We start from the raw sequence: 63,439 nt of genomic DNA, 5'->3' as shown, positions 1-63,439 counted from the left end.
TGAGGCATGCATGATTGTTGCTAATTGAAAACTTGGGAAGGCTTTTAATTGAAGATTTATAATTGAAGACTTATAATTAATGAATTTACCCTGACGAGTAAGAAGGAAGATACCTTTTTAAGTACAGGATTCCTATAGTGTTAATATTATGCTAATTGGGTCACACTGCAATCCTATTGAAATTAGCTGGATAGGTCAGGCATGTCAAATTTAAATGATCTCAGTGGGACTAAAGCATAGTTAAGTTATTCTGGATCCATTTCACCATTAAAAAAGTATATATAAAAAAACCCTTAAAATTTATCTAAAGTGACTCTCTAAATCAAATATGCACTTACTTTCATTTTGCCCTAAAAGCTGATTTCTTCATCAAAGAGCCCGTATTTTTTGTTGCACAGCATCTCAAAAATGCCTCTTCAGAAATGCAGTTAGCAAATACCCATAAATTGTCTCTTTTACAGCAGTACCACTTTTATCCAAGTTTAGATCTCTAAATTTATCATTGTACCACACAAATATGGTGTTGACATGTGTTCGCAGTCAAAATAATTTACATCAGGAAGTAAACACTTATACAGCTGGAGAATATATTTCAATATGCAGGAAGGATATCTGTAAAAGAACTGAAGACCAAATAATTCTGAACATCCTCACCTATTACCTGCCTTGTGTACCACAGTGAAAGGTCGTGATTAGCGCTGTCAACTACTGGAAGACAAAAATCTGGTACCTGGGCAGGGCCCTAAGGTCAAAGCTAGAGGTTAAGGAGCAGATAAAAGCATCATTAGCAAAAGATTCCTATGGAAGAGGGGGAAGTCATCAGTGGTAGAATTACTGCCACTCCCTATGTAATTAGAGAACAACTTTTTCTCTTTTTACCCCACAGTTTTTTACTCTCACCCCCTCTCCCACTGACACAAATCAGAATCGCAGGAATATGCAGCTGTACCATACTGGGATTGAACCTGCAACCTTAGCATTCTCAGTACCATCCTCTAACCAATGGAGTTATCCAAGCTATATGAGGGAGCTATCCAACCTATGGGAAGGAGATTGCGCCAACAGGGCTTGCATGGTTCTTGACCCTACTTTGGACACGGGGTGACAGGTCAAGCCCCACATCCATAGTTGCTCCCCACGTGGGTTGGAGTTTTCCATAAGGTTTCCACCATAGACCTTCCCTCAACCATAGTAGGGGATCCTCAGGGCCAAGGTCCTCTCTGCCAACGTGAGCACCAGCCCCCATTCCCAGGCATCTCCTGGCCATTTGTAGTTTTGCAGCCTAAGGTAAGTCACAATTCCCATAATTCCTGGAGGATGTGTGTGCTTTAAATGTATGGTGTGTACACTAGTGGGCAAAATGGTGGAAACCTTTGGGGGAAAGTGCATTTCCGAGGTTTGATGGCTCATAACACCACTTATCTTGGAGTAATACCACTTATCAGTGGAAAGAGAAGGTAATGAAGAATGTAATGCAACAAAGTTTGTTCAATTATCTGTATTTTGTCAATAGCCAGAAAAAATAATCAACCTTGCTTAGGTTGATATATGCAGCAGCTTTCCTTCATTTGAATGTAGCCAATGAGCATGAGTGTTTAGAGAGCCAACCAGGTGGTGTTGTTGTTGTTTAGTCATTTAGTCGTGTCCGACTCTTCGTGACCCCATGAACCAGAGCACGCCAGGCACTCCTGTCTTCCACTGCCTCCTGCAGTTTGGTCAGACTCATGTTGGTAGCTTCGAGAACACTGTCCAAGCATCTCGTCCTCTGCCATCCCTCCTTCTTGTGCCCTCCATCTTGCCCAGCATCAGGGTCTTTTCCAGGGAGTCTTCTCATAAGGTGGTCAAAGTACTGGAGCCTCAGCTTCACGATCTGTCCTTCCAGTGAGCACTCAGGGCTGATTTCCTTAAGAATGGATAGATTTGATTTTCTTGCAGTCCATGGGACTCTCAAGAGTCTCCTCCAGCACCATAATTCAAAAGCATCAATTCTTTGGCGATCAGCCTTCTTTATGGTCCCCTTCATGGATCACTGCCTTGCTGTGGCGAAGAGGCTTGAATAACTCAGAGAAGCTATGAACTATGCCGTGCAGGGCCACCCAAGATGGACAGGTCATAGTGGAGAGTTTTGACCAAACATGATCCACCTGGAGCAGGAACCGGCAAGCCACTCTAGTATCCCTGCTAAGAAAACTCCGTGGACAAAGACAGCCAGGTGTTATGACCATTAAACCTTGGAAATATATTTCCTCCAAAAGGTTTCCACAGTTTTGGCCTCTAATGTATGCAGAGGCTGTGAGAATAGCCGTGTGACCTGTAAGCACACATGTTGGGTTTTCTAAAGGGTAAAGATCAACAGTTGCTTCCCTTTCCCCTTCTCCACTTTTAGTCCTCCTGTTCAGGCAGAACTCCTAAAGAGGACCAGAACTGTCTAGCTATCTAGGGATCTGGTCCAGCAATGGACTCTTAGGGGACGGTTTTTAGTCACCACTGCACCAATGAGTGGTTTTGCACTACAAATTTAAAGAGAAAAAACAGGATTTAGGAGAGGAAATAAAAGGCACTTGGGCAAAAATTGCGAATATATGAAATGAATTTGGTATGTTGTCTTTGTCCTGTAACTACAAACTACAAGGGAAAGGGGGATTATCCTGAGGCACAGAATTTTGGAAAACTGCTGCTGTTGAACTGTATTGTTGTACATAGGCTATTGTGGGACATAGGAAGAGCTTTATTAGATAGGACTCCCGGATGGTGACCCAAACAGTAGCAGACAAAATTAAGGTTACCATTAAGGTTATGGATAATTAAGGTTATCCATAAAGGTTGCCTTTATGGATGTTCTGGTACCCATACAGACATGAGATAAGAACTGGCTTCACCCTCCTTCACAAACAATAGGTTACTTAAATCAGTTCTATGTCTTCAGCTGATAAAAGCTTGCATTATTGTCTTTTCATTGCCACCCACAAGGAAGGGTGTTGGTGTACAAATATATGCCGTAGTTTCAACTTGCCAACATCTAAAATGTGTGATATGAGCTTTTGGAGGATGTGTGGAGGAGAACAAAAGTGAAAGATACAGGAATAAACTAGAAATGAGTTGAGTTTAATTTCTGGAACCAAAAAGGACGTCCCCGTTTTCATCGGAGAAATGTTGGAGGGTATGGAATAGGGCGTCCCTATTTTCGGATAAATGTTGGGTCGGGGGTGTACTTCAAGTAAGAAAACAATTGCTCAGCTGAGCGATTTGTGACTGTGAATGTTAAAAATCCAGCAATGGAGAATTTCTGTGGTGTCCCCCTTTCCCTTGATGGCCCTAAGCACGTGCTTATTTTTCTCAGTCGTTAATCCAGCCTTGCCAGTGGCTCCCAGCAAACTCTGCTTAAGTTATAGCTGTGGGAAATTCAGACGAGGTAAGCATGAGCCTACTAACTCAAAGCAAACTAGTAACTGCTGCCTCCAAAAAATGTATGTGAAGCCAGATAGACTAACGCTTTCCCTTGACGTCAAAGTGATCTGAAAGTTCACACCCATGTTAGACCTGGTTTGCTTTCTCTTGTTATCATAAAACAATTCTACCTTTGTTGGCTCAAAACAGTCCTGCTGGAAGCCAGAAGCTTCAGTACCCAGCCGTGTCAAAATCTCTCTTACTTCCTTCTCCACCTTCTCTGACTGGCTATAGTTTCCTGTTCGAGCGGCAAGCCACACACAAACCCTGCCGGCATCATGGCAAGATGCAGCGCTGTTTTGTGGATACAACTCATCTGCTTCTCCAGCGTGCTTTGCAAAGGAGTTTTGTCCTTGGATCATGTACCAATGCTGCTCTGGTCGACACACAGGTGAGACTTTCTGATTAGCCTCAGTACAGTCCATTTTAGAACGCTGCTCCTTACCTTTAAAAAAGGCCTAAAACTAAGAGGTGAGAAATTGTGGTCCTCTAGATGTTGCTGGATTCCAACCCCGCAGCAACCTCAGCTGGCATGCCCAATGGTCACAGGTGGTAGGAGTTGGGGACTAGCATCATGTAGAGCAGGGGTAGGCAACCTAAGGCCTGGGGGCCGGATGCAGCCCATTCGCCTTCTCAATCTGACCCATGGATGGTCCAGGAATCAGCGTGTTTTTACATGAGTAGAATGTGTCCTTTTATTTAAAATTCATCTCAGGGTTATTTGTGGGGCCTGCCTGGTGTTTTTGAGTAGAATGTGTGCTTTTATATAAAATGCATCTCTGGGTTTTCTGTGGGGCATAGGTATTAGTTCATCCCCCCCCAAAAAAAAATAGTCCAGCCCCCCACAAGGTCTGAGGGACAGTGGACCGGCCCCCTGCTGAAAAAGGTTGCTGACCCCTGATGTAGAGGACCATAGGTTCCTTACCCCTAGCCTCAACTGTTTTAAGGCCAGGATATTTGAAGGTCTTAAATCCCTTCCTCGGGGCTTCTGCCTACCTTGACCATTCAGATCCTTAGCACTGTTTCATGTCAAAGGAGAGGGGCTCTGCAATGGCATGCAGTCTCTAAGGCTATGCTGAGGGGGAATCTGTTTGTCCCCCTTGTGCCTTATGGCCTTGTTCTAAGACATTTCTATTATGGCATGTTTGATTCTTGAGCCCTGATAATTTAGTATCTGTTTTGGCCAGATGGCTGTCCCGCCCCCACCTCCATTATGATGTTTGTGTGTGTGTGTGTGTGTGTGTGTGTGTTGATTTTAATTTGGCACTACTATTCAGTCACTATATGCACTGGTAAGGCATCAGGTTGGGTAGATATACAGTGGTACCTCGGGTTAAGAACTTAATTAGTTCCGGAGGGCCGTTCTTAACCTGAAACTGTTCTTAACCTGAGGTAGCACTTTAGCTAATGGGGCCTCCCGCTGCCACCACACAATTTCTGTTCTTATCCTGAAGTAAAGTTCTTAACCCGAGGTACTATTTCTGGGTTAGCAGAGTCTGTAACCTGAAGCGTCTATAACCCGAGGTACCACTATATGTATATGTTGCCTTGGACCCCATATTTTCAACAGAAAAATGCATCGGAACTGGAAGAACTGAACATGTGATTCCCAGGAGGTTCTCCATCCTTGCAGTTCTGAAATGAAAGGGACAGTCCCTTTCAGTGTGGGCAAGAGGGGTTCTGGATGCCTGCCAGAGCTCCAAGGCCCCTAAGAAATAACTAGATGAGGACAAAATGCCATAAGGAAAGGGGTGTATCGCTTCTTCTTTCTGCCTCTGAAGAAAGATGCTTCTCCTCTGTGGAGACCTCAAGCACAGTGTGTGCTCGCAGGAGGATACGTTTTCTGGAAGAAAGCTAATCAAGGAAAGCTAATCTCAGGATTTGTGGGGTGAGGGGCTTGGGTCTGGCACCTTCCATGGGACCCCCTAAACATGGAACACAGAGGGCATGGCAACATAATTTTATTAAGCTGTATTGACTTGCCTTCTGTGGCACGTTTGACTGTTAACCAGAATACATCTTCTTAGATATTTTTCTGCAAAATGGAAATATTAACAACTGTTTAGGGCAATGTGCCCTCTGCTGGTTTGGGGGCCCTGGAAAATGGCCTACTTTGCTACCTGATTGAACCAGCCCAGAGCTTGCTTTGTGTGTGTGTGTGTGTGTGTGTGTGTGTGTGTGTGTGAGAGAGAGAGAGAGAGAGAGAGAGAGATAGGCTAAGTGCGTTTTTTCATTTTTTTAAAAAAAAAACTAAGTTCTGTAATTTTGAAAGCAAATAATCAGTTGGGAAAAACAATAACGTATTCTGAAATAACACTGGTTATTAAAAATGAAAATGCTTTCAAGTCCCCTTCGCTCTTTATCCTTATCTGATAATGGCTGCACCTGTTGTCACCACAAACAGGTGAAACAGGAGCTCTTCTCTGTAGAAATAAGATGACCTAGAATTAGAAAACTTCAGTTCATGCAGGTAATAAAGCCAGGCTTCTCCCTGAAGAACAGCCAGAAACTTGCTTTGTGCAGTTTCTTTCTCCCCAATTCCATATTAAAGCCGGTTTGTAGTGTGATGCAATCAGGAATCCGTGAACTTTGAATTTCAAGAATCCAACAGCCTGACCTAGGAGACGTTTGACAACAGGAAGGGGGAGGGTGAAGAAGGGTGTGGTTGTCCTTGAAGTATCTTCTCTATTAAGGTGTCAAGAAGCTCTGCTGAGATAGGAAATGACTGCTGTGGTTTGAACTGTGATTGTGGGTTGCACAACCATTTTGTGCATAGTTTCGATGTGCCCATAATGCAGGTCTGGACAGAGGATGTCCATATGTCCTATTTCTATTTGAAGATATTATTCAGAAGTGGCCTGTGGTCCTCCAGATTCTTTCGGACTCCAGCTCTCATTATCCCTGGCCCGCATGAAACATCTGGAGAGCCACATGTTCCTCATCGCTGCTCTGTTTGAAAGGCCAGTCAGTCCTAAATCTGGTTCCCTAGTTGGTCAGGGAGCAGATTGGGGCAGAGAAATCTTGTTGGGTCAAGCAAGGGAAAATCAGTAGTTGAAGACCTGCCAGATTCATGTATCTTTCCTCTCTTCTCCTTCCATCACAGTTTGTTTCTTTAAAAAATCCCTTCCAATGCTTCCAATGGAAGGGGATATCGTTATGCCAGCTCCCCAGCTGTTTGGGGAATGTGGCAGGGAAATTAAATAAGCCACACTAACCCCTCCCTCAGAGCACACTTACACACCCTTGCTGTTGGTGCAGTAACAGCAGAGTGGCAATAGCTGCAAGTCCTTTTCATGCTACCTGGGCAGAGGGATTCTCCCTCTACTACCATGGCCACAGAGATCCACAACATGTCATGGCTCCTGAGGGACCACAGAGTTGCACCCTTAATTACTTTTTTGCAAGTTCCTTACAAAACCAGTCAAGCTTGCAAGCCTGACAACAAATGCTGGAAATGTAAAGAAACTGAGGGAACATTCTTTCACCTCTGGTGGACATGCCCAAGGTTTAAGGCTTTCTGGGAAATGATATATAATGAACTAAAAAAGGTATTCAAATATACCTTCCCTAAGAAACCAGAGGCCTTCCTTTTGGGCATTGTTGGCCAATCGGTGCCAAAGAAAGACAGAACACTCTTTATGTATGTAACAACTGCAGCAAGAATACTTATCGCAAAGCATTGGAAGACAGAAGATCTACCCACCTTGGAAGAATGGTAGATGCAAGTGATAGACTATATGGAATTGGCAGAAATGACTGGCAGAATCCGAGACCTGGGAGAAGAGTCGGTGGAAGAGGACTGGAAGAAGTTCAAAGATTACCTCCAAAAACATTGTAAAATGTTTGAATGTTAAAATGATGTTGGATGTGGAGATAACATGGCATCAGTGATATAGTAAAAAGAAATATGCAAAAATGTTTTAAGGGAAAAAATGGGTAAGACCAGAGTAATATTATTATGTCGAAGCTGAACAAATGATATAAGGGATTAAGCTATAAAGAATATGTGATAAATCGAATTAAAAGGAAAGGGAAAACGAAATGTATAATATTAAATAAGATCTGAAAGAGGGCAAGGAACTGCTGAATTTGATTGTGTAAAGGGGAACACAGAAAAGGGAGATGTGAGGAAGTCAGAAAAGAAGGTTACAAAGATAGCAAGTTAAAAAGCGGATTCTTTTATTTTGTTTTTTCATTGTCTTATTTATGTTTTTATTGGTTTTCTTTTCTATTTTTTTTCTCTGATGTGATGTATTCTTTTCTTATGTATGTTTGTTCTTCTATAAAAAATCTTAATAAATATATTTTTTTAAAAAAACAAAACCAGCAGAGAGCATGCACCACCTGAAAAGAGGGGGAAGAAGGAATGCCTTTTTTAAAAAAAAATATTGCATGGTGAAACATACCTGGTCTGCCATCTAAAACAGCAACACACACTTCTCCAGAGGCAAATGTGTGCAAATTCAATCAAATCATTAAGCAGCTAAAACTCATACGGTCCATTGACTAAGCTCCCCCCGCCCCAGTTAGATAGCAGCTCTAAGAAATGCTCACTACCACTTCTTGTTCAACCTAGAAAAGGTCAGTTTGTTTATTTTTTAAAAAATGCTAGTTTGCTAGCAGGGGCGGAGGAAGGGGGGGTGAGGTGGGTGTGGCCCACCACGGGTGTCACCACTGAGGGGGGTGACAAAATGATGGGTGGCGCTCATTGCGGGGCCTGCAGCATGCCCAAGCCACGTGTCTCTCCTGGAATAGATGTGGAGGCTTGGGCGTGTGCAGGCACCACACTGCCCAAGCGGTCCGCCCGCTGCCTCTCCCCCTGTCATGGTCCAGTTTACGGGCAGTCAAAGTCCTGGCGGAGGACATCGGGATTGGGGGCAAGACAGTGGAGTAGGAGCAGGAACAGGAGTCTGGAAGCCAGGAAGCCAAGGGTCCGAGAGCCGGAAGTCAAGAAGCAAAGGGTTTGAGGATCAAGAAGCCAAACGTAGCAAGGCAGGAAGCGTGTTGCTGTGGCAAAGAGCCAAAGGGAAATGCTGACCTTATATCCCTTCCCGGCTCTTGCAGCCAGGTGCTGTGAGTTACCAATCGGCCTCACCTGTGTAGCCGCGCCTTGTCTCTTGAGAACAAACGTAGGAAAGCCCCTGTCCTGCGAAGCCCTACCCGTCACAGGGCCTGGCTTCTGCACGCACTCCTGACACCCCCAGCCCTATGGGTGGCTTGCGCCACCCCTGGGTGTGCCGCCCAAGGCAGCTTCCTCCACCGCTGTTTGCTAGCCACAGAGTAAAGGTAAAGAGACCCCTGACCATTAGGTCCAGTCGTGACCGACTCTGGGGTTGCGGCGCTCATCTCGCTTTATTGGCCGAGGGAGCCGGCGTACAGCTTCCGGGTCATGTGGCCAGCATGACTAAGCTGCTTCTGTTGACCCAGAGCAGCGCACAGAAACGCCGTTTACCTTCCCGCCGGAGCGGTACCTATTTATCTACTTACACTTTGATGTGCTTTCAAACTGCTAGGTTGGCAGGAGCAGGGACCGAGCAACGGGAGCTCACCCCGTCACAGGGATTCGAACTGCCAACCTTCTGATCGGCAAGTCCTAGGCTCTGTGGTTTAACCCACAGCACCACCCGCGTCCCTCAGCCAAAGAGTAGGTAGGAGCAATTGTAAGGAAGGCCACATGCCTGTTCTTTTGAAATATCCGTAGCATTCAATCAGAGGAAACCTTTGACAGTTTGTATAGTGACAGCCTGCTTTTGTGCCCAGATTGGGAGTGAAAGAAGCTCGTAAATGATTTCCCCTGATTTGACAGTGCCACTCTGACCAATATTTCCCCCTTCCTGCTTAAAAGAGAGATGTGGGCTATTTTATTTGGCATATGGAATGATCTGGTGAATACAAACAAAGTGAGCTATCTGACTTTATGGGCAAGAGATTTTTCTTTGAGGAATCAGACGTGCTAAATTTGAAGATGACATTTCATATCAGACCATTGTTGGGTTGCCACTCCAAATAAAATTCCCTCGGCTAGAAGTGAATTGGGCTGTCACAGTCATATCACTCAGCGAGATGCTTCGGTACCTGTTTGAAATTCCACTAAAGCAGCCGCTGGTTTTAATTATGTAGCTCCAACTGCCGCCGTCGGCAACCAGAGCATCTTTCTAGCAGCTGAATGCAGATCCTGAAATTGTTTTAATTGGGGCATCTGTTTACATGAGACCGAGCAGGAGAGGAGTCTTCTTGTTTGTTGGCCTCCTCCTGGTTGAAAACCATACCAAAAATGATCAAAACTCAACAAATCTGCCACTGTTTGGGCTGATAGATAACTTGTGGACTTGCAAGCTCTACATGTTTGGTTGGCAAATTGTTTGGCCCGAAGTGACTATGGACTGTTGCAGAGTGGGATAGTGATGGTTCTTACCTTTCAGCTGTTTTCTAGATGCCAAGAATAGTATTCCTTCTCCTTTTCTCTCAACTAAAGCAGGTCTGCAACCACATAGATCAGCTTTCCTCATCCTGGTGCTTTCAATGTGTCTCTGCCTACAACTCCCATCAACCCCAGCCAGTGAAGCTATGCTATCAATAGCCTCACCATCGTATGCCCATGCTGGCAGTGGCTCATGGGCGTTGTAGTCCACAGCATCTGTCAGGGGTGGACTTTAGTAATCTTTCATAATATGGAGCCATGCAAGACAAAAACTTGGCGCCCGCAATATGGATCTTCTCAATTATGGATCTTCTCAATTTTGTATCTTCTTGGCTGGGCACCCTGTGGGGGAGATCACCTGCACCACCCAAAATCTAGAGGGCACCAAGATGAGAAAGGTTGACCTGGAAATAACAACATGGGGGGGGGGGAGGTTGGTGAAGATTGGTTCCACCATTCGTCTCGAAAATGCAAAACAGTTCTGAAAGAAAACCAATTGTTCTAAGAGAAGGATTCTAAATAGGCCATGAACCCATGAGAAGTAAAATGAGCTGCATTTTAACAATGAATCCTAGCTTTCCAAAAGTTTTCTGTGCTCATATCCCTTCGAATGTAATGTCATTTATTATTTTTGTTACATCTAATTAATTCTGATTCATGTTTCACATATTATTTTTAAATTAATAGCAGATTTTTTTAATTAAATAAAAAACCCTTGGAAAAATCCATCTGTGAGTATTTATTTCACACAAACTTGTGCTATTTTCACACATTATTTAAAACAAAATAGATGGGTGTTTGTTCTCTACAGAATCATTTTAGGTGGTGTTTATTTATTTCTCTGCTCTGATGTGAACCACGTAGATAATTTAACAAAGCCAAAAATGCTCAAAACACCAATGAGCCCTCAGAGATTCTACTAATTAAATTAAAGGAAGAACTTACATCGATTTAGAGAGCTTATCAGATTTATAAAGCCACTTACAGAACCTGTAAAATATAATTATATTATTCTAAATTATATATTTGTAGGACATGCAGATAAACATAATCCCATGTAACCACATATAATTAGCTCCTTCAACCTGAAATCTTATACACATTTAGGAGTAGGGATGGGTGAACTAATTTCAGTTTGCCTCAGTTTTTTTTTTCATTTGTTCATTCTTCAGTGCTGTTTGCCACATTTTTGCATCTGTTTATTTTATTTTATTTTTTAAAAAGAAACCACACATTTTCATGTACATTTCTCCCATTAAACAATTTCCCTATATCTGCAGATTTTTTCCAAGCATTTCCCCTCAATATGATGCATTTTATTTGCTTTCTTTTTGGAGAAAGTGTGAATTAGATAGGATGTCACAGAGCAAGCTTGCCAGTAAACCACCCAGTTCAAAACTAGCGCTGACTCTTTATTAGCGAAAAATGATCACCACAGACTTGGCTGAGTGTCAGGCCTTAAGGAGCACAGCACCTCATGCCCTGTAGGCCCTACGCCATGAAATCAGTTGCCAAGATTAAAGGTCCCTGCCTCTCCACAGCCATCTATGTCTCCTCCTCTCTTTCCAAGCAGTTGGAGAGTGCACCTGCATGCCTGTCTTTGCTCCTTGCATTTCATGCCTCTTCTGGTTCTGGGAGTCAGGCAAGTAGGGGAGCTTGTCACAGTGGGGTGTGGGAGACACCCGTGACTCTTCACCAGCCTGACTCCTCTCTGCTTCTTAACCTCCCTCCTTCCACTCACCTGCTTCAGCTTCTGCCTCTGATTCCGGACTTCTTTCTGCCACAGGCTCTCCCAGCTCACTAAACCCCGTTACCCCTTCAGCTTCCAACACCTCCTCTTCCTAGTCTTCTCCCTCTTCTCTCTTTGACCACTCATGTGCTGAATTCTTCCAGGAACAATGCATGGAGAATCAATTCTTCTTTCTTTTTTCTTTAAAGTACTGTGTCAGTTTCCTAGATGTGACCATTTCCACCAAAGAGCCAAAGGGCGACCTACAACAGAACTGCGTTGACATGATATATTGAAGGAAGTCTATCATACAGTCCATTTTTGAGTGAAGGCCATGGCTCCTTCTTCCTCTAGCCCCGGAAAACAGCAAACTATTAAAATCCAAAGGCTTTATGTGAGCAAGCACAGATGTGAAAGCTGAATAGATTGTAAATAGGATTATTTCCAAAAAGAGCCCAAGTGTACTGACATTCAGTGGTGTCTGTGAATAACAGGAAGAGGACTTTGTGGGTGCCATGCTTCTGTATGTTGTTTCTTCTTCTTCTTCTTCTTCTTCTTCTTCTTCTTCTTCTTCGGTGACTACTCGTAGCCACGTAAGATTGTCTTCCATGAACACGGTTTTAACAGTGAGTCTATAAGTGAATGTGGAGCCCAATTCTGGATCCACACATCCTTCCACAGTGGGGACATTGGTTTCCGGGCGCGATCTGATCACCGTGAGGGTTTGCCAAACGTGCCTTCCTCTTAGCACATTTCTCCCTTTTGTCCTCAGTTTGAGCGTCTTCAAAGCCCACGACACCTTTGGTAAAGGCTGTTCTCTAATTACAGCACTCGCAGGCCAGTGATTCCCAGTTGTTGGTGTTTATACTACATTTTTTTAGATTGTTGGTGTTTATACTACATTTTTTTAGATTTCCCTTGAGAGAGTCTTTAAACCTCTTTTGTTGACCACCAGCATTACGCTTTCCATTTTTAAGTTCGGAATAAAGTAGTTGCTTTGGAAGACAATAAGCAGGCAACCGCGCAACATAACCAGTCCAACGAAGTTGATGTTGAAGAATCATTGCTTTGACACTGGTGATCTTTGCTTCTTCCAGTACACTGGCATTTGTTTGCCTGTCTTCCTAAGTGATGTGGAATTTTTTTTTTTTGGAGACACTGTTGTTGGAATCTTTCAAGGAGTTGGAGATGGCATTTATAAGTGGTCCATGTTTCACTTTGTGTGTGCCATGCTTCTATATGCAGAGGAGACCAGACTGTGTTATAACTGTAATGGGTTGAGAGAGAAAGTTTGACTCTTTCGCCCCTGTTGCAGCTCCCCCCCCCAAAAAAATTGTGTGCAAACACACCCCAAAGCTGCTATTTTAGTTGGGGGTGGAGCCTCCACTGGCACCATGCAATAGTTTAAGAACCCAAAGTCAGCATCTGGCTGCTTAGTAAATGGTGAGATCAGCAGGGCTTGGCAGATTGTACTAGCTGAAAAATTAACATCATTTGGTAGTTTGATCAGAAGGTTAATGAAGAGAAATCAGTTCATGGCTAAACTGTTCCCATTCACCACATTTAAGGATGATGGGACAACTGAATGTCAGCCACCAACTTCTTTTGGGACTGAGTTAAAACAAGAATATATTAACCAAACTTACATTTCTAATACACAGAAATAATGGTGCAGCCACAGGAGCACCTGTTATAGGGATTTTGTTTTGTTTTGTTATATGTTGTTATTGCTCTCTGGGCTTTCATTTTATACAAAGCCTAATTTTAAAAATCAGCTTGCTTCAGTCTCAGATTTGCTTCAGAGATCAAGAGATTAACCTAGCCTTTGTCAACCTGGTATCGTCCACATGCTTTGGACTACAATTCCCATCAGCTCTTGCCACCACCTGCTGGCTGGGGTCTACAAGCATCTTATCCAGAGGGTGGCAACACAAGAACGGACCTTTTCTTCAATGGCTCCCCTTCTGTGGAATGGTCTCCCCAGCGAAGTTCACCAGGCACCAGGGAAAAATGTTCCTTTTTAACCAGACCTTTGTTTGTTTGACATCCTATGCCCTTTTAAAATGTGTGTGTGTGTTTGTGTGTGTTTTATTGGGTTGTTTTTCGTTGTTGTTTAGATTATGCATTTTGTGGTTTCATATTCTGATTTTATCCTGTCAACTGCCCTGACACCTTTGGGTATAGGGCGGTATACAAATTTAATAAATCACCATCATCATAGAGATTCCTTGCATTTTCCTCTGTAACCAGTCACTTAACTATCTGAAGCTGCTCAAGAGTGCAATGAAGGAATGTTTTCCTTCATCCTCGAAATGACGGATCAGGAAGAACGCACAATAGCTCTCTGCTAGCAAAGCCCTGGTGTATTTTCTCCTTACTCTCCTGTGCACTGGGGGGGTCATCCTTATGCAAATAAAGCTAATATATGGTTTGTACATTGATTAAGCAAAATGTGCTTTGCAATACCAGTTGCATAATGTTCAACAGTTTCTTCCGTTAAGAACAGAGAGCAAACAATTCAGAATTCTGATGGCTTTCGCTGGTGAGATTTTACAGGTTTATTTATATCTTCTGCTCTGAACACTGTGATAGTAGATGTTTCTTTGTCTGCAAGTTCTAGACATAGCTCTGAAGTAATTTCTAATCTCATGGGCTATGTATGTGCCTATTTAATGTCCCCTTCAAAACACAAATGAATTTGCAGACAGTAAATGGAACATGTTTTAAAATGCTTATGGAAGCAGCTCATGAGAAAAGAGCTTCACATTGTGTTACATAACTCCTCTTGCACCCTCACATTAAATGGCTGGAAATCATTTCACCAACAGAATCAAAAGAAGATTTACAACATTATATGCATTCATGTTTTTTTTTTTAATATCAGTTTTTCAAATATATAAATATGCTCAGCTTATGCGTTTGTTTTCATGGATCCTGCCACAAAACTAGCCTACTTTAAAGTTGCACGATGTGTGTGAGAGAGGGAAAGACATACCTGAGCAGAGAAGGAGACATGGATTGTATGGTTGTGCATAAGTAATGAGAAATAGGGAAATGTATGTGTGTCTGCAGCCTCTGTGTATGGTGAGTGCATGTGTGTGCTCTCTGTGTGTGCAGGAGAATAATAATAATAATATTATTGTGTGTGGAAGTAGTAATAATAATAATAATAATAATAATAATTTATTTTTATCCCGCCCATCTGGGTTATGTTGGGTGCTCCTGAGAATTGTGGGAAATTTAACATGGTAGGTGGTTTTCTGCATTCAGTTGATGCTCTATCTGGAAAGCACCAACATTGTGAACCGCCCTGAGATCTGTGGCTGTAGGCATACTACATCATCATCATCATCATCATTATTATTATTGAATATAATAATAATAATTTATTATTTATACCCCACCCATCTGGCTGGGTTTCCCTGAGTGGCTCCCAACAGAATATTAAAAACACGATAAAATATCAAACATAAAAAACTTCCCGAAACAGGGCTGCCTTCAGATGTCTTCTAAAAGTCAGATAGTCGTTTATTGCCTTGACATCTGATGGGAGGGCGCTCCTCAGGACAGGCACCACCACCGAGAAGGCCCTCTGCCTGGTTCCCTGTAACCTTACTTCTCGCAGGGAGGGAACCGCCAGAAGGCCCTTGGAGCTGGACCTCAGTGTCCGGGCTGAACGATGGGGGTGGAGACGCTCCTTCAGGTATACTGGACCGAGGCTGTTTAGGGCTTTAAAGATCAGCACCAACACTTTGAATTGTGCTCGGAAACGTACTGGGAGCCAATGTAGGTCTTTCAGGACTGGTGTCGGCCACTCCCAGTCACCAGTCTAGCTGCCGCATTCTAGATTAATTGTAGTTTCTGGGTCACCTTCAAAGGTAGCCCCATGTAGAGCGCATTGCAGTAGTCCAAGATGGTTGGCCATCTTGTATATTTTCTTTGGTACCAGGAAATGTTCCCTGTTGTTAATAGGTGACAACAGCTTCAGTATTTTGTGATTGTGAAGACCCGCAGGACCTAGTACTGACTTCCCATGGTAGTGGAGCTGTGGCAAGCACCAATGACTCTCTCATTTTGTGCAATCCTCTATCCCTGTGACAGACATTGTGTACTAGGCCACACACCTCACAGTGGCCATTTTGTGACTGGGACCCTTGGCACCGGTCTCAATTTTTAAGTCTTTATAGCTCATAGTGATAAACATCATCTCTAAAATGTTGTAAATAATATTTTTATTGTGTAGAATTCAGTAGAGAAGCGGAAGGGGCAGCGGTAAGAAAGCCATTTTCTAATTTATCAACATGCAAGCATCTGCAACTCTCTCTCTTTTACGAAAAGGAATGCATACACACGCACTTCACAAACATCACAGACACGGACAAGCTGCTGTGCGAAATTTTCGATCCCGTTAAAATAAAAGTAAACAGCCCTTTGAAAAATTAATTTCTTTCAGATCCTTCCAAGACTTGGCAACCACTTTACATGAAGGGCACGTTATCTCAAAGCAGGAGCTGCATGCATTGCTGAAGCAAGCTCTGGCTTCTCCAGACCCCAGAAATGTCGCCTTGTTTCTTCAAGATGCGGTAGGTGTCAGCAATTTGTCTTGTCTCATAGCCGAGGAGTGCAGCTTGTGTCTAATGAGCCGAGATGTCCCCCCTAGCGACCTATGCTATCTTTTTGTTTTTGTTTTTCAGCTTAGTGTGGATGACTTCACACGTTACGCCAGCTCCTCTGGAAATGAGACACCGTTTCGCAATGTTCAGGCAAGCATAACTATCTCATATGCCGTCTCCCAGCAGTTTTCAAAAAACATAACAACACCTGAAAGGAATGACAGAGACATTGCAATTCTGGTAACAGGCTGAAAGCTCTTTCCAGCTTGAGAAAGCAATAGTCGTAAAATAAACTTAAGCACCTGCAATTTTCAGGAAAGTGTTTGAAGTTACCCAAGACTTGCTGTTTCTACTGTGTGTGGATCTTTGGCAGTGTGGGAGTTCCTCAGCTTCTGAGGGGTGGTTCAGTTAAAGAGATTCTGTCAGGTTCAGGGTAATATTTTGTGAACTAAATTATAGGTGATAACTAAAGGTTGTATTCAACTTAATTTTACTCACGGTAGACCCATTGAAATGAATGAATTTACTCTGAGTTGAATACCTACGTTTCCACTGGAGTTAAATGAATGATTGGTAGAAGAATTCTCATTCCAGCAATAGGGCATATGTTAAAAAACAAACAAACCTGGATGATAAGCAATCTAAATGCTTTAAGGAATGTAGTGATGCTAATTATCCATTGATTTGATGATGCTCACATAGCCATTACCTGAGAGGAAACAGATGGCTCTTTGATCTCCTTTTAACAAAGAGTACTAATGAGTCTGTGTTTTGGAAAATGAACATGTACTGTAACTAAAATACTTATAATCAGGAATGGGGAACCCCAAGCCATGGCCAGATTTCATAGGGATGTATGGATCCGCTCCTGGCCATCAGTTGTACAGTGCGTCGCAGATTAGAAAGGAAAGGACTTTGCTGTTGTAGAATCATAGGATTGTAGAGTTAAACAGGACCACAATGCAAGAACCTTTCACCCAACATGGGGATTGAACCCATTGCCCTGAGATTAAGAGTCCTATGCCCTATCAACTGAGCTATCCAGCGATTGAGGCTGGATAAGATCTGTAAGAAGATCACCTGCGATAAATGTCTCAGAGGTTTTGTGTTCCTTGTAAATATGGAAAAAGTAGTCCATGCATTTTACAAGTGCATGCAATTTTGGGGATACAATTGCATCCTGAAGCATGAGGCTTTAAATACAGTAAAATAAGACCTGGGCCAGAGAGATGTGGAGATCTGTGTTATCACCTGAAACGCAGGTCACTTCACTGCCTGATGACTGTAATAATCATTGTGAGAGAATTGCGTGGCGAGTACCCGCCTCCCCCCTTGGAAAATAAAGACACAAGACACAGCATTTAAGGTTAATGGGCAAAAAAAGGCCACAACTTTATTGATTGCAGGAATTGAGCGGTATTGGCTTAGGTATTGGTCCTATCGACTAACTGTCTTCAGCCTGATTGCTTGAAGGGTTAACCACCAGCAGGGGGAGTCCTGCTGATGTACATCAACTAGGAACTCCCCCGGGGTCACCACTCGGGGGCAAGCCTTAGGCCCACACCTCCACAGGCTTCGGACAGGGCAACGCCCCCCGGAATCCTTTACCGGACTACCCTTCAATTTGGGGGAAGGTGATGGCGCTTCCTCCCCCCCATCTGCATAACAATACCCTTACCAATGCCAAGGAAGTTGTGACGATTTGCTATGAGGTAGGTGAAAAACCAAATGGCTGGTGCCAATTTGCCAAGTGGAAAAAATTCCTACCAGGCCCCTTGACGGCGACCAACCGAAGTCCATTGCAATGTCAGAGAGCCAAACTTAAGGGCGGGCAGGGTGGGAAACCGGAGCAGCTGGAACGAAGAAGAGAGGGAAATCCTCGGCCACGCCAGCCCTAAATTGCCCAGGCCGATTGGCTGGCCAGGGAGATGACGTGTCCGAGGATTCCCCCAGTCTCGCGGGGGCTGTTATTCAGCCCCCGCACACGTGGGGAGGGTGTGGAGCCCACAACGCCACCTCCTCTCCAGCTCGGAAGTGGCTTTGTGAGGCTTCCTTAAAACTGCTAGTATGCCACATCATAGGACAGGACCATTCGTAGTTCACACACACACACACACACACACACACACAATATTTTAAACACAAGGTTGACTTTTTCATCAACCTATAAACTGCTTGCAAAGCAGCCAATTTTCACATGTACACACAGAGATTAATTAACCCCCCTGCCAATAAAAACATTCAGAAAATTGTGAACACTTGAACATATTTTTTTTTTGTTCAGCTTGATGATGATGATGATTATCGGGTTGTTTATATAATGAAATTGCATGTCAAATTCTTGTTGAGGATAACAGAGTTTATTTTGCATAATGGAGGCTCTAAAAGACTGTAATCAAGCCTATCAGAGTAAAAAAGAAAAAGAAAGCAATCATTCCTGCTTTAATCATCCAATTCATAATTAACTGTGCTTTGTGCTTACTACAGGAACTTCTGAGAACTTCATCATCTTCTTTAGTCTTGCCAGCTGTGGACTGCCAGGCCGTGAGTCACCTTTCAGGGTACTTCCAAGAAACGCTGAACTGGGCCTTGGTAAATGTAGACGGCAAAGAAACATCCCAGCTGATGGTTAATGGATCCAAACCCAATGTGTTTGTGATAAAGCTACCACTGACCAGCAGGTATGAGGCTATTATTATTATTTATTAAATTTGTATGCCATCTGTAGAAATAAGGATGGACGACGCAGGAGTTGAATGCATGTGAGCTGTGCAGGAGCAACCAAGCAAGCAAGCTGCTGGCTAGCTTTGCAGAGCCTCTTTTTATTAGCAGAAATCAACAGTTGGAAACAGTAGTGAAACCACTCTGAACTTAACAAATTTCCAGCAAGGCACATTTCCAGTGTTAGCGATTTACATGTCAAACCAGGTGCTTCCCCCAAATGTTCCCTTGATACTTGATAACAGCTGCTTTCGCCAGTGTGGTGTAGTGGTTAAGAGCGGTAGACTCATAATCTGGTCAACCGGGTTCGCTTCCCCGCTCCTCCACATGCAGCTGCTGGGTGACCTTGGGCCAGTCACACTTCTCTGAAGTCTCTCAGCCCCACTCACCTCACAGAGTGTTTGTTGTGGGGGTGGGAGGGAAAGAAGAATGTGAGCTGCTTTGAGACTCCTTCAGGTAGTGATAAAGCAGGATATCAAATCCAAACTCTTCTGGTTCTTCTTCTTCTTCTTCACTCGTCATGCTCCAGCCAAGTGGAACATTAAGCAAAGCTTTCTGCGAGGGAGGCAAAGGTCAGAGACTGGGCATGGCGGCTAGACATGCTGTGGCATGTCTTATGCTCAGGTGGGGGTGTGCCCCCATGCTGCATCCGCCATCCCCACATCCCCCTTCGTCCAGAAATCTCTTGTGGCTTTTTACGCAGGCCTTATGTAAGAATCATACATGTAGCAGACTCACTGAAATGAATGAAACTAAGTTAGTCACATTTATAGGCGTTTTCTGTGTAGGAATAGCATTGGATACAGCTCATAGATACAGCATCTCCACCCCCTATTGTTCAGCCCGGATGCTGAGATCCAGCTCCGAGGATCTTCTGGTGGTTCCCTCACGGAGAGAAGAGAAGCTACAGGGAACCAGAAGTGAGCACTCCAATTGGAGAACAGCCTTTACCAAAGGTGTCATGGGCTTCGAAGACACTCAAACTCAGAATGAAAGGGAGAAATGAGCTAAGAGGAAGGCACACTTGGCAAACCCTCACCATGATCAACTCCCACCCAGAAACCTACACCTCCACTGTGGAAGGACGTGTGGATCCAGAATTGGCCTCCACAGTCACTTATGGAATCACTGTTAAGATCATGTTCATGGAAGACAATCTTACTTGGCGACGAGTGATCGCCAAAGAAGAAGAAGAAAGACAGGGAACTGGGCAGAGAGTCTTCTTGGTAGTGACACCCACCCTGTGGAACACCCTCCCATCAGATGCCAAGGAGATGAGTAACTATACAACCTTTAGAAGACGTCTAAAAGCCCAGTATACCTGAAGGAGTGTCTCCACCCCCATCGTTCAACCCAAACACTTAAGGTCCAGTGCCAAGGGCCTTCTGCGGTTCCCTCACTGCAAGAAGCGAAGTTACAGGGAACCAGGCAGAGGACCTTCTTGATAGTGGTGCTTGCCCTGTGGAACGCCCTCCCATCAGATGTCAAAGAAATTAACAACTATCTGTCATTTAGAAGACATCTGAAGGCAGCCCTGTTTAGGGAAGTTTTTAATGATTGATGTTTTAATGTATTTTTACTCTTTTGTTGGAAGCTGCCCAGAGCGTCTGTGGCAACCCAGCCAGATGGGCAGGGTACTACTACTACTACTACTAATAGTAATAGTTTATATGATGATGATGAAAGGTTTTGACCACCAGATACTGCCTCCTATGATGTTCCAAAAGTCCAAGACTGCCGCACGTTATGTTATCACTTCTTTAATTAATGTTAAGGCACTCTGGTTTCTATATCCTGGGGTGGAGAACCTGTAGCCCTTCTGGTGAGGTTGGATTCCAACTTCCAACTCCCATCAGCCAGCATGACCTCTGAGCCAGACAACTCCCATCATTCTTGACCACTGGCCATGCTGCCAGGGGCTGTTTAGAGGTGTAGTCCAAAACATCTGGACTACAAGTTGAAGAAAGTTGATCAAGGATTTTGGGAACTATAATCCAACAAGTTCCTGAGAGTCACAGGCTCCTCCAGTCTGTGTTATGGTGTAGACATGACCTTTGAGAATCATCTTTCCAAGCTTCCTAGAGATCACGGATATTGAACCTGAGTCCTTGCACATGCAAAATTTATGTGCTATGATTGATCTATGGGCCTTTCCCTAAGGGGAAGAACCCATACCACTGAGGAACAATGTTAGGAAAAACAACAGCCAAACACATTCCATATTATTAAATTTTCCAAGTGCATCATTTGAATAAAGCTGGGAGGCGAGTCATTCATCTTGACTCCTATTGCCTGACACCAAGAAACCCGCAAAAATAAAATAGGTGGCACATTTGCAAATGATAAATGGATTTTTTAAAAAAAGGAACCCTGAGCAATTCTGCGAAATCCAGTATCGTCTGAGTAAACAGAAAAAAAGATATTGATATAATAAAAATGTTTTAGATGTGCTGTGTCTCTTTCATTATCCGTAACCTCCTAAGGTTCTGTTTACCTGACTTACACCATCATTTGTTGTATGTTAAAAGTCAGCACAGAGCGATTTTTCACCTTCATAGTAATATGGTGAACCTGAATATTTCTGAATATTTTATCCTCTGGGACAACCACAGAAAAATGAAAGCACTCCAACCGGCGGGTAAAATTATTGCCTTATCATGTAGCATCATATTCAGAAGACAATTTCATGTCTCACATTTTCTTATAGGCTTTTTGGAATGACCCCTGAGAATTCACACACACATGCATGTATGCTCGCATATACACAACTCTGAATGGTTTGAGAGTGTTTCTTGTGATTTTTATCCAAATGCACCACCTTGCAGTGCAAAGCAATCGCTTAAAAACCTCACCTATGCAAGCAATTCCACAGGTACTGCCCTCTACCATGTCCCAATGCACACGACACGCAGATACCATACAGCCGGTTTCCTCCAGAGACACATGTATATCTAACATGCGTGCTGGAATTCAACAACATCCTGTGAGCGCACAGCACAGGATCCTCACCTCTGGCTCCAAGAAAAGGCGGCACAACTTGAGAGAACCAAGTGGCAATTTAATGCATCTTTAGCATGAGGTCAACTTGGCTAAAGTTTGGCAGTTTTGCTCCCCCAAGCAGCTTGGCTAGACCTGGCTAGTTTGGGAGGTATGCTTGGGGATAGTTGCATTGTCCCTTTCGGAACAGCTCATGTAGTTTCGGTGGCATGTGGGGAGGCATGTCAGCGCCAGTCTCCCCTTTACAGAGGACAGCATTTCCATTGCAAGAGTTATCGGGAAGTGCAGTTCTCGATCTAAAGTCCAAATATGGTTTAAATGTAAAGAACTATAAGACAGGAGAACAGCAGGAGCCTTGAGGTTACTAATCAACAGGACACCTACCCAGCGGTGGAGGAAGCCTCTTAGGCACCTGGGGCGGCATGCCCAGGGGCAAGGCGAACCGCCCATAGGGGCGGGGTGAACTGCCCATAAGGATGCCCATAGAAGAAGAAGTTTGGATTTGATATCCCGCTTTATCACTACCCAAAGGAGTCTCAAAGTGGCTAACATTCTCCTTTCCCTTCCTCCCCCACAACAAACACTCTGAGGTGAGTGGGGCTGAGAGACTTCAGAGAAGTGTGACTAGCCCAAGGTCACCCAGCAGCTGCAGGTGGAGGAGCGGAGATGCAAACCCAGTTCACCAGATTACGAGACTACTGCTCTTAACCACTACACCACACTGGCTCCCTCCCACAGGGAGGGACAGGATGGGCAGCGCCCATAGGGACGTATGGGGCACACAGCACCCATAGGGATGGGATGGGACGGGGGGGTGGTGCCCATAGGGACAGGGCGTGCCATGGGGCCTCAGCTGTCCTACATCTGGGGGTAAGAGGCAGTGGGCAGACAGCGCAGAGTGTCACGGTCCAGTTTACAGGCGGTCAAAGCCCTGGCGGAGGACGTCTGTACCGGGGGCAAGATGGACAGGAACGGGAGTCCGGAAGCCAGGAGTCAGGAAGCCAAAGGTCAGAGAGCTGGGAATCAAGAAGCCAAAGGTCCGAGGATCAGGAAACCAGGAGTCAAGAAGCCCAAGGCAGGAAGCATGTTGCTGTGGCAAAGAGCCAAAGGGAAATGCTGACCTTATATCCCTTCCCGGCTCTTGCAGCCAGGTGCTGTGATTTACCAATCGGCCTCACCTGTGTGGCCGCGCCTTGTCTCTTGAGAACAAACGTAGGAAAGCCCCTGTCCTGCGAAGCCCTACTGGTCACAGGGCCTGGTTCCTGCCCGCACTCCTGACATAGGGCCCGCGGGCACCGGAGACATATGGCTTGGGAGTGCTGCAGGCCCCACAGTGAATGCTGCCCGCCATTTTGTCACCCCCGTCAGTGGTGAAACCCAGGGTGGGCTGCACCTATCGCACCCCCTTTCTACGCCCCTGCACCTATCTGTTCAAGGGCGACATCATGGCCCCTATTTTTCTTGGACTAGATAAACTAAAATTACGTATTATGCAGTATACCTAGATTGCATTGAATGGCTCTGTTGGACTACCCTGAATGGACTTGTTAATCTAATATAGACATTTTTGCCTCCCTGTCTTGCTCTTCAAACATGATCTCTCATTATAGGCTGTCCTATAGGTGTTGTCAATAGTCACATTACGTAAAGTCATTCAATGAAGGCATAAATTATTGAGTCTGACAAGGATCTGATTATCTGTCTTATCCAATACCAGCTTGTTCTTTTGTCAGTTTACCCATCGTTGGATTTGTTTTTTAATCAGCTTTTCCTTACTCAACAGCAAATTACCCTGAAAACATTAGATCTCTTAGGAAGGCAATCATTGTTAATAACAAATCTAAGTTTTAAGGGGCCAGCCTAAATACAACACATTCATTGTTTTTCCCCATGGAAAATTTTATTAAATTTTTAAACAATAAAACAAAAATTGCAAGGCAACCATTTCATCAAAAACAAGAAATCTGGTATAAACGTTTACATCCAGTTTATATAATTTATGGGTTGTGCAACTCTTTCTACAATATGTTATCCATAAGAGTTATCAATGTACATATCCTCTCCACAGGCTTTATTGAGATAAGGGGGGGGGGGGAGAAAAAGGGAAGCCATATGTTGCCAAAATTGCCATATTTTGTTATCCCTTTCCATACCCTCCAACATAAAACAAAGGAAAATCGGGGTGCGCTTTTGGGGGGGCTGTGCTCCTGTGTAAGTTGTGATTTTTTGAGAACGCACCTCCCCCAATTGCTCACATTTCGGGGCTGAGTTCTCGTGGGAGCCAGGTGACTTGTGTGAGAGCACGCCCCAGACCCCAAAATAGGCATCTTGGAGAGCTGTGCTTTAACAGGAGACAAAACAAGACATCCCAGGATCCAATCAGAAGCCAGGATGGCTCCTCTAATTCCAGGGTGTCAAAGTGCAACAGTTGAGGGGCATACCTTTCATAGCTCTTCTATGTCACAATGTGGCATGAGGGAAAAGGTTAGCCGCTCTTCCCAATGCCGTGGTCCCAATCTGGATAATCCCCTCCCCTCACTAAATAGCCTTGGGACCGTGATGTTGGGGGGCGGGGGTCATTAACCCTTTATCTCTCGCCACTGTCCAATTCCCATTTTGTATTCTCCATTTTGCAATCTCTACCCAAGACAACTGGCATCTTTCGGAATTAAATTAAACCGCTGATTGAATATTAGATTTCCAGCCCTGGAGTTATCCTTGCATTCTATATGTGACCTGATTTTGCAGCCCACCCCTCTTTCTGGAATACTGTTCCCTTACTGAGTCCCATGGATGCTTCAAGTTTGGAACATGCCCTGTCTAACAAAGCTAAAATCCTTAATTATTATTTTTTTAAATCCCCAGAGCTACCGGTAAGTTGTCCAGTTGTTATATTTCTGTGCTGTTCTTTTTTATTTCCTGTGTTTTCATTTTCATTCAAATCATAGTAGTATTGTTGTTTCAACTGCAAGTAGTAGGCCATGTCAGTATTCTTCCCCTTCCAACATTTTCATTTTCTTTCTTTCTATGTTTCCCATGTAGGACGAATGACCTATCCACTCGAAAGGAGCTCCTGGAAAATGGTAAGTGAAACAATCCACAAGTGATCCAGGTTGTTATTAACAATTAAGCATGAAAGATCAGCATTCAGGGGGAAAAGAGGCTTTCATGCATATTCCCTTGCTAGAGAAGGAATAACGTGTACAAAGTGAACAGAGATCTAGTTGCAGTGGATCCACTGTGATCCGCACCTACTGTGTGGATATGTGTCCCATAGCTGTCAATGTTTCCCTTTTTTACAGGGAAATTCCCTTATTCCGAATAGGATTCCATGCAGGAAAAGGGAAAGGTTGACAGCTATGATGTGTCCTCAGACACCATGGTTCTTATAAAAATCTACTAAGTTCTTCTTGGGGTCACATGCCAGTTGAGTTCAATAATAAGCAATTGTACTTTTATTTAATTAATTAGTACATCAATATCTCCATCATAAAGCTCAAGGCATGAAACATTACAGTTTCCCCAAATTCATGGTCAATGGTCAGTGATTTCAGATGTTGTAGACCAACAACATATGGAGGACAAGATATGGAGGAATACAGATCTCCTCTTATTGTAAAGGAATTTTTTAACCACTTCATGTGTTATCACCCCAGTTCACATGTCAACCAGATTCATATCTTAGCAAAAAATTGAGCTGCCTGAATAGTATTTGGGCAGTGCTGGTGGTCTGCCTACTTCATCTAATCTTTCCCTCACTTCAACTTACTTTTTAATAACTTTCAATAGTCACTAACTCTCTGGACCTTTTCTGAAACATTGTTTTGATTGGGGAAACTTAGATGTCTTACTTTGCTTTTGTGATTTGTCAAGTACATTGTTTAACGGTTAATATTTCAATATAAATGAGCACGGACACTTCTTTACTACCTGAGAATTGTTGCCTTCCAAGATATTGTAGAAATTTTGGGTGAACTTAATGACATTGTTAAGCAGTTATAATAAATTTTATGTCTACAGACAAAATAATTGGAGAGTATACTAAGTCTTTGCAGCAACAAGGAATTGAGTCTGTGGCCATTTATACAGCAAGGCGACCTTCAAAGGTGAGTACTTTCCAGAGCCTAGAGTCCTCAAATGTTTGTCATGTGGAAAGATAGCAGATATAGTGTTTGATTTTCCCCATTTCACAAGTGTTGTGTTCGCTGTATATTATTTTGCTCAGCAAATGGGGTGAGACTCTGTGCTTAAAGTCAAAGCAACCTGGGCTTCTAGCAAGAAACTTAGAATATGAATGTTACTAACAACGATGAACACTTTAAATATAGCACTAATGTTCTGCCATAAGGATTAGGCAACTGTTATGTTTTGGGTGAAGGGACAGTCCCCACATCATAACTTCAAACAAGACACAAGATTTGGTAAGAAAAATGAAATAAGATGGGTTATGTTTTTACACTGGTAGGGTTATTGGCCCCTGGAGTGCTCTCAGACAGAAAAACAGATGGCTTCTAATGTGCGCACACAGCTGTGTGGAAACAGGAGCCGCTCGTACATTTAAATATTGTGGAGACAACCATTCACTCATCGCCGTATTGTAATGCGACATTTTATGAAGTTAATTGGTTAGGCCAAGGCTGGGCTCCCTGGTGGATATCCTCCCATCCTTCTTTACCATTGATGATGATGAGAGGTGAAGTTCAACAACACTTGGAGGACCAAAGATCCCTCAGCCTTGAGCTGGGCCCTGATCCTGCAGAGCTTCCTGTGCTCATTATAATATGCAGAATTCATGGATTTAGCAACTTTCTCTCACCCCCTGTTTTTCACTTGTCCTTCTGCAAACCTGAAGGTTTCCCGAAGCCTGCTGGTACCTCCATTTTGTACATAGATGGTGCTGTTTTGTTTTTCTACATAAGGATACAGACTCAGAGTGAATTAACAATTTGTCTACAGCAGCATTCCCCAACCCAGTGCCCTCCAAATGTTGGATTACAACTCCTATCAGCCCTAGCCAACATGGCCAGGGGTCAAGGATGATGGGATTTGGAGTCCAATAAAACTTTGGAGTCCATCAGGTTGGTGAACTTCAAAACCTGCAATGGATAATCCAAAGTAAAACACAGTACAGTGGTACCTCGGCTTACATATGCTTCAGGTTACATACGCTTCAGGTTACAGACTCTGCTAACCCAGAAATAGTACCTCAGATTATGAACTTTGCTTCAGGATGAGAACAGAAATCGTGCTCCGGCAGCACAGCAGCAGCAGGAGGCCCCATTAGCTAAAGTGGTGCTTCAGGTTAAGAACAGTTTCAGGTTAAGAATGGACCTCCGGAACGAATTAAGTACTTAACCTGAGGTACCACTGTATCTGGTTCCAGAGACCTAGTAGTCTCTTAGCAGAAATCTCTCAAAAAAGGTTGGTCCTAGAGTGGGAGCGACAAAACAGGAGTCCGAGCAGAAGACAAAAGGGGTGGAAGTGGACCTCGCAACTGGGGAGCAGTTAAGGATGATGTGAGTGAGCTGGAACAGACTGCTCCTATGGAAGAGACCGCAGAAACAGAAGAGAACCCAGGAGCACCTGAAGGAGAATCTCCAACCAAAGTTGCTGAAGGAGAGCCTGTGGAAGAAGTAGTTCAAGAGATGACGCTGGATGAGTGGAAAAATCTTCAGGAGCAAAGTCGACCAAAGCCTGAATTCAACATCCGGAAGCCTGAAACCACTGTTCCTTCTAAAGCAGTGGTGATTCACAAGTCAAAATATAGAGATGATGTGCTGAAGGAGGATTTTGAGGACGATGCTCACTTTTTCCGGAAAGCAGCAAACGACATCACTTCTCAGCTGGACATTAATTTTGGGAACCTGCCTCGTCCGGGGCGTGGAGCTAGAGGAGCCCGGGGAGGTTGCGGCCGTGTCCGGAGAGTTGAGGACTCAGGAGGAGGGCACCGGCCGGAAGTGATGATGCACGTCACCGCTCCAAACCCCGATGACCCCGAGGATTTCCCTGCTTTAGCTTGAAAGAACTGAATAATGGCGCCTCAAAAGTAGCTGTGACGATAACAGCTCTATGTTGCTGTGGAAGAATATCATCCAAGCCTACAGAGAGAGATGACTTATGTGTGTGAATTTTGCACTTCTATTGTGTTAAGCGCCTAGACCTATCCTGTGGGCTAGGAGGCAAGGTTGAGCACCACTGTTTGGGGATTAGCTTTGTGAAGGCTTATGGTATCGTACGTGAGGGCTTTCAAATAAAGGTTCAAGGTGATGGTGTCAAAAAAAAAAAAAAAAAAAAAAAAAGGTTGGTCCTTAATTTAAGTGATACTGCAATGGACGGAAACCAGAACCTTCATTCATAATCCATTACTGATGTACATATTTTATTTCCCCTTCTGATGAAGGCATTGTTCAGTGCCTGAAGAATTGGAAACGCAAAATTAAACTTCAAGTCCTTGGTTAAGTGATCTTTACTGAGCATCACAGACCTCACAAATTTTACGTGCAGCTGAGGTCAAGATGGGCATGAATCGTCTGATTCGTGGGTCAAAGATAATGGATTAATTCCAGAGTAACAGAGTAGCATCATGGAGAGCTGGTGAGGTGACTCTCTGTAGGCTCTTTGAATATACTGCAAAGAGTTCTGCAGGCATATATCTGCTGCTGGTGATATTTTCCCCAGTAGTGTGATATGAAGGTGGCGCTGTGGGTTAAACCACAGAGCCTAGGACTTGTCGATCAGAAGGTCAGCGGTCTGAATCCCCGCAATGGGGTGAGCTCAGTCCCTGCTCCTGCCAACCTAGCAGTTCAAAAGCACTTCAAAGTGCAAGTAGATAAATAGGTACCACTCCGACGGGAAGGTAAACGGTGTTTCCGTGTGCTGCTCTGGTTCGCCAGAAGCGGCTTAGTCATGCTGTCCACATGACTTGGAAGCTGTACGGTGGCTCCCTCGGCCAATAAAGTGAGATGAGTGCCGCAACCCCAGAGTCAGCCACGACTGGACCTAACGGTCAGGGGTCCCTTTACCTTTATCTTTAGTGTGATATGAGACACCCGAACAGAGCATTCTGAGGGTTGATTGAAGGGAGGGCAGAAGTGGCCTTCGATCCACGGGGTTTAAAGCTTCTTCATCCCTCCAACAGGCCCCGAGATTGGGCTTATCACCTACATCAATTTGTAGCTGTCATAGTTAATTTATTAGCTTCAGTGGGTGTGAAATTTTAAAAATGAGATCTTATGGGGCAAATAAGAAAATCCCCACCTCCCATCCTGGTCAGCATGACAGCCAATCTGCCACTTCCCTTCCCTATGTACCCCTTTGGTTTATTCTGCTGATCAGTATAATTTAGTTCTCATTCAAAGGTGGGTGGGGAATCCTGACTTCAGCCCCATTGATTTCAGTGGGAACTATGCGCTTACAATCCTAAGAATGTCTGCTAAAAAGTAAGTCTTATTTAATTCAGTGGGGCTCATGCCCAAACAGGTGGGGTTAGGATTTCAGCCGTAGTTTGGCTCCAACAGATGCAAGGGTAATTCATCTACTGTTATTTTCAAAGCATTATAAGTGCTGGAGGGGGAAAATGAATGCCCGGGAGACAGACGAAAAGGAACAAGGCGTCCCATCCACCCCCCCCAGCTTTTTTTCTGTTTTCCTTGAGCACTGCTTTACATTAACAAACTAAATTTTAACTTGTAGCTGTAGACAATATACTTAATTATTTCCCAGCTGGGTCAGGCAGAATCCTACATGCAAAACAAAGCAGAGTTTAAAATAATTACAGCAGAACTGCTTCAAGCTGGCTGAAGCTAGCTGTGCATTACTCTGGGGGAAAGCAAACATCAGTTTGACTAGATAGTAGACGGAACGGCGCAGAGACTGTGAAATATGCTTGTTAGTAGTGTCTTGTTATTCATTCTGTGTGATAGTCCTATATTTGGTAAAAGGAAGAGCACTAGTTTCTGCACTGGAATTTTGTTGTTTGTTTTTCTGAAACAGCATCTCTTTTGATTTTGATAGTACCTTGGTTTTCTTACAGTGATAAAGGGGGATTTTATACCCATTATGCCACCGTACTCTTATGAAGGTTAGAGACAAAGTGTACACAAATGGGTAGGCCAGCAATGACATTTGTTCTCATTTCCTAGCATGACACCCGAAAAAAATCCAGAGCGGATACTAAATTGGGGAATTTGTCACTATAGCAAGGAGAAGGTTAGAGACAAGGTCTGCTTCCAGATGAGGGGCTCTTAGTTGTAAGCTGCACACAGGATTGCAATAGACTTTCAACACTTTCTCCAGGAGTGGGGAATCTTTTTCAGCTCGAGGTCCACATTCTGTTCCGCGACAGGAAAATGAATGTAAATTGGAGCAGTAGGGTAGTTTGTTGTTGTTGTTTAGTCATTTAGTCAGGTCCGGACACTTTGTGACCCCAGGGACCAGAGAATGCCAGGCATTCCTGTCTTCCACTGCCTGCCACAGTTTGGTCAAATTCATGTTGGTAGCTTCGAGAACACTATCCAACCATCGCATCCTCTGTCATCCCCTTCTCCTTGTGCCCTCAATCTTTCCCAACATCAGGGACTTTTCCAGCTAGTTTTACACATACTCAAACATCCCTCTCTGTCCAGGGCTGCCTTCGGATGTCTTCTAAAGGTTGTATAATTATAGTGGTACCTCTGGTTGCGAACGGGATCCATTCTGGAGGCCCGTTCACAACATGAAAGGAATGCAACCCGCGTCTGTGCACGCGCGGGTCGCGATTCACCGCTTCTGCACATGCACGTGGCATCATTTTGTATGTCTGCGCATGCACGTGGCGAAACCTGGAAGTAACCCTTTCCGGTACTTCTAGGTCGCCGCGGGATGCAACCTGAAAAAACATGAAGCAAACGTAACAAGAGGTATGACTGTACTTATCTCCTTGGCTCGGGGGTCGCATAAGTCCATACGCTCCAACATTTCTCCCATGATAATAGGGACATCCTTAGCAAAATTGGAACATTCAGGGATCAAATCAGAAACTGGGACGGCTTCTGTAAATCTTGGAAAAATAGGGACACTTGGAGGGTCTTTAAGAAGCTTTGTCAGAGTTCAAGGACATACTCAAACCAGGCAAAGTCACTCAGGGAGATGCAAAATAGGGCTTCTGATTAGCGTAGCAGAGACAGGAATATGGTCTGAGGACCAGAGTCCAGAAGTCCAGACACAGAGGGCTGGAGGGCCACATTTGGCCCCTGGATCGGAGGTTCCCAATCCCTGGTGTACATCCCACTATGTTCTGTCCACACCAATGGGTGTGATTTAGGCTGTATTCTTTGAAAGCACTATGAAACCACTTCAATCAGCCATGCCTTTGCCCAAATAATCATGAGAGCTGTAGCTTGTTAAGGGTGCTGAGGCTTGTTAGGAGACCCCTATTCTCCTCATGGAGCCGCATTTCCCAGAGTTCCCTGGGAACAGGGATTGGTTGCTGAGCCACTCTAGGAATTGTAGCTTGGTGGGTGGGGGGAGAAGGGTGTCCCAAGAACTCTCCGCACCCCTAACAGATGACAAACCCAGGGTTCTTTGTGGGACTGATTAAAGACTGATTATAGTGGTATCATAGTGCTTTCAGTGAATGGTGTGACTGTGGCCTTAGTTGCTTTGAAACTCAGCACACTATAGTCATTGCTGTGGGTGGCATTTTATGACACCCCATCACAGATGGGAGTTGTAATTCAGCAGTATCTGGGAGGTCAAAGTTTCCCCACACCTGATGTACACCTGACACACATACAGTCATACAGGTGCAGAGTTTGATCACAGAATCTACTGAACTTAATAATAATTTTATTATTTATACCCCGCCCATCTGGCTGGGTTTCTTCAGCCACTGTGGACGGCTTCTAGCACATATAAAAACATAATAAAACGTCCAACATTAAAAATTTCCCAATACGGGGCTGCCTTCTGATGTCTTCTAAAAATAGTGTAGTTCTTTATCTCCTTGACATCTGCTGGGAGGGCGTTCCACAGGGTAGATGCCACTGTTGAGAAGGCCCTCTGCCTGGTTCCCTGTAACTTCACTTCTCACTGTGAGGGAACTGCCAGAAGGCCCTTGGAGCTGGACCTCAGTGTCCGAGCTGAATGATGGTGGTGGAGACACGCCTTCAGGTATACTAGGATGAGGGCTGAAAAGGTCAGCAGGAACTATTTGAATTGTGCTCGGAAACGTACTAGGAGCCAGTGAAGATCCTTTAGGACCAGTGTTATATGGTCCTGGCAGTCACTCCTAGTTACCAGTCTAGCTGACACATTCTGGATTAGTTGTAGTTTCCGGGCCACCTTCAAAGGACATTTGCACATTGCAGTAGTGCAAGCGGGAGATAACCAGAGCATACACCACTCTGACGAAACAGTCTGCGGGCAGGCTGGTAGAAAGCTTCCGTGGTACTGATAGACAGCTTCTGTGGACACAGAGTTGACCTGTGCCTCCCTGGACAGCTTTGGGTCTAAAATGACTCCCAGGTTGCATACCTGGTCCTTTAGGGGCACAGTTACCCCATCAGGATCAAGGAGTCCCCCATACCTGTCCCCCAAAACAGTATTTCTATCTTGTCAAATTCAACCTCAATCTATTGGGGGCTGGGGTTGCCACTGTGATTCCACTCCATCTGAATGTACATGGTTGTCTGAACCAGGTTGCAAGGTATTCCTGAAAGAATAGTATGTGGTTGTTTGGCCAGGCTGGAATGCCTCCGGATTCCAGTATTGAAAAGAAAATGATAGCATTGCCTCATGACGCATGGTGGAACAAAACTTTAAGCACTGCAGCCAGGCGCTGAAAGGGCATCAGTATTGTGAGGTTTTCACGATATTAAATAACGATTCGATCACCTGTAGACAAAGATGACATTCTCACAATGCAAAATTGCTTGGAAAAGTCATCATGCTTTCTGCACGCCAAGATTAAAATCTTGAGCACGCTGGCTCATGAATAGGCCTCGTTGGAGGCAGCAGAACTTCCTTCTGCGTAAACAAGCTTAGACTCAGGTCACCAAAGTTGTTAACACAAACCATGCTCCCCCCACAAAAAACCCCCAGGGAAAAAAGCATGAGCTTTCCTTCAGTACCACACAAAATTCTGTTTTCAAGGAAGTGATGAGAGGCACTATGCGTAGGCATGGGTGAAAGGATGTACTTCCCAGATCTCCCACCTGAGAAAAGTCGCACTCATTTATTACTGCAGCAGTTATTTTTTGCAGCTTTACACAGTTGCAAAGCATGTACAAGCCATGGCGTTAGCCAGAGAGGCCTCTAATGATTTGTTACCGGCTGTGATCAAAGTCACCCATGAATGTGAAAGAGTGCATTTTTCAGAAGGAGCACATTTCCTGAAAGTTTCATTTCATCTTTGTGAAAAGTCAAAGAGCCCATTCCAGTTTCAACAAGTTAAGCTGAATCCTGTTTTGAAAATACGGTGCCTGCTGTGCACTTGTAAATGCAACCACTGCCTCAATTTTCTCTACTTTCTTCTTGTGAATAGGCTCTAATCTAAGGCTCGCCAGCATCCTCCTGGCTCCTTGATCCATACAGACTGCTGCAATTTCATTTCCTTGTGGCTCAAGTCCTCTGCTTTTATGGATGTGCGCTCTCACCTAAATGCTGATTCCTATACATTGCCACGCCAATCATGTCTTTCCATGCAACAATCTTTTTTCTAAAAGGGTATCTTCCACAGTATCTGGAGTTTTTAAGGCTGCATATTGTTAGCTTTAAGACCATACGTACATTTTTTTGACGGGAGATATCAATCTTTAATTATTATTTTCTTTCATATTTCAAATGCTCTTCAGGTTCAGTGTGTTGATTTTAACTGTACAAAGAGGTAGCTTGTAGGAATAAGAAGACAAACTTTGCATTCTGTTTGGCTAAGCAAAAGGAAATTGCAAGTAACTACCTGGAAGACATATACCTCTCTCTGTTTTAGCTGTTCAGTCCCCAGTTCCCTCACCACAGTAAGCCACAGTTAACTTATCTGGAATATTTTGCTTCTTTCCACTGGTGCAAGGAGGAAACAAAACTGATCCCTGGATTAGTCTTATATCCAAAACCACTGGTTTTGATTTGTTTCACTTTAACCAACAACAATCAGTTACAAGCCCAAAACAAGTCTTGGCTCCAGATAATGGTTTGTTGGGAGAACAGCAAACCATGATTTCTGAATCAGACACAATGCTAAGCCACTTTGTTTCTTCCCATCTCTAATGGGAAGGAGCCAGTTGCACATGACTGGCTTATGCAGTATAAGTAGGGATTGGTGAATAGGTCAATATCTCCCAGTTTCTCCTTTTTCTAACCTTCACTTCTCCACGTTTCTGTATCAGCTTGCAGTTTTTGTTTTGGAAGGAAAAAGATCTCATGAACATTCACCAGCATTTTCGTGTGAATTTCTCCTACTGTACTCGAATCTGCATGCGATTTTCCTGACTATACACATTTTTGCAAACCAATCTCCTCTAAATACATATTGCCTTTTTGTATGCTATTTTTAACTACTACATGCATTTATGTACACACTTTACCATAGCATATGCGCTTTTCCACCCACTACTTGGCTGGAGAACAGCATTGCAAAATTCAGATAAGTGTTTCGCATTCGGATAATAATTTTGAAGGGTATATGTGTGTTTTGAATTGCAAATGGTTTCAGAAAATGCAGACTTGGTAAGTTTACCTTTAAATATTTCTTCCCCAACTCTAATGTGTTGACATGCCCTCATGTTCAGAAATCACCATATATAAATTCTCAGCCAATATCCCTCCTCATTTCCACTTCCAGCCTTTCTTATTTCCCAAGCTGTTCTTGTATTGGCAATGTTTATTTTTTACAGAGATTTTTAAAAAGTCCTTTCAAATGCAATGCTTGGCAGAGGCATTCTTTTAACAAATTTAGTGCTATATTTCATTTTCTGGTTACCTATTAATTCACCTATCCACCTATAACCCCCAGACAATGTCATGGGGGCACGTCTAGTAGTGCATGGCAGTTCTTGGTTTTCTGCATACATTTCAAAGACATTAACTCCCATCCCCTAGTTTTTGCTTTCAGCTAGCTAGTAACATCCAATAATTATATACAGAGAGATGAGTAGGTATTAACATCAGTTTCCATGGAACTAAGTCAGAGACTTTTTTCCTCACACGCTTTTGTTGCCCATATTTTTCACTCTTGTGCAGAGCTGCCAGTAGGCCTGAAAAGACATGTCTTTTTGTGAACTGTTTTGAAAGGTTTTGTAACATTCCATTTATTCTGACAATCTCCAGTGCTTTGAAAGATAGGCTACATATAATTTGGCCATCTTTAACTATGCCCTCTCTCAATTTTAATATCCCACTTAAGGTGTTATAACTGTTGCCCCTTTATCAAAACTCAAGGAACCACTAAAAAGAAACAAAGATATAAACTACGCCATAAAATGGTCCCTCTTGTTCATTTTTGCATTTATTGCCCACTCTGTGAATATTGTGTCTTCATTAACCCTCAGAATAGAAGCCAGAAATTAGTGTATCATCAATTCCTGTATCATCATGATTTCATCTGATCTCAACAGCAAAGAAAAAGATAGCACCAAGAATGCATAGCCATTGATTTAACATGTGATGAAATAAAAGAATCTCCCTCCACATGTCTTAAAGGACAAAATGCTCTAAAGGGATGTAGCATTTAAAATGAAGGCTTCATAGTAGAGGTAGTAGAGGTAGAAGACAAATCCAGTTCGGTTTGCATTTAGAGGTGAGCCTACAGAATTCACACTTTCTGAAGCGAGACACAAAGCACAATCCTTCAACATTCTCGCTTCCATGAACTTTGCAGTTCCTTTTTCTAGCCTAGTAATGTGTACAAAATCCCACTAGGGTAAACTGTTGAGATTTCTATTCCACCTTAAGGAGCAGACGTGTAGAACTGTTGCGTGTCACATGTCTGTTTACATTCCAGCACAGCTTGCTGGGAACTTCCATTGTGTGTATAGCTTTTCCTTTTCCTGGTCTTTCTGAGAAGACGAAGAGAGAGATGACATGTTTCTTTGTCCTGATTTATGATTAATAAATCTGTAGTTATAGTATGCTTTCACAAGCCTCACGCCTATTTTGTGTGCGCAGTTCGATCTGCTGATAGTGTGCCCTGGCTTTGAAGCCCGGATCACTGATTTACGTTGGAGCAGAGGCCGATGGGCCTTCGCAGCGGACGGCTAGAAGGAGATGGCCCAGCTGGCCTCCTAGACCTCTGCATGTTGACATAAACATGTATATATTAATAAAAAGGGCATATAGTTAGGGAACTTGTTTTGTAAAAATGTGTATATCGGGGGGGGGTGCACTATAATGCTAGCAATTTTTCCTGAGGAATAATAATAATTTAAAAATTGCAAACAGATGTGGAAGTGAATTTAGGATTAGAAAAAAGAAGCCGAAAGAAACTTAAGTTGACAAAGTAACCCATGCCTACTTCGTAGCATTTCAGAGGGTTGCATGAAATCAAATTCTTTTTCTTACTTTTGCAAAATAATGCTAATCATCCTCACTAGTTGTCAAATGGGGCTTCAGTATTGAGATGCATTGGGTTCACCTGCCTATGAAGAAAGCAGAGGTGGGTTTATAGACAGAGAGAGCACCCCTCCCCAGATCTGCAGGTAAATCCTAGCTTTTCTTTTCTCTCTCTCTCTCTCTCTCTCTCTCTCTCTCTCTCTTTCTTTCTTTCTTTCTTTCTTTCTTTCTTTCTACCTGCTCCCAAAACTCTTTGAGGACAAGTGATGCATATGGAGCTCAGGCAGCAGTGAAAAAAAACATTCCCAAAATGACTGCATTTCATTTCTGTATATTGCAGCCACGGGAAGGCTCCATCAGGACCATAGCGTATGGGTTAAGCCTTTCCTTCCCTGTGACCATAATGACTAAAATGATTGCCTCTCAAAGTTATTATTCCCTTCCCCCAGAAATGTTTGCTCCTAAATTTGCTGACGATAACTCATGTTTGAGCAGCAGCAGCATATTGTGGCTTTCAAATGGTGGTAGTAGTTTTTGTACAACAGCCGGGTTGTTCTAGAAGAGCCATTGTATACTGCAGCTACAGGGAACCGAATCTGACTAGAGCCTTCGCTCCTCCACTCCCTTGAGTCGGGTTTGACCTACCCACCTGTCTATCACCTGAGGTCACCATGACACCTATTTGTTTTTGCATAGCACTGTGCACAGAAGTCTGGATGATCGGCTGATAGTTGATCATATATGATCATATACATGTACAACTACCAGACTTGCGAAATGATATCTGAAGGCAGCCCTGTTTAGGGAAGCTATTAATGTTTGATGGACTATTGTATTTTAATATTCTGTTGGGAGCCACACAGAGTGGCTGTGGAAACCCAGCCACATGGACGGGGTATAAATAATAAATTATTTATTTATTTATTAGATGTTAAGTGTAGGGCAGGTGTTTGTGGCATGGCCAAAATGGCCTCTCGGGAGTAATCATAAAGTTTACCAGATCTATGTGCATTGGTGTCCTCCTCTTCTGAAGAAGCATGATGAAAACTGCAGCCATGCTATGTTGTGCAGCTTAAATTCTGCTAACTTCAGTGAGCAGCTTGTGTGTGGGATTCCAGCCAGCACCGCTAGTTAATCAAAAGTTTGTAATCAAATAGCACAAATCAAAAAGAAGATTAAGCCCTGATTATTGTCATACTGTGCTTTGAAAATAAGTTTCAGTCTACCATTGTCTGCCTTGTTTTTGTGAAATCAAAATTACTGATTGCCAGCACAGCAGTAATGAAGATGGCAAAGATCGCTTATGTGTTACCCTGCGAAATGATGATTTTCCTAGTTTGACATAGTGAAGAACATGCAGAACTGCGCCTGGAACCTCTAGTTTGGGTACCTAATCATCACATGCACTGACAGCGATTCAGCAATGACCTGAACAGAGCTGCCATCTTCTCCAGTTGCTTGAGGGGGCCCAACATGACATCCTGACATCATGCTCGTGATGTCATGTGATGTCACAAGGAGCCAAGGAGCAGAACTGAACACCCACTGAACATTGAGGGGGTCCAGCCCCCTGAAAAAACATGAGGGGAGGGCATGAGCGAAAGATTCCCAGAGCAATCCTATATAGATTTAGTCAGGTGTCAATCTCACCAAGTGCAACTGGGAAATGTACGCAGGATTGCAGCCTTAGAAAGGAAGGGGATAAATAAAGACAAGACTTGGAGTCTGAATGGTGCAGCTAGACTTTTCCCATAGAAAGGTGCCAGGTACATTCTGCTTTAGGCAGCAAAATTCCTTGAGCGGGCACTATTTTATCTGGATAGGTTCAAATAGGAAGAAACAGGCATCTCGGTATTGCATATCCAGTTGGAGTGGCCACATAAACACTAAACTCTCTCCCTGACTTCCAATCAAACACACACACACACACACACACACACACTCTCTCTCTATAGGACGTTGTGCTAAGTATTGTGAACATCACTTTCACAAGATGAATTCCTCTATCGTCCTCTCTGCTGCAGCCAATCAGAAAATTTAAGGAGAAAAAGTTTGTGTAGGGATGCAAAACACTTGGATTTGGCAGGAAAGTGCCCTTAGCAGAAATAGCCAAGAATTTAATCTCCTGCTTATTGATACTTCCTGCATAATCCGCACAGCTTTCACTTTTTCGAACGATTTGTTCCCTTAGGTTATACCTGTGTTCAAGGAAAAGTTGTGTTAAAACTTGCTCTCATTTTCTTATCTGGGTAGCTATTTAACCAGACTCTTCGTACTCAGCCAGGATTACTCAGTGCTAGCTATTGCAGAAATTTAAATATGCATCATATACATTCACACATTTGCCAGGGATCTTATTTTAATCTCGTTACGTGGCTACTCACTTCACTTTTGCATGCCATATAATTCAATAAGAAGAAGTTTCATGTAATGATTTTATGTTTAATTGTTTTATTGAAGGGTGGGATACTTCAGGCTAAACTTTGCTAGAGGAGTTGTGGTGCAGCTTTTGGATTCCTGAAAATCTGTTCTTGACTTCATTCTTTCTCCAAAATCAAAGTATTCCCCATAGCTCAGTCATCAGTTCCTCCTACAAAATCTTATTTCTGTTATTAGCATTATGATTCTCCCCAGACAACGTGCTAGCCCCAGTATCCCTTAACATACAGACAATTGATTAAACACAGTATAATTTAGTCTTCATAACCTTTTCCTTGTGTGAAATAAAACGGCTACACTTTGGGAGGAAGAAGAGAGATTAATTTTTTTAATTAAAAAGTGAAATACTTAACGCTTTTCTTTGCGATATATTGCTTTCTTAAAGGGAACGTTTTCTTCCTTAAAATACCACATTCTGGCAATAATAGTTGCAACTGTTGTTGTTGGCACCCGTCTGTCTCGAGAGACAATGGAGTGCACCTGCAGGGGTGAAAAACTGCTGTGTTAATAGCACCAAAGTGACCTCCCTGAGGCACAAGTCTGGGCAGTGCATATGGAGGTCCTGGGCTGCCCAGATGACAATACCTCCACTTTCGGCCTTGCTGATGTGATCCAAAGGAAAGCAGAGCAATACAATCAGCATGTGAACTGCCAGCTTTGACTCAGTATTTGTGTTTCACCTCAAGGTTTTGTTTTCTGCTGAAATAATCTGCAGAATTCTCTTTTAGGTACCAGTGGGACCTGATGTAGAATGGCAGAGCAGAAGGCACCTAATGTCTGTTGAAAAACAAGAAGCTAATCTGTATGCCCCAATAAATATAACCAATGGAACAGGCCCCAATGCCACGTGCATCCTTTTTTATGCCACAGATTTAAACTTCACAGCCGATGGCACTGTCATGAATCTAACCCATCGCACATTTGAATCTCACGAAGTGGATACCAGCAGTTCCACTTGTTCGGGGACCAATGCCACGTGAGTAGCCTGACTTTCACTACTAATTGTCTTTCATGGTACATTGACTGAGGAAGCTGATTTTTTTTTGTTTTGTTCCCAGATAGCATTACCATTTAGCTTAGCCAAGACTTGAAATCAAAGTCCTAGAAAGATCAGATTAAGGTACAGTCATGAAATTGCATAGCTCTCATAGCTTTGGTTATCTCTATTCTTATGCATTTTAAGTGTCCAAAATGCTTTACAAGCCTTCTTATTAATTTACTCCACGAAGTAGGCTATTAACTACTTTGCAGCTGGAGAACAGAGGCTGTCAACTTGCTAATAATTAGAGATGGACAAGCTTTCCCCAGCAAATACCTTTTTCAACCCACTGACAGCCAGCCTTGCTCATTAAGATGTAGACGTTTTTGGTACAGCCTAAAGATGTAAAACTTGCAGTTAACGGATTTTTTCCCCCTGTTCAGTTTTCAAGAGAAACAGAATTTTGGGAGGAAATGATAGTTTTTCAATGGCTCCTGTGGGCTTTTCTACGAGGTGGGAGAAGGGACTGACGCAGCCAGTCAGTCCCTTCTCCCTCCTGGGGAAAAGCCCCCAAGAGCCGCACAGAGCTTGTGTGCAGCTCTTGGGGCTTTTCCCGCCTGCCTCCCCCCTGCATTTGCTCCATAAGACGCACACACATTTCCCCTTGCTTTTTAGGAGGGAAAAATTGCATCTTGCGGAGAGAAAAATACGGTATCTCCTCCCAGAGAGCTGCTATTTCAGAGCGAAAAACACTGTAGGAACTTTTTGTGCCCCATTTCCAAACTCTTTCTCATCAAGCCAGATTTGTGTCCAGATCCATTATTTTCATGGAAAAGAAGAAAGCTAATAAGCAGTTCAGCTTGTATGTATGCATGAGGTGCAAAAAAGAGAATTGTGCCAACATATAGCTGCTTCTTTTGTCTTCCTTTCATTGTTCCTTTCCAAGAGAATAATTATGCATGACTTCTATTCATCCACATGTCTTCTCTTACTGCCGCGCTCTCTCCTTGCCTGTGCCCTCATTTTATTCAAATGTCTTGGTCCCCACAACCACCACCACGATCAAAACTCCCATTAACATTACGCGAGGCAATAATTTCATTGTAAGGTGTCGTTGCGGGGAATCCTTGCCACCACTTAAATTTAAGTGAGCTGTAAATAATGCCATAGATCAAGGTCTTCAATATAGTCCCCCTTTTGTTTGAAAGGGAGATAAGGAAACAGCTTTCTGCTCTGCAATATTTTCTGCTCCATCTCTTTGTCTTTACCTACCAATTTAGATGTGCTCCTTTTTTTTAAAGAAATAATGAAAAAGGTTCATATGAAAATTATATGATGTAACATTTTCTCTCATTTCTCCCTCCTCCCCGACCCCCTTGTCAGGTTGTCGTTAAAATACACCAACCCTGCGAAGGGCATTGAGAGTCTGGAAATCAGGTGTTTATGAATTAATTTACTTACACAATTTTTTAAATGAATGTTGAGGTGCTTTCCACTTACAGAATGGGACATCCTCTTATCTCTCCACAAGTCTACAAAATCCCAGGCAAACAGAAACTAATGGCGATATTATTGCTTGTATTCAAGTTTTATTCATGATTAAGACTTGTGATGATTAGTCCAAATATCACTGTACCGGTTGTGGAAACATGGAAGCAGGGCTGTGAGGAGGACCTGCTGGGTGATTATATCTGCAACGAAGCCAGGTGATCTAGCGTACAAACAAATGCCCTGTATACCTGGAGGAGCATCTCCACCCCCATCATTCAGCCAGGACACTGAGGGTCTTCTGGCAGTTCACTCACTATGAGAAGTGAAGTTGCCAGGAACCAGGCAGAGGGCCTTCTTGTCAGTGGCGCCCTCCCATCGGATGTCAAGGACATAAATAACTGTATACAGTGGTACCTCAGGTTACAGATGCTTCAGGTTACAGATGCTTCAGGTTACAGACTCCGCTAACCCAGAAATAGTACCCCGGGTTAAGAACTTTACCTCAGGATGAGAACAGAAATCACGTGGTGGCGGTGCAGCAGCCCCTGGAGGCCCTATTAGCTAAAGTGGTACTTCAGGTTGAGAACAGTTTCAGGTTAAGAACGGACCTCCAGAACGAATTAAGTTCTTAACCTGAGGTACCACTGTACAACTTTTAGAAGACATCTGAAGGCAGCCCCATATTGGAAATTCTTTAATGTTTGATGTTTTCTTATGTTTTTAGATGTGTTAGAAGCGGCCCAGAGTGGCTGGAGCAACCTAGCCAGATGGGTGGGGTATAAATAACAAAATTACTACTACTACTACTACTACTACTACCCAAAGCCAGGTTTCTTCTTAAATCACTCTGAATAAGGATGTATTTCACTTGATGTTAGTGCCTCTACTGTCCCGGGTCTTCAACGCTGCCTCAGAAGGTGCCTTAGCAAATGGATTATATGGTACTTCAGGGAAAAGACAGTTTGGGATTGAGGTCAAGCTAGAATGTCTGGCCGGAAATTTGTAACAAGTAATAAAGACCACCTCGAGTATGAGTAAATAGAATAAAACTGAGATGATTTCAAATTAAAAAGCTTAAATCTTTCCTCACTGCGGTTCAGAGTGCTATAAACCGGGCAGCGAATGGTTCACCAAAGTAAGCAATGCCATATCACAGCCTCTTCCACTAGAATAGCCTCAGGCACCGGGCCAAATGAAAGACTTGTAATCAACACAATACGATCCTGGGAAAAATAAGTAAAAAAATAACCCTCTGCTGACAGACAGGAGAGCTTGTCCATTGCACAACTCACATTGCAAAAAGTATCATGAGCTGTAAACAGGCTCCTCTAAGCTGGAAAACATGATTATTGTGTTATTTATTACAAATCCGCTCTAGCTACCTAGGCTTCCAGTCTGCTGGCCAGGGTGGGGCGGGGAAGCAATACCTGCCCCTACGTGCTCAATCAAGTTATTCCCTTCACATTTAACATACAGTATATGCTCCTCTGTTTTCTGTTAAGATAAACTTATCATCCCATTTCTTGATTTGGTATAGACCCTGATAATTTCAAAACAGTTGGTGGTTTGTGCTTTATTGCATACAATCACATCAAGTCAGTTGAAACCCCCTCCCCCCCCAAAAAAAACAGAGAAGGGGAGAAATGCAACAGCAGCTGAATCATGCAACCAGTGCGGCATGTCTTAGGAACAAAAGAAGTTGCCTTATAGTAAATCAGACTATTTGTTCATTTATCCTACTATTGCCTGCTCTGACTGGCAGTGCCTATCCAGGATCTGAAGGCAGAGGGCTTTCCCAGCATCTCTTACCTGAATCTTTTACTAGAGGTGCCTGGAACTGAACCTGAGGCTTTTGCATCATCACCATTATTATTATTATTATTATTATTATTATTATTATTATTATTAGCACCATCCAGCCAGATGGGCAGGGTACAAATAATAAAGTTGTTGTTGTTGCGAAACTGCAGGATAGACGACAAGAAATGGGAATCACGTGGCAAGGCCAAAATTGTGCTGCAGTTCTTGCAGGCTTATAAAAGGAGTGCATAAGTGCCGTATTTTTCGTTCTGTAAGATGCAGACCATAAGACGCACCTAGTTTTTGGAAGAGGAAAACAAGAAAAAGAATATTCTGAATCCCAGAAGCCAGGACAGCAAGCGAGACCGCTGCGCAGCGATCCCGCTTGCTGCCCTGGCTTCTTGTTTGGCCGCACGCAGCCTCTCCCGGGCAAGGGGAGCCTTCATTCCCTGCCCGGGAGAGGCTGCACACGGCTAATGCTCCCCCAAGAGCCGCGCTCCCCTTAAAGAGAACGGAGCCTCCCACCTGTATTCGCACCATAAGACGCACACACATTTCCCCTTACTTTTTAGGAGGGGAAAAGTGCGTCTTATAGAGCGAAAAATACAGTATTTTCCTCTTATGTTTGGTTCATTCCCGCCTCATGCACATTCTTTTTTGTGCTCGCCTCATTGGCTTTTCAATGAATTTATCCATATTTGTATCCGTATTCACACATGGCCCTTTCCATTAAGGAACAGAAGCCTCTTTTCTTCTTCCCAAAGAGAATCAGCATGTTCCCTTCTCTCCATTGCCCAACAGCAGAAGACTCAAACCCAGAAATTCTGTAGCCTCTCTGAGAGTATGTCGCAGTATGAACCACTGAACTCCACCTTTGTATCCTTCATTTGCTGCAGCACGCGAGACAACCTGCGGGGTCTCATTGTCGCTGCTAAGCCGAATGGCACGTTTGAAGAGACATCTCTTAAACCCAAATGTGCCTCCTTAATCCTATCTCACGGCCACCCGGTAATTCCTAAAGGAAAAGATGCCAACGCAGAATGAATCGATGCATTCTCTGTTTCTCCTTTCTCTAGTTTTTTGATGACCAACAAGAAGTATGTAGGCTCTGCTCGAGAGTGGTTCACTTTAGATTTTGTTCACATTCAACAAGACAACAAGGAAACGGCTATATTTACTGCCCCTTCCATCTCTGGTCCTGCGGAGTATTCATTCCATTGCCAGCTGGTGGGAACAAGCGACCATTATGGGGCAACGTTGACTCCCAGCAATGCTGCAGCAAAAGAGTGGCAGGTTGTCATCTCTGAGTTCCAGGTGAGTACACAGTGCAGTTTCAGAGGCAATTCTAAGAGCTATTAGTTTGCTGTCGGAGTTTCTGAAAGGTCTGCCTCACCACTTACTTTCCCCTTCAACCCTAAGAGAAAGTTTTAACCAACACTCTTTTTTGGATCCCAAGTGAGCTCTTCAGTAGCGTGAAGATGAAAGATTGACAGGGTTGGGGCAGCCTATAAATGGGGAGAACAAGGAAAAAAGAAGATTCTCCAGAAAGCTATCCATAGAAAGCAACAGACCAACACCAATCATTATCCATTTTTTATCCAGTCAAACAGCTAAACAAATTATACTGTATTTTTTCATGTATAAGACGTCCCCATGTATAAGGCAACCCCTACTTTTTGAACCCTAAATTAAGAAATCAATATTTTAAACACCCAATATCACCCAAACTTGTTGAGTTCCCCCCCCAAAAAAATTTGCAGAACAAGCAGCTGAAGCTCTGGACCGTATTTTTCCGTGTATAGGATGCTCCCTGTGTATTAGATGACCCCCTATTTTGGACTAAAAAAAATAAGCAAAAAAGATTGTCTTATACATGGAAAAAGTTGGTATTTTGCCACTTCAGTGAATGGGGTCATTTTTGCAAAGGAATGATGTGTGACTCGTGGCTTAGTAATAGAGTATATTCAATATACATGAAAAGCCATATAATCTTCGTCAACTTAAAAGTTCTTGGGGTGAGCTCACCGCTTGAGCTTCTGGAAAGGTGATGGCACAAGCTGGAATTATTTTATAAAGACCTTGAAAAATCTTCAGTGAGTTACAGACAAAAAGAGAATAGTGTTTTATAGGCTTTTCTTGCTTGTCAACAACAGGATGCGAGGTGGCACATCTTTATTTTATGAGTGGAAGACAACTGCCCCCTACCACTGCTGTGGCAAAATATAAGCAAGGATATTGCCAAGTGCAGAAATTACAATAGGTATTTTTAAAAACTAGAAAGGCACATTGAGACAGTCAAACTTCCAGACCGAAACTTCAGAAGAGACATCTCAGACTGGCGTGTTGCGGGTTTATTTTATTCTTTAAAAAAGATCAATATTGCTGTACCCTGCAAACATTGTCTTCCCACCTTTAGCCTCCTCAGTCTGTTTCAGCTAAAGTGCTTTAGCAACATCAAAGCCTTGATACATGCTTCAAGCACTTTGGCACCGAGAACGGTATCGAGTCTGTATTATTTCATAGCCACTCAGTGCTCTGTGGGAGCCATAACAACATTATGCAACCTCACCATTTTGTCAGCCAGCCAGCCAGATAATGTGTGTCTTCCCTTTGCTACTTTTGCCTGAAGCCTGAAGAGAACAGACCCTCCATTTTCCATGGACAGTCTCGGATTTACAGAAGCTATCCCAGATTTTTACTAGATCACAAAATCTCCCGCTTTTCCTTAAAGGTAAAGGGACCATTAGGTCCAGTCGTGACCGACTCTGGGTTTGCGGTGCTCATCTCGCTTTATTGGCTGAGGGAGCCGGCATACAGCTTCCGGGTCATGTGGCCAGCATGACTGAGCCGCTTCTGGCAAACCAGAGCAGTGCACAGAAACGCCTTTTACTTTCCCGCCAGAGCGGTACCTGCACTTTGCACTCTACTTGCACTTTGATATGCTTTCGAACTGCTAGGTTGGCAGGAGCAGGGACCGAGCAGCGGGAGCTCACCCCGTCGCAGGGATTTGAACCGCCGACCTTCTGATCGGCAAGTCCTAGGCTCTGTGGTTTAACCCACAGCGCCACCCACGTCCTTCTACTTTTCCCTAGGACATCCCTATTTTCATCTGACAAATGTTGGAGGGTATGGAGTTATGCGACTCCAGAGCCAAGGAGATACAACCTTTAGAAGACATCTGAAGGCAGCCCTGTATAGGGAAGCTTTTAAAAAATGTTTAATGCTCTGTTATGTTTTTAGAATCAAGGGAGTGGGTGGTGCTGTGGTCTAAACCACTGAGCCGCTTGAGCTTGCCAATTGGAAGGTCAGCGGTTCGAATCCGTATGACGGAGTGAGCTCACATTGCTCTGTCTCAGCTTCTGCCAACCTAGCAGTTTGAAAGCACACCAGTGCGAGTAGAGAATAGGTACCTGCTGTGGCGGGAAGGTAAACGGCATTTCCATTCGCTCTGGTTTCCGTCATGGTGTCCCGTTGCTCCAGAAGCGGTTTAGTCATGCTGGCCACATGACCCGGAAAGCTGTCTGTGGACAAACAACGGCTTCCTAAGCCTGAAAGCCAGATGAGTGCCACAACCCCATGGTCGCCTTCGACTGGACTTAACTGTCCAGGAGTCCTTTACCTTTCCCCCTTATATATCTATATCTATCTATCTATCATCTATCTATCATCTATCTATCTATCTATCTATCTATCTATCTATCTATCTATCTATCTATCATCTATCTATCATCTATCTATCTATCTATCTATCTATCATCTATCTATCTATCTATCTATCTATCTATCTATCTATCTATCTATCTATCATCTATCTATCATCTACTATTACTATTGAATAAGACACCCCTATTTTCACTGGAGAAATGTGGATGGTATGAGAGAAAGTAAGCAACGAAATGAAATGATGGTGCAAATGTAACCACGGCCTAAATATACAGGCTCCCCCCTCCCCCAAACACACAAAATGGAAATAGAGTTTCTAAGCTGTGAGTAAACACTCAGCCTGCTTATTTCCTGCTTATTGTTTGAGAGGTGCCTTAGCTCAGTGGGAGACCCCCAACTTTGTGTCAGATTCCAAGTTCAGCCTCAGGTATTGTCCTAAGGAGTCTTCCTCAGATAGAGGAGACCTTTAGAAAATCAACAGAGCTGGGTTCAAAGGGCAGCTTGAACTATCACTCTGTGGAGCTGTTTTGTTTTGTTTTTGGTGGAAGAAAAGTTGTTTAGCTACATGAAGGTGGCCTAGCAATGTCTATGTGCAGAAGTTAATGGATGTTGCTTTGCCGTTCTCCCCAGGGCTGTATCCTTAGAATACCCCTCAATTTTCCATCGCTTTAACTTATATCTTTCCTATGCTTCAACAAACAAGATGGACGTGTGGTTAATGAACACATTGTGAGTGGACATGGGACATAAAGTACAGATTCCTGGCGGCTCAATCCTCTCCCCCTCAACTTCTCTTTTGCAGATTCAAGCGTTTAGCGTTGAAGGCCACAAATTTTCCTATGCCAGTGACTGCACAACCTTCTTCACCCCTGGAATTTGGATGGGTTTGGTGTCCTCGCTAGTCTTATTACTGATCCTGACCTTTGGGATCCACATGATTGTGAACCTCACAACCAACAATAGGTTTGATGACCCCAAAGATCAACCTCTGTCAGTCCCACAAGGAGAATAGCAGATGTGACATTTGTCACGTGGTTGGGCCCTGCTGCGCAAGCCGCCATCATCATCATCATCATCATCATCATCATCATCATCATAGCCAGCTGCAGGGCATCCAAACTGGATCAGGTCCATGGAATGATGGGGGTGCTACTCTAATCCTTTTCTTCATTGTATTGAAGGACATCCTTTCCGTCTCCTTCCCATGGGAGAAAAGTTCCAGTAGCATCAAACTGGAGATTTTCTCCCATTGTGAATAGCAGGTGAGAGCCTCCAAATCTGATCAGACCACAGCATGGGGCAGGGGGAAAGGATTAAAGGCCTACCCTTCTTCGAATCATAGAACTGTAGAGTTGGAAGGGACCCACAGGGTCATCTAGTCCAACCCCCTGCGATGCAGGAATCCTGCTCACACCCATTCCTGGGTGGGCTCAAACCACCAAACTTCTTGTTAACAGATGCACTGACCCTCTGCACCTCAGGAGAGCTCTGTCATGGCTGCAACCCAGCTAAGCCCTCCTACACCAGCTAATTGCACACCGGGGCTAACCATGTGCAATATCTCAGTATCATACCATGTTAAACAGTCATGGCTTCCGCTAAAGAATACGGAGAGGTGTACAGTCATACCTTGGTTCTCAAACAGAATCCATTTTGGAAGTCTGTTCGACTTCTGAAAACATTCAAAAACCAAGGCGCAGCTTCCGATTCGCTGCAGAAGCTTCCTGCACTCAGTCAGAAGCTGTGCCAGACATTCAGCTTCCGAAAAACATTCACAAACTGGAACAAATCCGGGTTTGCGGCGTTCGGGGGCCAAAACTGCTGAGTACCAAGGCGTTTGAGAACCAAGGTACAACTGTAGTTTGTAAAGGGTGCTGAGAGTTGTTAGGAGACCCCTATTTGCCTCAGAGAGCTACAATTCTCAGAGTGGTTTAACAGTCAATCCCTCTTCCAGGGCATTCTGGGAATTGTATCCCAGAATCAATTCTCAGCACCCATAACAGTTCCTAGGACTCTGTGGGGCAAGCCATGGCTGTTTAATGTGGTCTAATCTGTTTAATAGAGACACAGGTGGTGCTGTTGTTTAAACCCTAGCCACTTGGGCTTGCCGATCGAAAGGTCGGCGGTTCGAATCTGCGTGACGGGGTGAGCTCCCATTGCTTTGTCCCAGCTTCTGCCAACCTAGCAGTTTGAAAGCACACCAGTGCAAGTAGATAGTCAGGTACCGCTGCAGCTGGAAGGTAAACAGCATTTCTGTGTGCTCTGACTTTCCTCACTGTGTCTCGTTGTGCCAGAAGCGGTTTAGTCATGCTGGCCACATAACCCAGAAAAGCTGTTTGCAGACAAACACTGGCTCCCTTGGCCTGAAAGCAAGATGAGCGTCACAACCCCGTAGTTGCCTTTGACTGGACTTAACCGTCCAGGGTGCCTTTACCTTAATGTGATATGAGACTGCTTTAAATGCATAGTGCATGTACTTAGGAGAACTGTGAACTTCAGCTGTATTAATGCAGGAGGAAGCATCGACAAAATCAATAAAAGGTGTAAGCTTTTGTGGCAATGAAATATTTTCCTGAAAACAGGAGGCTTTGGCAGCAGTGTTTATTCTGTCAGCTGTTCATTACTTCTTTTTTAATCACTGCCTAAATGAAAGCCCTCAGGTAAAGCAGAAAACAGCCACAGATGTTGCCAGACTTTAAGAAGACTGGTAGGTGCAGCCAGGAGCTTCACAAATGATTAAAAAACCAGAATACTATTTTGGATACAGTTTGCTAAATAAAGCTTCATTAAGAAATTCCATATCCTTGAGACATTTTAAAAGGTGGGATAAAAATGTTTTAATAAATAGGAAATACTTTTTTTTAATTAAAAAAAATCAAGCGTTTCCTCCATCAGATAAAGTACAGGGAAATGATCCTCAGATTAAACAAACAAAGGAACGGAAAATATTGCCTAGTTTGGCTCTAAGAGAATATAATTAGTGCATGCTATGCATCTACTGGGACACGGGTGGCGCTGTGGGTTAAATCACAGAGCCTAGGATTTGCCGATCAGAAGGTCGGCGGTTCAGATCCCTGCAACGGGGTGAGCTCCCATTGCTCGGTCCCTGCTCCTGCCAACCTAGCAGTTTGAAAGCACGTCATAGTGCAAGTAGATAAATAGGTACCACTCCGGCGGGAAGGTAAATGGCATTTCCGTGCGCTGCTCTGGTTCACCAGAAGCGGCTTAGTCATGCTGGCCACATGACCCGGAAGCTGTACGGTGGCTCCCTCGGCCAATAAAGCGAGATGAGCACCGCAACCCCAGAGTCGGTCACGACTGGACCTAATGGTCAGGGGTCCCTTTACCTTTACGCATCTACTAAACGGCTTGTGCATGAGAAAGTTGGTCATACCTTATACCCACCCACTCAATTATTATAAAGGATAAACCACACATTGCACTAAATACATCACATGCGACTGTGTTTTTTATTTAATTTATTTAATTACAGATGTGGTTTTCAGAGGGAGCAGCATGTGGGGAGGGGAGTTTAAAACTTTCTCTATCTAGTTGTGATCCTGTCAAAAATTGGCTCCCTTCTGGCTTAGAAAAGAAGTTCCCATTGGCCTGCAGGGGAGCTTTTATTGCTGGGAAGGAAACCGTTGAAACTGTTCTTCTTGCATACTGTGGGTCTGAGGAAAGTCCCCTTGTGCCTGTAATTAAACAAACAAAATCCTAGTTGCTCGCTGCATAATAAAAGTAACTTTTAAATGGAGATTTCCACAACTGGGCTTTGTCCTTAACGATTTTCCTTAGCATATTTGGTCTATGCTGAACCTGTGCTTAATGTATATTGAAAATTCTGGTGTAAAAATAAAGTCATAAGCATCGTAGTTGATTGTGTTTTCATGGCTTTGCACACCTTATTGTGAGTTGCTGTGAACGCTGTCAGTAGAAAGAGAGGATAGAAGAGTTTCAAATGAATGAATCGTGCAGGTGGAAAAACAACATCTCACGGAGAACCAGGGTTTCTTAAGTGAATGTAGAAACAAGCCCTGTTAGGTTGTTCAGATTTTTGTTAAATAAATGTGAATGGAGCTGAGGAGCATTGCAGTGGAAGATAATGTCCCAGCTATGCACATTCCATCCCCATGCATATATTCCATGCTAAGGAAGACCTTGGCTAGATCATCAGGAGTCCTGCCTTTGCTATACATATCTATAGCGCACCACTCTCCTATATGAATGGACCTAATGGTCAGGGGTCCCTTTACCTTTACCTTACTCCTATGTGCATTCTCTCAATGTGCTTCTGAATGACTGAACAGAGATGATGAAGATGAAGAAGAATTTCTTTTCTTTTTTTTAATCTTTATTTATACTTTTCAGGTTTATACATTTCATTAATTTTACAATCATTTTAACATTTCAAAACTTGACTTCCTTCCCCTTCTTCCTGCGGTTCCTTAAAGTTATTTTTTAAATACCTTCTGCATATCCAAATTCATTTAATTTGCTCATTTATTCATCTACTTTAAATATATAGTCTCATGAAACTGCAGGTTATTACAATAATCCTTCCCATGTTTTTATCTGTTTGCAATTTATCTGTAAATATTCAATAAACCATTTCCATTCTTTTATTTTAAAAGAAGTTTGTTATCTTGATTTTTTATTCTTCTGGAGAGTTTCACGACTTCTGCATATTCCGTAGGTTTTTGTATCCATTCTTCTTTTGCTGGGACTTCTGCTTCTTTCCATTTGATTATGATGAATTTCAGCAGCCTAAACAAGTTCTCTGACCAGTTTACACCAATGATAGAAATATAAAGGGTTGAATCTAGTGAAATTGTCCAGTTTGCATGACATAACTTTCCCTCCCTCTCCTCCCCATGTGCGTTCCTCAGATCTTTTCTGAAGGTTTCCCCAAGCATCTAGAGCAGATGAGGGAGAGGAGAGGGAGAATATCTGCTGCAGATGTTCTTGTGCGAACTGATGACTACACAAACGGATGACTTTGTCGGGTACAACCCAAAGTACAATTCCCACTAAGAGTTAATCTATGTCACAGTTGTAAACCTCTTTAATGATTGCTCCCTCTTCCCAGGTGATCCTGGGAATTGGAGTTCTGAGAGAGAGGTGTGTGAAGGATCTGGAAGAAGAAAAGCCCAGCTGACTTACCAAAATACAACTGCCAGGATTCTTTTGGGGGAAGCATAAAGGGCAAGTTGAATGGAATTAAACCAATTTATGTTTCGAAGCTCCCCAGGCTAGGTAAAATCAGAGTGAGAAAAAACTACAACTAATATCAGCAGAGAACAACTAAAGGTAGCATAAAACCCAAAGGGAACTATATACTCAAAACTATACTCAAATAAACAGGGTCAGCTTAAAGGAAAGGAGTAGTGATTTCTGGCTGAAGTGCGTAAATAATAATAATAATAATAATAATAATAATAATAATAATAATAATAATAATAATAATACAGTCGTACCTTGGAAGTCAAACAGAATCCATTCGACTCCTACAACATTTGGAAACCAAAGTGCGGCTTCTGATTGGCTGCAGGAAGCTCCTGCAGCCAATCGGAAGCTGCGGAAACCACGCCGGATGTCCGGCTTCTGAAAATTGTTCAAAAACCGGAACACTCACTTCCAGTTTATGATCGTTTGGGAGCCAAAACGTATGACTAACAAAACGTAATACTACTACTACTACTACTACTACTAATAATAATAATACAGTGGTACCTCGGGTTACAGACGCTTCAGGTTACAGATGCTTCAGGTTACAGATTCCGCTAACCCAGAAATAGTACCTCAGGTTAAGAACTTTCCTTCAGGATGAGAACAGAAATCGCGCGGCGGCAGCAGCAGGCCCCATTAGCTAAAGTGGTACCTCAGGTTAAGAACAGTTTCAGGTTAAGAACAGATCTCCGGAACGAATTAAGTTCTTAACCCGAGGTACCACTGTAACAATAATAATAATATGGCATTTCTTATACCTCACCCATCTGACTGGGTTGCCCCAGCCACTCTGGGCAGCTTCCCTCAAACATATGGGGGGGGGGGGAGAGAAGAAGAAGAAGAAGAAGAAGAAGAAGAAGAAGACGACGACGACGAAGACAGAGAGCATGAAATGCTGCTCAAATCAGGGCTGCCTTCAGATGTCTACAAAAATGAAAGACAGCTCTCCCCTTCAGGTTTCTCTTTCGTCTGACCTGACAGGGAGAGAAAGAGGCAGGCGACATGTCTGAGTGGCTTGAGTGGGTTGTGTGCTCTTTAACCTGACCATTAAAATTCCACATCCCACACAACCTGTCATTAAAGCTTCAGTGGAAACTCGCCAGCCCATTCTTGTATTTATTATGCATCAGCAGAGCTGTGTTTGTGAGAGGCCTGCAAAGTTTAGGCTCGGTGCAAGTGGCTGAAAAGTATATTGTGCTGTGTAATGGGATCTCCTAAGAGTGTGCTTTAACCACTGCAGATTTGGAAGAGCCTGGTTGGACACTTCCACTTGTTCCGTGTTTAGAAAGTGTAGGTCCAAGCAGTTTTCTGCTTGCCTTGCTCCTTTCCCAGGGAAAACCCACTCTTTGGTGCTAAATTGGGGCAAATGTCAATCTGGAGAAAACCCATGTTGCTGTTTGTTCTGACTGAATGCCGAACAGCAGATTTCCCTGGGGGGGAGCAGCGAGAGTAGTAGTCGTTGTCGTCGTTGTCGTTGTAACATATTTATACCCTGCCCATCTGGCTGGGTTCCCCCAGGCACTCTGGGCAGCTGCCAACAGAATATTTAAAACACGATAAAACATCAAACATTAAAAACTTCCCAAAGCAGGGCTGCCTTCAGATGTCTTCTAAAAGTCAGATAGTTGTTTATTTCCTTGACATCTGATGGAAGGGCGTTCCACAGGGTGGGCGCCACTGCCAAGAAGGCCCTCTGCCTGGTTCCCTGTAACCTCACTTCTCGCATTGAGGGAACCGCCAGAAGGCCCTCAGAGCTGGACCTCAGTATCCAGGCAGAACAATGGGGGTGGAGAAGCTCCTTCAGGCAACATCAAACCATCTAGACTTGGGTTATCCACATCCCCACCAGTAGGTGGCACACAAATAACACCTGTTATGGATACCTAGTTTATTATGCAATGTCTCCTGTCAACTTTTGTCTCATGAGCTCAGGTTTGACAGAGGAAGAAATCCTGCAGATAACCAGCTCGTTCTGATGTGGAAACTTCTGCTGAGGAAGGTGAGGCAGATCTTGTGCAAAGCATTTCCTGAGATGTATCTCAAAATCAAAGATGGCAAGAAAATGGGGGGAATGTAGCGGCTGGGACTCAGTGGTGACTGGAGCCTGCTGGGTCTTGGTAGGATGAAAGGCATGGAGCCCAACTGTAGGTGGTGACAGAACCAATGACAGCAGACACAACAAATTCTCATCTTGTCTCCTTCCTTCTCCCTGCTGAGTTCTAGAAGGGCAACACTGAGACTGAGAAGAAGGAAGCTGGCAGGTGGTGCCACCTACATGACTGTCTGTAAGTAAGGAGGCATGCAAGTTGATGCTGGCTTAAAGCAGATTGTTCTTGGTGAGGCAGTACCCCACTCATCCTGCTTGGCCAACCTTCAGTGCTGGTATGGTGAATAAGGATGCATTTTTTATCTTGTTTTTTTTTTAAAAAAATATCTGCTTCAAAACATAGTCTATTCTCTCCTCCAATGTTGTCTGTGAATAGTAGAACACTTGTAGAAGCTGAAGACCAAAACAACCAAGGAGTAACTACTCTCATCCCTTCTGCATGATGTACAGTAGGAGGAGTCTGTGCATCTACAGTGGTACCTCGGGTTACATATGCTTCAGGTTACATAAGCTTCAGGTTACAGATTCCGCTAGCCCAGAAATAGTGCTTCAGGTTAAGAACTTTGCTTCAGGATGAGAACAGAAATTGTGCTCCAGTGGTGCAGCGGCAGCAGGAGGCCTCGTTAGCTAAAGTGGTGCTTCAGGTTAAGAACAGTTTCAGGTTAAGTACGGACCTCCGGAACAAATTAAGTACTTAACCCAAGGTACCACTGTATTTAGGTGGCCAAAATTAAGAGCCTTTCCCATCTCTAGTTGGCCCTAGGATGGGGGAGCGCAAAATGAAAAGCAAAACATATCGGACCCCATCCATTTACAGAAAACCACAAGCTCAGGGTAACATTTAAACCATACCCTCCAAACGTTTCTCCAATGAAAATAGGGATATGTTGTTGTTGTTGTTGTTGTTGTTGTTGTTGTTGTTGTTGTTGCAGCATTTATACCCTGCCCATCTGACTGGGTTGGTCCAGCCACTCTGGGCTGCTTCCAAAACATATAAAAACATAATAGAACATTAAAAAACTTTCCTACACAGGGCTACCTTCAGATGTCTTCTAAAGGTTGTATAGTTACTTATTTCCTTGGCTCAAGGGTCACATAACTCCATACCCTCCAACATTTCTCCAATGAAACTTGGTATGTCGTAAGGAAAAGCAGGGCATTCAAGAATCAAACCAGAAACTGGGACAGCTTCTGTAAATCAGGTACTGTCCCCAGAATTAAACTAAGGGCCCTTTAATTACAGCGGGTCTAAATAATCTTTAAAACCCAAGTAATCAACTTGAATTGCTATGTGGATCACAGCCAAAACAAAAAACAAAAGAAAAAACCACTCTGTTCCCTTTTGCCTCATTGTCCAGAGCACTTGCGTTCTGCAGTGATCAGAGTAAATTGGGTACAACAAGCCATTGCCTGTTATGAAGTCAGAAGCTGAAACAAAAGACGTACTTGTTCAGAGAAGTTGACTTTTGGAGGAAGAGAAAGAAAATGGAGCAACAACTTACCAAGAGGTGGTTCCCTCTTGTCCTAGTTTGCCTCTACCACGCCTCTCCCTTGACACATAAACCAACCTCCTATTTAATCTCTCTCCCTACGTGGTGGAGACTTCCCTCAAAGACAGCCAAGGCAGAAGCACCTGCTCTTGGTTTACTACTCGGTGAAGCTCTTGTCATCACAGAACAAGCTTCCATGGACATTTCATAAACCTTCCTCTTGGATCTAGCTCCAGATTGGGTCAACTTCTTTGCTGGTAAGTTTCTGAACTTCCTCCCCTGCCCTGTGTGGCTTCAGTAATCTGAATCCCAATGGCTTTCCTATCTACGGTCTTTTATGAGCTAGGAAAGATAGTTTGCTTTGCATTTTATAGTCTCTTTATCTAAAATATCGATTTTCTGCAAAATAGTTATAAGCGGCCGAGAAAGAGCCAAGAAAGTTGTTCCAACTTCGAAGTGTTTGTGTTCAACTGTGCAATCTGAACCATGCTTACACAGAAGTCATGGGGCTTACTTCCAGGTAAGGGGAGTTAGGATTGCAACTAAAACTCAAGATCTCGAAGGGAAGCATCTTTTAAGATCAATGGTCATTCAGCTTGAGCGCAAAGAGGATGCATGTGGTTGGAAAAGAACAAAAGAACCCTGTTTTCCTTAATGAGTGGTGCTTAACCCTACAGAGTTGCTTCTGAAACAGGCTGAAGGATTCATAAAGATTTGTCATGAGCAGGATGAAGGCACTGCCTCATATCTTAAAAGCCTCATATCTTAAAAGCTTCTCCAAACTGGAAATGGCTGCATTCCAGAATGAATACCCTGCAAGAGTCCCGGAAAAAGCGGGACATCCTGTTTCCCCCCTGCAAGAGCATGGCAGCCATTTTGCGCTGAGAACTTGCCCCAGAAAAAGCACTTTTGGGGGGGCCACGAACTTGTGTGGCACCCCAAAACAGGCATTTCAGGGGCCCTGAAAAAAGCGCCTCTTTGGGGTTCCATGATTTTGTGTGTGTCATGTGACTTCTGCAGACAGGAAGATGCATGTCCCAGTTTTGGAACTCAACATGTTGGAGGGTACGAGATTGTCCATTTCTAATTGAGAAAAAGTGAGCAGAAACTGTCGACAGAGGTTATAAATCTTTGTCCACTACCTCTAAAACAGGGGTTGAGCCCTTTTCAAACTCATAGATCAAAGTGGTAAGCATTTTGTGTGAGAGTTCCTTTCCTGACCCCACCCTGTTCCTCCCCACACTGCCATTTTTGTGATGCGTTTAGTGACATTTTCAGGTTACCTTAGGGTTGGAGCCGTGTGCGATTGTGGGTCATTTGACGCACATTAACCAGTCATTGTCTATACTGCAATGGAGGAAGCCACACAGCAGCGGTGTGGAACTAAAGGCCTGGACCCTCAGGCCATGCCCTCACCAGGCCATACTCCTTCCCTCAGGTCACAACATTCCTCACCCCTGATCTGTACCTTCCTTTAATGCTTTCTTCCTTGAATGTTAAAATGTGTCCATGTAATATTGTCATGCTTGTTCCCTTCCTGGATGAAAGTGGAGGGGTGTTTGTAGCTGTAGAAATCTCCGGCATGCAGCCTGCCATACAAAAGTAAGAGCCACATCCATTGCTACACCCACTTTTGTCTGTGGTCAAACACCTCCCTCCATACACAATTGCCTCAGGCCCCGGCTACAATGGGCCTGCAATCCCCTGAGAGTTCAGTTTAGTCTGTGGCTGAAAAAGTCTCCCACCCAGAGCAATCTAAAGATAATTCCAAAAATGTATGTCTTTTTATGCACATAGATCCATAATTGAACTAAGGGCTAAAGGAGAGCATGATAATTTATATCTAATGTTAGGTAAAGGTAAAAGTTAAAGGACCCCTGGATGGTTAAGTTCAATCAAAGGCAACTATGGAGTTGCGTTGCTCATCTGGCTTTCAGGCCGAGGGAGCCAGCGTTTGTCCACAGACAGCTTTCCAGGTCACGTGGCCAGCATGACTAAACCACTTCTGGAGCAACAGAACAGAAACCAGAGCGCATGCAAATGCCGTTTACCTTCCCGTCGCAGTGGTACCTATTTATCTACTTGCACTGATGTGCTTTCGGACTGCTAGGTTGGCAGGAGCTGGGACACAGCAACGGGAGCTCACCCCATCATGCAGATTCGAATCGCCAACCTTCCAGTCCCCAAGCCCAAGAGGCTCAGTGGTTTAGTGCCACCCACGTGCCTATGTTAACCCTACTCAGAATAGATGGATGGATGGACAGAAACTTTATTTGCAGTAGCCAATTGCCATAGCACAAAGATAAAATATAGTGGGGATAGACATAAATAGTTAGCTACTCAGAGTAGACCCAATGATATTAATTGGCATGATTAACTTAGGCCCATGAAATTCATCAAACCTACTCTGACTGATGATGAAGTTCTCTCTGCCACCTTTGGGAAATGTCCACATAAATATTACTCTGGAATTAGCTTCCGTGGAACGACTGGGCAGGCAAGCTGCAGGGTGGATTGCATTTTCAAGTACCGCATCAGTGTAATCATTATGAGGCACACACACACTTACATGGCAATTTCACTGCAATCTGCCAGAAACCCTCCAGCTCAAGGCAAGAACAACCTTTTCTTATCACCCATATTCCTTAACAACATGTTTGCTAAAAAAAACCAAACCAGGAAACGGATGCTGAAAGGCAATTAAAATTTGGCTGAGCATATGCCTAAACTGGATCTGACAGTTCAAAGCTGAGGATTCAGGAAGAAGTTCCGAAAGAGAAAACCACAAGGCCTGAAATCATTTTGATATAGATAATAATAATTAATAATAACATTTTTATTTATTTATACCCCGCCCTCCCCAGCCAAGGCCGGGCTCAGAGCGGCTTACAAGCAATAATAAAAACAAGATGAATGATTACAAACTTAAAAACAAAAATAAAATACAACATTAAAATAATGGAACATTAAAATATTAAAATGTAGCCTCATTGCAGGAGGAGAAGGAAAAGAAAAAAACAAAAACAAAAACAAAAAGAGAGAGAGAGAGAGAGGGAGGGAGGGAATCAAATTGGCTCCAAGCCAAAGGCCAGGCGGAACAACTCTGTCTTACAGGCCCTGCGGAAAGAAATCAGATCCTGCGGGGCCCTGGTCTCATGAGGCAGAGCGTTCCACCAGGCTGGAGCCAGAGTTGAAAAGGCCCTGGCTCTGGTCGAAGCCAATCTAACTTCCTTAGGGCCCGGGACCACTAGGGTGTTGTTATTTATGGACCTTGAGGCTCTCCGTGGGGCATACCGGGAGAGGCGGTCCCGTAGGTATGAGGGTCCTAGGCCGTGAAAGGCTTTAAAGGTCAAAAGCAGCACCTTAAATCTGACCCTGTACTCTACCGGGAGCCAGTGCAGCTTGAAAAGCACTGGGTGAATATGCTCCCATGATATAGATGTGTCTTTGGCAAACCCAGTGCTGTTTTTCTAGAAAAAAAGGTGTTGGAATTTGCCATGAATGCCTCCCTTGTTCTCTTATAATGGAGAGCCAACCTGAGAGGCGCCGGAACTAAATTCTGGTGAGTTCCAATGGAAAAAAATACCTGGGGAAGTTCATGACTAAGATGAAGGGGAGATGGGACTAAGCAAGCCTTAAGTGAGAGATTACTGTGAGAACGGTGAACGTTGGCTACTGAGGAACAAATGCACCTGATAACAGCTTTTTCTTTTTTTGGAGAATTAGTGGTTAGGTTAGGGAACTTGTGGCCTTCCAGGTATGTCAAGTTCTTGTTCCTATCATTTCATTAAAAAATATAAATAGATACATTTCTATACTGTTCCTTTTTATTTTAAGAAAAAAATTCCAAAGAGGTTTAGAGCCTACATCAAAGCATCAAATCAAACAATCTGAAATTTAAAAAATACAGAAGGAAATCAGATACAGAGCATAAATTCAAAGCCACATAATTAACAGGAAACTAAAAATGTTATCTTAAAGATTTCAAAAGAAGACATAACAAAGGAGGTCCAGCATAGAATACACATTTAACACAGCAAAGTTAACACCACTAACTTTTTAAATGTTTGATGTTTTACTGTGCTTTTTTATATGCTGTAAGCTGCCCAGAATGGATGGGGAAACCCAGCCAGATGAGCAGGGTATAAATAACAACAACAACAACAACAGTTACATTTGTTGTTTGTTGGCATCCATCTGTCCTGGGAGACAACGGGAGAGTGCACATTTTGGGGTGAAGAAAAATTGTTGAAAAGTTGCAGTGCCCTTTGTGGCTGTAGAGGGTCAAGTACCGGGGTCAAGTACAAATATTTCAAAATGAAACATTACTAAAGGAAGTCAGCTATAAAATACACATTTAAAACAGCATAGTTAACAGGAGAATAACATATTATCTTAAACACAGAACATATCTGCTGCTGCTGTTGCTGCTGCTGCTGCTACTGCCAGTGGTGGTTCATGGTGGGCAGTGGTTGTGGAAGTTCGGGCTCAAGGACCTGGGTTTACACTAAGAGACCTGGTACCTGGCGGAGTAGCAGAGGGAATTCAGGGTGATGCTAAGAGTTGCATGTGGCATGTCAGTATTTGCTTGCTGGCTTGCTGCCCATCTGACTAGGTTGCCCCAGCCACCCTGGGCGGTTTTCAAAAAATCAAAACAGCCAACACAGTAAAACATCAACCATTAAAGGCTTCCTTATACAGAGCTGCCTTCATATGTCTTCTAAAAGTTGTCTGGTTCTTTGACATCTGATGGAAGGGTGTTCCACAGGGCAGGCACTACTACCAAGAAGTCTCTCTGCCTGGTTCCCCTTAACTTCACTTCTCGCAGTGAGGGAACTACCAGAAGGTCCTTGGAGGAGAACCTCAGTGTCTGGGCTGAGCGATGGGGGTGGAGACGTTCCTTTGGGCATACAGTGGTACCTCAGGTTACATAGGCTTCAGGTTACAGACTCCGCTAACCCAGAAATAGTGCTTCAGGTTAAGAACTTTGCTTCAGGATGAGAACAGAAATCGTGCTCTGGCGGTGCAGCGGCAGCGGGAGGCCCCATTAGCTAAAGTGGTGCTTCAGGTTAAGAACAGTTTCAGGTTAAGAACGGACCTCCAGAATGAATTAAGTACTTAACCTGAGGTACCACTGTACAGGGATACCTTTCACAGATACATCTCCTATTTCAACAACTCTGTACATTTCCCCTCCCTTCTCAACTATAGGACAAACCACTAGCATGTCCATTGCTCCACTAACTTGTTCCCCTGACCCCCCACCCATCCCTGCCACGCAGCCCCCAAACGATTACACAGAAGGGCTGAAAAAGGTTCTGCAGCTCTGATACGACTATAACCACGCAGCGTATCCAAAAGCCGCCGCCAGAAATACAGGAGCAAAATAATTCAACGGGGAAAAGCCAGCAGTCAGCTCAATAAAAGATGAAAGCGTGGCTTTAGCAGCAATACTCATGTAACCCTCCGAGCTAAATAATAAGCAAGGCTACCGCTTTCCGACATCAATGACCCATCGTGTCACAAACCCTTCCTTTCTTTTAAATCTATTTTTCATTGAGGACCAAGCGTTCTCTTCTCCAGCATTAGAGGTTTAGAGTGAACAGCTCCTCGTTCCCCTTTTACTGTAGTTACACAGTTAATAAGTTGGAGGGCAACTTTAAAGCTTAGCATGCCTTGGCAGTTAAATGCTTTGGTCATGAAAGTGATATTGAATTTGTACGATTCTAGTAGGACTGAGACTTCTGAGTTCTTCAGTACAGAAGCTGACAAAGGGAAGGGGTGGAAACCAACTGTGGAGAGGGTAGAAGTGGTGTCCCCCTTTTTTGGGAAATGCATCCTTTTCAAATAATTCATAGGAAAAGCTTTGAGTTAAAATACAGCAGGGTTTCCCAAACTTGGGTCTCCGTCTGTATTGGGAGTACAGTTCCTATCATCACTGACCACTGGTTCTACTAGCTAGGGATGATGGGAGTTGTAGTCCAACAACAGCTGGAGACCCAAGTTCGGGAAACCCTGAAATACAATGTTAGTTAAAATACAATGGACTGGATTTAATATTGTTGATAATGTAATGAATGGCTCTTTAGTTATAGATTAATCCTTTAGCAGAAAACCCTTTTCGGGGTATGGAATACAGTAATCCCTCCTCTTACTGTGATGGCCTGGGATTCGGTTTCGGATGATGAACCCGAGGAATCCCAGCCTGCACAGGATTCCCCACCTCCAGAACCAGCTGAGCCAGGGCTGCAGCATGAGCCTGAAGGGTCCTCACCTGTGCTGGATCCTCAGGTGCAGGCACCAGCTGAGTCTGCTCTGGCTCCTGAGGGGGTGGAGGACCCATTGCCTGCAGGTGCTCCACTCTCAGCCCTGTCAGGGGAAGCTGAGGTTGCCTCTGGGTCCGGTAACCCTCCAGCCTCTCCTGAGCTGCAGAGGCTCAGGGCAGAGAGGCGGAGGGAACTAAGTTCCCGCAGGAGGAGTGTTCACCTCCAGGCCAGGAGAGGCGAGTCACCTGAGGATCGGGGCCGCCCTATGCCTCAGGGCAGATAAAAGCCAGCCAGCCCCAGTCCCAAGTTGCGGGAGCAACATTGCTGGTTGCCAGATCTTGCCTGAACCCTGCCCTGCACCCAGCTTCAGCTTTTATGGACTGCCTCCATATTGCACCTTCGGCCACCGACTGGACTTGGACCTCACCTCTTGGTTAACCCACGGGACCAGCACACTTACGCACATTTGACTTGCAGGATTTCAACCATATGTGGTTGATGGTGGGCTCACTGGCAAAGGAAGAGGGGGATGGGGGAGCGCACCGTCCCCGGCAGCGCGATCCTGGTGGGGTTCCATCATGGCTGTTCCCCCATCCCTGGGACTTGCGCCAGCCCTGCCCCTGCCTGCTTTCCGCCCCCGGTGCTGGAGCATGAATCTTTGCCACTGGTTGGGCTGGTCGAAATGGTACAAGTCAAGTCACAAGTGAGTTGGGGAGCTTGGAAGCTCTTTGCACTGGGCCCACTTGAGGTTACCTGATACAAACGGAGTTTTTAAGCCCTCTGCCTTGCTTGCCGGCTCTGGAAGGCTCTTGTGAGATCTCACGGGACAATTTGACTTCATCAGAGATCTCACACCTTCTAGAGCCTGTGCACCAAGCAGATCTAGCCTCATCAAAGCAAGGCTTTTTGTGCCAGGTCACCCAAGCAGTCCCAGAATCAAAAAAGCTTTTTCAAGCTCCTGGCTTTGCTTGCTGAGCCAGGAGCTGGTTAGATGCAGAGGATTGCTGGGAGGAACTTCAGTAAGCTCCCCTCCCTCCTGACTCCCAGAATCAGGAGAGGCATGAAATGGGAGGCACAAAGACAGGCACATGGGTGTGGGTGGGTGTACATGTTGAAAATATTATTTAAATTAAAGCAAATATTAAAAATGGCATTTAGGAAAATCACTATTTACTGGGAGGAAGACAACAAAGAGACAGGACGACAAAGGTGCTTCTTGTCTAACTTGGGGTACCATTTGGTCTGGGAATGGTGCTGATTATTGGGCTACAGTTGCACATCTGTGCTAGTGATCTTGCTTATATCCCTGTTAGACCTTTGGTTCCAATAGCTCAGGAGTGTCCAAGCTGGTGCATTCCAGATAGTTTGGACTACAGGCCCTATTAGCCCTGCTTGGCAAAAGCTGCAATAGCTGATGTAAATAAATAAAGAGTTTTGATAACCCCCCCAAAGCAACAAAATAAATTTGGGTCAAATACAATGCCACCTTTTGTATATCCACATTTTTGTGGCTACCTCCAACTC

The 63,439-nt window shown here is 43.8% G+C and overlaps 2 protein-coding genes and 1 pseudogene across 3 annotated transcripts in view; all 3 read left to right on the top strand.

Annotated features, from left to right (window-relative positions):
- Positions 1–3,403: 3,403 nt before the first annotated feature.
- On the top strand, positions 3,404–47,835 carry LOC309350864 (V-type proton ATPase subunit S1-like; the record flags this gene model as incomplete). The annotated part of the gene is made up of 10 exons (XM_081878164.1): positions 3,404–3,838; positions 16,051–16,180; positions 16,292–16,360; positions 18,698–18,891; positions 24,971–25,011; positions 25,949–26,034; positions 39,619–39,866; positions 41,253–41,306; positions 44,237–44,474; positions 47,626–47,835. The coding sequence occupies exons 1-10, from the start codon at positions 3,726–3,728 to the stop codon at positions 47,833–47,835; spliced, it is 1,383 nt and encodes a 460-aa protein (XP_081734290.1). The 5' UTR covers positions 3,404–3,725.
- On the top strand, positions 26,369–28,195 carry LOC309351637 (intracellular hyaluronan-binding protein 4 pseudogene; annotated as a pseudogene). Its single transcript has 2 exons — positions 26,369–26,389; positions 27,361–28,195. The product of its transcript is annotated as an intracellular hyaluronan-binding protein 4 pseudogene (transcript).
- Positions 47,836–55,740: 7,905 nt separating the features above from the next.
- The window catches only part of SLC13A1 (solute carrier family 13 member 1), an 86,837-nt gene continuing 79,138 nt past the window's right edge, over positions 55,741–63,439 (top strand). Inside the window, exon 1 of the mRNA XM_081877970.1 lies at positions 55,741–55,906. The gene's annotated coding sequence lies outside the window, so the exon portion shown is untranslated. The remainder of the gene's footprint in view (positions 55,907–63,439) is intronic.

The sequence above is a fragment of the Podarcis erhardii genome (genome assembly GCF_964252035.2).
Source record: "Podarcis erhardii genome assembly, chromosome: 10".
Classification (NCBI taxonomy): Eukaryota; Metazoa; Chordata; class Lepidosauria; order Squamata; family Lacertidae; genus Podarcis; species Podarcis erhardii.
The sequence above is the reverse complement of the archived record's forward strand: the minus strand, read 5'-3'. Positions and strand labels throughout refer to the sequence as shown.